The sequence below is a fragment of the Crinia signifera genome, chromosome 11 (genome assembly GCF_055691185.1).
Source record: "Crinia signifera chromosome 11, ASM5569118v1, whole genome shotgun sequence".
NCBI lineage: Eukaryota > Metazoa > Chordata > Amphibia > Anura > Myobatrachidae > Crinia > Crinia signifera.
Genome location: NC_139227.1, coordinates 76,053,690 through 76,125,778, shown reverse-complemented (window position 1 = coordinate 76,125,778; position 72,089 = coordinate 76,053,690). Strand labels below are relative to the sequence as shown.

The 72,089-nt window shown below is 44.3% G+C and overlaps 2 protein-coding genes and 1 pseudogene across 3 annotated transcripts; all 3 read left to right on the top strand.

Moving 5' to 3' along the window:
- The first annotated feature begins 5,976 nt into the window (after positions 1-5,976).
- On the top strand, positions 5,977-16,329 carry LOC146045916 (toll-like receptor 5). The gene is made up of 2 exons (XM_083165039.1): positions 5,977-6,045; positions 14,229-16,329. Exon 2 carries the CDS (start codon positions 14,234-14,236, stop codon positions 16,181-16,183), a length of 1,950 nt encoding a protein of 649 aa, XP_083021165.1. The 5' UTR covers positions 5,977-6,045; positions 14,229-14,233; the 3' UTR covers positions 16,184-16,329.
- Positions 16,330-36,985: 20,656 nt separating this feature from the next.
- SPDYC (speedy/RINGO cell cycle regulator family member C) lies at positions 36,986-51,242 on the top strand. 2 transcript variants are annotated; one of them, XM_083164161.1, is made up of 7 exons: positions 36,986-37,144; positions 39,209-39,453; positions 40,629-40,687; positions 43,590-43,675; positions 46,292-46,463; positions 46,542-46,833; positions 50,834-51,242. In XM_083164161.1, the coding sequence occupies exons 2-7, from the start codon at positions 39,246-39,248 to the stop codon at positions 50,893-50,895; spliced, it is 879 nt and encodes a 292-aa protein (XP_083020287.1). In that variant the 5' UTR covers positions 36,986-37,144; positions 39,209-39,245; the 3' UTR covers positions 50,896-51,242. The 2 variants fall into 2 exon arrangements, with proteins under 2 accessions (XP_083020287.1, XP_083020288.1); XM_083164162.1 differs by lacking the exon at positions 36,986-37,144 and adding an exon at positions 37,201-37,443.
- A 757-nt stretch (positions 51,243-51,999) lies between these two features.
- On the top strand, positions 52,000-52,208 carry LOC146046480 (U2 spliceosomal RNA; annotated as a pseudogene).
- Positions 52,209-72,089: the final 19,881 nt, after the last annotated feature.

The window sequence follows — 72,089 nt, the reverse complement described above, 5'->3', positions numbered from 1 at the left end:
TGGTAGGTTTGTCCTGCCCCAGCAAAACCCACCACTCAAGGGGTTAAGGACTACTGTTGCTTTGGCAAAGTTCCGATCCAGAAGATACCTTGAACATTGTGAACATGGCCTTGAAGGGTTTGCAATGGAGACCAAGGCATAAAAGGAGGAGAATGGTGTTGATTTTGGCTCATAGTGCATAAGGTTGGAATGAGATGTCCAGATCAAAACACATAAAAAGAGATTCAGGTAACAGAGTCAAAAAGGCATACTTTCAGCTCAATGAGCATAAGGGGAGAGTAAGGCATCCATTAAGGTCACAACACATAAGAATGGAGTTTGGTGTCCATTTAGATCAAAACGCATAAGGGGTAGTAAGGCATCCTTTTGAATCAAAATGCTCAAGGGGGATAGTAAGGTGTCAATTTTGGTTAAAATTGCATAAGAGGGGAGTTCTTTTGGCTCAAAATGCATAAGGGGGAGTAACGCCTCTATTTGGGTCACAACCCATAAGGAAGGAGTAAGGCTTCCTTTCGGCTCAAAATGCATAAGTGGGAGTAAGAAATCCTTGCAGACATCCTTCAATCCCTCTTACCACACACACTCAGTAGCCACCAACAAATGAAAGTAAAGTGAGAGGATGCTTGGCTCCAGTCACATTGGGTCAGATACCTTACCATCCCTCCAGCCATAGGCGCCGATTCCGTGGGTGCGACGGGGCCTGAGCACCCACAGAAAATGCTAAGCACCCATGGTCGGTCCGGGCAGGTACCAAGCGGCCCATAAATTGGACCCTCAAAATCTGTCCCTGGCCCTCACACAAGGCTACTGTGTTCCCAGAGGTGCATTGCGGGCCAGCGTGCATCGCTTTATGACATCACGTGGCACCACAGACCCGCTTGCACTCAGAGAAATAGGTAAGGGACTGCCAGTCCCAGCAGCCACACACACAGCATAGAGGGAATGCCAGCATGGCAGCAGAAACAGGTAGGCGGTAACCCTCTTTACCCTAATCCTAGGGCCGGGGACCCTGGCTGCACACCACTACGGTGACCTTTTTATTCCTTGAGCACCCACTAGCAAAAACATAAATCGGCACCTCTGCCTCCAGCGGGTCAATTGGACACCGTACACCTACTGAGGACTGGGCCATTCATCATTGGGGAACTGCTTCCATCCTTTATCGCGGTGAAGTTACAAAGCAATTTGAGTAAAGGGGAATATTACCTCTTGCTCATGTGACTACCAGTTTTTTCAACACTGGATAATCCATTCTACTAAGGTCCTGAGATTGTGTCACAATTAATTACAATTATTTTAATAATGATTTTATTACCAATATATGTTTTATTCTCTTTATTATTCTTGTTTTCATAATTATTGTATAGTGGTATTATATATATTCTATACCCAGTAAACATTAGTCACCTCAAAACTTTTTATTATCGGATCATTAGTGCTGCTACTTTGTGTTTACTTCAGCAATTTTGCCTGATTTGGGCCGAGAAATCGGAGGAAATTGGGCAAATTGCATGTGTTCTAGACCCGATCTGATCAGTGCCTGTAGGATCTGTCGGATTGGACAGCTTCAAGCAGCACTTACTGGGTTTGTAAGCGATATATAGCATGCAAAAGGATTGCATGCGTTATATAATATTGTTGTATTTTGTGAACTGTTTTGATGTCACAATAGTAACACATCACCATTCCCGCCGCAGTGTTTCCCCTCTATAAACATCTTGCTTAATCACTCCTGTGTTCTTAAATAAAGGAAACCCTTGTGTAAACATACACTTATGACATTATTACTGAAGGAACAGGACATCACACTGACAAATCATTCTTGTGTTGCCTAATACAGTGCAAGGAACCAAGATTCTTACCCAAGACAAAACTTTTATTGTTTTAAGTATGTTTTTATTGGGAACAAGCTATACAAGAATGTTCCAACTGGTACAAGCACAGTAGTGATAAAAGATAATGGCGCTAATTTAGCATCAGTTGTAGAACAGTCGTGGGCCACTCATGGCATTGATTGGCAACCATCAATTGTGAGCCAAACAATGGCCATCCTTATTTATCATAAACAGTCCCTTGGTGGGACTAACCACTAATCATGAATATACAATTAAAATCATCACAATTTATGAAATCAACATTATTTGATACTATTACAAGGTAAACAAGGTAAGGATTAACATATAGCTTTTCCAGGCCAATCTTTTAGCCAGGCTTGTCTACCCTGCTGGAATTACCGGGAGGCTCCCTAAAGGATTGCCCCCCCCCCCCCCCCCCCGGGAAGGTGGGCAATCCTCCCACATTGGCCACGCAGCCCCTGCACCCCCTTCCGTGCTGCACTAAATACCATTTTTGTGGGTCCGCAGAGAACCAGCCATTCTTAGGTTCATTAACGTCACTTCTCATAAGCAGCAACCAGGACTCAACTGGCTTCAGCAAAAGTGGGCAAGGAAAATAAGGAGTAAATAGGACAGAAGAGTGTTTGGGGAACGCTAAGAGAAAAATTTGGTTGTGATGGGCACAAGGAGAAAAGTATGTGGTAGGGCCAATGGTAGAAGGTGGGTGTATAGATATGATACGTGAGGTAAAATTGGAAAGACAGACACACAAAGGGGGAGAAAGAAAGGACACCGCAGAGGCCTCAGAGGAAGGGGACACATAGGATGAAGAGGAGGAGGAAGGCCACACAGGAAGAGGAGGTGTGGTGCTTAGGACACACAGTATGCGGGTGATTCAGGTTGGCTCAGTAAGCAGCAAAATTTGTGTCCGGACATCTGCAGCAATGTAGAGAGAAGCGCTAGCGGGATCCAAATCCCCCGGTATGTACGGCCTCTTCCTGATGTACAATCCAGCAGATCAAATATAGCTGGGGTCCGCGCCAAGCACACATTCCAGATATCCTTTTTATGGGGACATGACCCATAATGTGCTGGGCATTCCCCTGGCACCAGGCAGCTCTCTGCCCCATCCCTCCCATGCTAATGCCCGGCAAGTAATACTCGCCAAAGTCTTACGCAAGTCTGGACTGCCCATGCTTATTTGTAGCCCTGTGTATTGTGAACTTTATTCAAAGCTGACATTATTATGACTGTAAGTCGAAGTTGTGGCTTTTTCCCCCCCTCACAACTTGCTCTTACATTAATTGTGCACAACTTTTGCCCTGTCACTAGGCTGCTATATACACATAAAGTTTGCCGTGCAAAGGGTTTAGAGGGTACGCAGATCCAGTCAAAGTAGAGTAATAGCATGTCATGTGAAATGCATCTCAATGTGACCACATAGCAGGCGCAAGTGTGCATATCAACTTTCTGAATACTTGCTAGGTGATCATTGTAGGGGGCGTGGCCATATGCTTCTCGTCATTGTGGCATAATGCAGCAAATTGAGGGCCATGAAGAGGGGGTGAGGTCAAGATGACATGATTCTTAAAAGTGGTAGGAAAGTGGATGTTACAAGCTGCAGCCACAGCTTGTTTCTGCTTGTCTTGTTTTTGTTGCCTTTGTTGGTACCTGAAATCCAAGTTTTCTTATGTATCCCTTGTTTTGGGAAAACCTGGATATTGGGGTCCTTTAACCCCTCGTCAAGAGGGAGGTACTGTTATGAGTCACCTCTGGCGGGTCTGTGGAACTGCAGCCTGACTCATGTATTTTTTCTGTGTGCAGTCCCAGCTGCTACATACTTAGCCCATTACCTCTATGTGTCTGGCTGTCCAGCTGCAGTTAATCTGAGTATCAGGAGGCTTGTCCTTTCCCAGCCATTCTTATTGTGACTTGCTTCCTATATATTACAGTGTGCCCTTTACCTAGCGCTGGTTATAGGTTATTTTCCTTGAGGTTCTGCATGAATCCTGAGTCTCATTGCTCCAGCTTCCAAGCTCCCTGTCTCAGTCCTAGTTCCAGCTTCCAGGATTCTGCAAACTGTTAAGCTAAGTTCTGGGGTTTTGATACCTGCCTCATTATACCAGTGTGAAATCCTGTTCTACTGCAGTCCTGCATGTGTATTTATACAGACTAAGCTCTTGACCTGCTGTTGTCGTGAACCTTGCATTTATTCTGCCTAATAACATCCTTTGCATTGTTGCATTCAAGCCTGCATTAATATGCTGCATGAATAACATCTTATGTATTGCTGTATTTAATCCTGAATTTCTGTCCTGAATATGTAACACTGTGTGCAAACGCTGCAGTGATTCTGATTAATGTCTACTCCTGTGCTCTATAAGTGTCCATCTCTGCTTATTCTGCACTTTTGTACTGGGCCACCGATAGTTAACAGTGCTGCTTTTCAGATTAGCACTCTCTGCTGTTTGTTTGTATCAGTTTACTTGTGTTAGTTTTTCCTGTGTATTTTGGGGGTTCAGTTGGTTTATCCTGTTTTGTGAGTCTCTTCCCTGGGGTTCCTTACCTTGCACAGTCTCCAATAGCAGCCTTGTCCATGGAAAGACCAGACAGCATCCCAGTAGTTGGTGGACCTAATCCACTAAGGGAGCCGTGGGTGTTATTGGTGAAGGTTTAGCTTGCAGGAGGCTAGAAGACCACTGTGCAAGTGTAACACCACTACCTAGTACTATCTGGTGGCATTCATAACAGTGGAATGGCGATCTTCTTTGCTGGGAGTCTGTGGGGATTATCAGAAATGTATGAGTACCCGCCCCTGAGGTTTCATGAGATTAGGCAAGTATGGCCATGGGTATGATATTGAACCATGACCCAAGGGTGGGGCCAAATGATATGGAGATCCTGGCCTCACACCCGAACTGGTCAGCTTCTCAGGCCAAGTATGCATCAGTCACTTGTGCTTCATAAACTGCCTTTTTTAAAATAAATATTTAAATAGGTAAAGATTCAATCATGATTAATTAAACATAATATTTAAAGACAGATAAAGACCATGTGACCCATGTATTCTACCCACTTTTATACAGTACCTGCACATGCACACAAATCCTCCACCTACACTCCATTCACTCCAACTGCACAGATGTTTATTGCATTTATTAAAGATTTTTAAAACTTTCATTTCATAAAAATACTTTATTCTAAAACAAAGAATATTGTCAATAATACTTGTCAGCACCATTGTGAGATGGTGATAACAGAACAGGTGTAATCAAATCATTTTTTTTTATTGACACTACAACATAAAAAAAATGCATAAGTGAAATTCCAAATTGTAATTGTACTAGCACAATACTTGCTATTCAGGCTTCTAAATATTGGGCACACCCTATAGGAATCCTGTGTTTCTCTCACGTGTCTGCAATGCTTAGGTGGGCAGTGCAGCTGCAGGTGACCTCTACAAGACCACAGGTAGGAGACACCACTGAGACAACATAGTTCTTTTTTTGTGTGGTTCTAAAGAAGATCATTCAACTACCCCCTTTGGTTTCATGTGTCTTTGAGTATGTAGTGTAGGAGAGTGCTTGTCTGCTGCATTCTTATTTGCTAAATATCAATTAGTGTTCCTTGTTTTCTGTGTATTAGCCAGAGGCGTAATTCAGGGAGGCAATGGAGTCATCTGGCTGCCAGGCTCCTGCTTCCAAGGGGGCACCTCTCTTCCCCTGCAAGCTTGAATCAGTTGATTGAAAGCCATCGATATCGCGTCTGGGGCTGACATACATACACGTGTGTGTGTGTGTTTGTGTGTGGGGGACGACTAAAAGTTATCTTGCCTCCGGGCAACTTGGTCAAACTTACGCCACCGGTAATAGCAATTAGATTGTAAACCGTGACCTAATTTTTATTGTATAAGGAAGAGGGTTACAATACATGTTCTATGAAGGCGTAGTAGTAATGGTGATTAGACAGGATGTTATCTTTGATGTAAACGGAGTGTGGGAATCTCCTAGAAAATTTCCTCCTCTTTGTTACCAAACATTGATTTGTTTGCGCTGACGTCAGCTGCTAGTTTCCTCACTAGTGACTTGCATCTGCCAGACACTTAAATACAGAAGCTGCAGAGGGCACTACATTCATGGACGGGGATAACACCATCTTCTACTGACAGCAGACGTTCTAAGGAGACAGCATTCTAGTGACTGAGACATCAGTAAGTATAAGTCTGCCATATGTTGCCTTATATCACTATTACACTATGCTCCAATTCTGTACAGGAGCTTTACTAACACGTGGACTTGCTAATTGCTGATTGATTAACAGGTGCTGCTGCAGTTTAATTCTGTATTAGTAAATCATACATGCTGAGTGCTCATTTGCTAGAAAATTCGAACCCTGCTGCTTGTTCCTCTTCAGCACTTTACCCACATTGCTACAGCAATATCCCGTTAAATTGAGAGGGCTAACCGAAGAAACAATAAACAAAATAAATTATTAATGAACAATAATAAAAATGAATTAAATGAAATTAATATGTTACTGAGGTACTTCAAACTTTAAAAAAGCTGTGAAAATTTTAATCTTTCCATATTTTCACAAATACGTCGTCTTCATCTACATTGTCACGGTTCTCATGCAATTAGGATGGGCAACTGTGTGACCTCCATCATGGTCATGGTGATTGTGACACAGGACATCGATGGTAGGTACAGTACCTATTCAAAGTGGAATGAGGTACAATTAATTTTACTTTCTGTGTTTTTGCACGTTTTTTCTATAAATGGACAAAACCATGTTGTACTGCTGGTGGGGCAGATGTAACATTTGCAGAGAGTTAAGGTCCATACACACTGGGTGACTATGCCCATGATCGCTATCATCGCTGGGGGGAAAGCCGCTCAGTGCATACACACTGGGCGGCTTTCCCCTGCCCGGCACCGTCAGTGGGGAGAGGACGGTTTTGCATAGCGCAAGCCGTCCTCAAAGCCGCTCATCTGATGGTAACAGTGGCGGATTCAGGGGGGGGGCACCCGGGCACGTGCCCCCCCTGTCATTTTATTTTGTAGATGAGGACCAGAGCTTTCCAACAAGCCCAGCCCCGTGTCTCTAGCCCCCAGGGAACCGGAGATATCGCCTGGCAAAGCTGTAACATTTTTTCCCCATAGGATAATATGGGACCCGTCAATTCCGACCCCCACCCGGTTCCGACGGCTGCCAGTTCCCCCCCTGGCATCACAGGAGATTGTGGTTGATGGCATTCAATTCCAAATCGCTGGGCCTTCAATATGATACCAGGCTGGTCCATATCGGTCAATCGGTTCCAGAGATATAGCGTGTAAATTTATTTTTTTATTTTTGAAATGTAATTTCATGGCTGTTCATGTTCTTTGAGGGCAGATTACTCGGGAACCAAATGTTCCAGTTTCACTGGACCAAAATCATTCAAAGCCCACTCAAAAGTTCTTCAATATGATACTTGTCTCATGTAAATGGGTCAGTTAGTTCCGAAGATATAGCCGGTTAAATGAGATAACTGGTTAAAGAGGGGGAGGGGTGGTTTTCTCTCCCCCTCACACCAGAAAATGCAGGGACTAGGCTGGTGTAAAAGGGGCCAACCTGGGAATGCATTTTCTGGTGTCAAATGGGTATTATTTCAAATAGCTGGGACCTGCAGTGCTCGGAATACAGCTAGGCTCTGCCACTGTCAGTGGCTATCACTTCTGCCTGGCAGCGGCTGTCCCCCATTTACCGCGAGCATGTATTCCCCCTTGGCAATGAGCATGTAATCCCACATGGCAACGAGCATGGAACCTCTGGCAATGAGCATGGAACCCTTGGCAATGAGCATGTAGATAAGCAGCACTTACTGTATGTAGCATAATTTTTAATAGGCATTATGTTGTTTGGCATAATACATAATGGACATCATGCCGTGTAACTTAACGTGTAATGGACATTATGGTGTAAATGTTTAATGCGTGCCTTTGGTGGACAATGTCCCTGTTTATGAAGTGTATTGTGAATTTTGTCTTAATCTGTGTGGCATTATGTGAATTCTGGCTCAATCCGTGTGGCATTATGTGAATTTTGTCTCAATCCGTGTGGCATTATGTGAATTTTGGCTCAATCCATGTGGCATTATGTGAATTTTGTCTCAATCCGTGTGGCATTATGTGAATTTTGTCTCAATCCGTGTGGCATTATGTGAATTTTGGATCAATCCGTGTGGCATTATGTGAATTTTGGCTCAATCCATTTGGCATTATGTGAATTTTGGCTCAATCGATTTGGAATTTTGTGAATTTTGGCTCAATCTGTGTGTTATTATGTAAATTTTGGCTCAATCCCTGTGGCATTATGTGAATTTTGACACAATCCATGTGGCATTGTTTGAATTTTGGCTCATTTCATTTGGCATCATGTGTAAGGGGCAAGTATAATGGGGTCTAGTATTTTGTAGCATAATGTGTAGAAGTTGTATATGGTGTTGTACACTACACTCAAGGATACGCCCCTGTTGAGTGGCCACACCCCCTATTCCAGAGCGCGCCTTCGGCGCGCGCACAACTACATCCTTCACTTTTGTTGCCATGGTGGGCCTATTTTTAATCCCATTCCCACCCTCTCTCTGCCACTCTCTTAGCATGTACACTGGCACCACTAACACTGGCCCTCCCCCACCTAAACCCTGTTTTATCATGGTGCCCCCCCTGTCATTTTATCCTGGATCCGCCCCTGGATGGTAATACCAGCAGATGAACGGCTTTCCTGGTGGTGATGCTGGAGAGAGCAGCAGCGCTCACCACTCCACGCCGGGGCATACACACTGGGCGGCTTTGAGCTGAAAGCTGCGCAAACCTGCTGTTTTGAGCGGCTTTCAGCTCAAAGTCGGCCAGTGTGTATGGGCCTTAAGATTTAGGTGAGGTTTGTTCAAACTGAAGTCTAAATTGCAGTGTAAAAATAAAGCAGCCAGTATTTACCCTGCATAGAAACAAAATAACTCTCTGTGCACATGTTACATTTTCCTCATTTGCAGTGCACATGGTTATGTCCATAAGGGAAAAGATGTCCAGATATACAAAGATGTCCAGTCATTATTTTTGCATCAATCACCGACAGCAATCTCAATCTCTGTAGCTCACATGGTTTGGGATGTAAAGTATATCCCATCAGGGCCGTTTCTAGACCATTTAGCTCCCAGTGCAAAGAAATAAAAATGCGCCCCCCCCCCCAAATAAAATAAACGCGGCGAAATAGGGGGAGTGGTTTATTTTTTAAAGGGGTGTGGCTTAATATAAGGACGTGGTCTAGCAGGAAAACAATTACCTTACATCTCACTTTTGCAACCTGCATGTCCCAACATTGGTTACCGCAGGAATTGTCATTGTCCTCCCGCACTTAAGTTGGCGGGCTGAAGGCCACACAGTGACATAAAAATATAAAGGCCCACACAGTGACCTAGTATGCCTCACAGATCAAGGCCAAACAATGACAGGCTACTTAAATCATTATACACTATTTATCAGTGATGCCAATTACACATTACGCCGCACACTGTGATGGCAATTACACATTACGCCGCACACTGTGATGACAATTACACATTATGTTGCACACCGTGATGACAATTACACATTATGTCGCACACCATAATGCCCATTAGATCCCACACTGTGATGCCCATTACACACCACACTGTGATGGCAATTACACAATACTCCCCACACCGTAATGCCTATTACACATTATGCCCCAGGCGCTGCTGCCGTACAACTGATGCCATTTACTAATATGCCCCCACAGTGCCAGATATGCCCCCACAGTGCCATACATATATGCCCCCACAGTGCCACACATATGCCTCCACAGTGCCACACATATGCCCCCACAGTGCCACAAACAGCACAACTCACTGTCTCTGGCCCTGGGTCTCCCCCTCCAGTCCCCTGCCATATGCCCCATACAGTGCCACATATATGCCCCCACAGTGACACATATGTGCCCCCACAGTGACACATATATGCCCCCACAATGCCAAATACGCCCCCACAGTGCCACAGATATGCCTTCACAGTACCACACATATGCCCCTACAGTGCCAGATATGCCCCCATAGTGCCACAGATATGCCCCCACAGTGCTTCAGATATACCCCCACAATGCCAAATATGCCCCCACAGTGCCACACATATGCCCCCACAGTGCCAGATATGCCCCCACAGTGCCAGATATGCCCCTACAGTGCCACACATATGCCCCTACAGTGCCACAGATATGCCCCTACAGTGCCATACATATGCCCCTACAGTGCCACAGATATGCCCCTACAGTGCCATACAACTTACTATGGCCCTGGGTCTCCCCCTCCAGTCCCCAGCTGCTGCCTGGTGTTGGTGTCGGTTGAGGTGCTGCTGCTGATGCTGCTTCTTCTTCTTTCCATTTCCATGGGAGGGGAGCGCATTGCGCGTCTCTCCTTCCCCTTGTCCCTGAGCCGCCAGCCATTCATGCCTCGCGGGCTGGCTCCTGATTGGCTGCCGGCCCGCGAGCGCTCACTGATTGGCTGACAGCCAGGCCCCAGTGAGCGAGGGGAAGGAGAGACGGAAGATGCGCTCCGCTCCCCTCCCCTCCCCTGGGAAATCACTCAGTGTCAGTGAGCGAGCGCCTGATGTCGAGGCGGCAGGGGAGAGGGGGAGGAATTGAGGCGTCGGCGGCAGCAGCGTTGGGGGGAGCTGCCGGGCGCCCTAGCTGTTAACAGAGGCGGACAAGCCGTGCGGCGCCCCGGGCTGCTGCACGGCTTGTCCGCCTCTAGAAACGGCTCTGTATCCCATCACCAATTGCACCAATTGCACCAATACTAATCCCATATGTACTAACATATGACATTAGTTTCAAAAGGGCAGCTATTCCGATAAAAGCTGGCCTATGCGATGCTCTCCGGTGCCTGGACTTCCGGATCTGTTGCGCCGGCATGCACAGAGTGATGTCAGCAGCCATGGGGCATGCTGGGAGGGATCCGTGTTGGATCCCTCACACAGGGCTTTGGAAAGAAGCCCACGGGCTTCTATAGGGTAATGACAGTAATAGCTGCAGTTACCCTCCTTATCAGAGCCCCAGTCCTGGGAGTTTAGTACATTTGGAAATGGGGTAAAAACTCAGAAAACTGTGTTTTTGACACATTTCTGCCTTACTACATCCCTCCATTGTTCTGTGAATAGATATAATGCATATATTTTTTTCACACAGCCAAAATATATACAGTGGGGGAAATATACTACGATGGGAGTTCTATTTCACATGAATGTTGCTATGGGCAACCAATCAGATGCTATCTATTATCCTCTAGAGCAGGCTCGTCAGCTGTTGTGAAACGACAAGTCCCATCATGCCTTGCCACAGTTTTGCTATTAGGGAATGCTAAAACTATTGCAAGGCATGCTGGGATGTGTAGTGTCACAACAGCTGGAGGGCCAAGGTTGGACATGCCTGCTCTAGAAGGTGCTAAATAAACAGTAGATTCTGATTGGTTGCCTATAGAAACATCCCATGTGAAATAAAACTCTCATCTTAGTAAATTTTCCTCAGTGAGTTATATGTTTAAAATAACATATTAATAACATAAGCTGGCAAAATGTAACTCAATATGATTTATATATTTCCTCTGTATCTAATGTATTTGCCATAGCCTATGCAGTGGCATATTTTACTACTTTCTATTGCATTTAGACCACTTTGGCTTACATTTTAAGCATATTTATAACTGAAGGATTTACTTGCTGTTACTGTTACTTGCTGTTACTGCTTATACATTAAGGGAGGTTATCCTGATTTAATTTAATTTTTAGCGCATGTGCAGACGTTTGATGCGAGCTTGCAGAACCTAGCAGTGTGGGCGGGGGCGTAGAACTGAGGCGGCACAGCCCATGGGAATGCCCAGCATATGTCAGCTACCTGGCCGCTTCCCACACAGGGCGCTCGGAGATCTGAGACACCACAGAGGTGTCTCAGATCTGTGAGCGCTGGAGAAATGCCTTGCAAGTCAACCAAGGCTGCCTTTCGAGTCAACCAGAATAAGGTCCTAAGTGGCTAATTTAGCATGGACCGCTAATGTGAGAATTTGCAGTTAATTGAAAGGAGTAAGCTGCTGTCCAGACAGAAAATAAAACGTCCCATGCTAACTGCAAAATAATTGCTTATGGATCGCTAATTGCTATCAATTTGCAAAACCTTACACAATTCCTGAGCAATCAAAGAGGTTTTTTTCCCATCTGAGACAGGGTGGAAGTGATAGACCCTCCTCAAAAAACACTGGCTTCCTGTAAGTCAAACTGCGAGGGGATTGCGTTTATACTTTATATGCATTTCCTGTTGCTATTTCCCCTCCCCTCACAGGGGCAAACGCAGGATTTTCAGAAGGGGGTTTCCAGAGGGGCGGAGCAAAGCACGGAGATGGACACTTAGGTGACCCAGTATATGCTTTGATGTCCCGCGGGTGGTAGGGGGTATTATATCCACCGCTCAGCATGTAGGGCCTGCATCAGTAATTTTCACTAATTAGGCACAACAATAATGTTCGCACCCCCCCCCCCACCACCACCTGATTTATAAAAAAGCCAATAACTGACATGTTCTTTTTATTATGAATACATATTTACTACGTAGGACAGTTTACAGGGGCAGTATCTGCATGTCCCATCCATTTACACTCTATTTAAGATGTAATATAGTACAGTACAGTGGATATTTTGCAGTTATTGGTACATTTTGGGCTGACAGTAATATCACAGGCATCCAAGTGCCGCCCCCAAACATGTGCCGCCCCTAGGCACGTGCCTAATGGGAAATTTGGCTCTGCTAATTACCCCTTTACTGCACAGATGGTGGGAGAAGGGGGCATTGGGCTGAATGAAGGGGCCCTGATACATAACTTCCAGGGTGGTAGAGGATGTTTAATATGCAGAGGAGGGGTGTATAGTGGAGTGGGCTTGTTATTCATAATTTTCTGGTGGGAGGACAGCTTGCTTGACTGCAGATATCTCCAGTTCCCGGGAATAGATTTCTTAGATTTTAATGGAATTAAAAACTAGAGAATCCCACCTACCAAATGGTATTGGTGAATAGGGGATCAGAGTTCAGGAGGCAGAGCAAATCTGCCAACAAATATATAACTACATACCAGGTGTGTGGAGATGGAGCAGTAACCAGCTGCTGGAAGGCTGATATCTCTGGTTCTGGGAACAGTAGAGACAAGCTGCTAGTGTCCCTCACAGGGGGAGAGTCCCAGCTTTTGGAATATACCCTCAGAAAAACTCTGTCAGACAGAACCTGAAATATTTGACTGGGAATATCAATTAACAGGCTTGGATGGGGACCACTGCTTTGAAGTCAGATATCTCCGGTTCCGAAGGTCCGATTTTAAAAAATTCTTGTACTCTTGGAAAGAGGGGACCCTCAGCTTTCAGCCTAGGTCCCTTAGACTCCTGGGGGGGTTTCTGGGTACTCGGAAACCCCCCCTGCGTGCGCTACTGCCTCACATGTGCAATACATACTGTGCACATGCGCAATTATTTGATAATTGCTTGATTTGTGAATTCTCTATTTAACAATCCATGCTAATCTGGGAAAGATTTATATCAGTCTGTACCTCTGTACTAATTTTAAGTGTTTCCCAATATGTTATATAGTAAAAGTTTCCATTGTTTCATTTGCTTTCAATTCATGTTACTTTGTGTTTTTACAAGTTGGAATGTGTCACAAAAAGTAGAGGCAAAAATAATATACCTGTATTATGTTATGATGGTGGTCAGGTCAGGTTTGTTAGGTGTAATGTTCTATAGCTGTATAGACTGTATTAGAATTGTACTGTATTATACTATCAAGTGATTGTTATTTGTCTGCATATTGCACATTTATAACACATAGCAATTGTCTTGTCCTGCCCGTTCTTTAGTGCTGTTACCATTTCAAAATGTAAAAGTATCAGAAAGTATCGGGTTTAACTAAAGCCTGGGAAGAACACTGTTACCCAACAATGATTGAGTTCTGAAAATTGGCTTTAAGCTACAGAAACCTGAGCATGATACATTATGGGGGAAATCTACTAAGATGGGAATAAGACTTCACATGTGATGTTGCTATGGGCAACCAATCAGAATCTACTTCTTATTTATTTAGCACCCACTAGAAGATAGTAGACAGGATCTGATTGGTTGCCCATAGCAACATCACATGTGAAGTCTAATTCCCATCTTAGAAGATTTCCCCCTATGTGTCATATTTATATAACCTTTTACATATTCTTCTTCCCTCTTTCATGGAATTTGGGGAACATTTTTCATATTTTTATAATCTGTTTCATAAGGTTTGGTAACAAAATGTATTATCTTCTTTTTATTACAGGTATCATGTTCCTTCCAGCTGCCGCCCTGCTATTTTTGGCCCTTTCTTCCACATTTTTCCCAACCCATTCTTCTAACTGTGTCTCATATCTGGCCAATTCTCGCTTCGTTTACTCATGCCAAGCTCAAGGTTTAGTCTCTATTCCATATGTTCCGGTTAACATCCAAGTTCTCTTGCTCAACTTCAACCATATCCCGTCCATTTCCCAGCAATCATTCCCTAATCTCACCCAGCTGCAAGACCTCTCACTTGGTGCTCAGAACAACAATGGCTCCTTGGTTATTGAGGAAGCTGCTTTCAAAAATCTGGCTACTCTCACAACCCTTGACCTTGGAGGCAACCGCAACCTAATTCTGCACCCTAAAGCTTTCATAGGTCTATCCAGACTACAAATACTTCTCCTGGACAACAATGGACTAGATGAAGCTGTCCTAGAATCTGATTTATTTTCTGAGTTGATCTCATTGAGGAAGCTTGACCTCTCTTTTAACAATCTACGAAGACTACGCCCAGATCCTAGCTTTTTAAAGTTAAACTCACTCTCTACCATCATTTTGAAACTCAATAAAATCAACCAGCTGTGTGGAGAAGACTTACAGAACTTGCAAGGAAGAAGATTGTCGCTCCTTGACCTCTCATCAAATCCTCTCCAGGTTACAAACACATCATTGTGCAACAATCCTTTCATGAACATTAGTTTAGGGACCCTTGATATTTCTTCAATGGCGTGGAATACAGAACAGACTGAAAACTTCTTTAAAATTATATCTGGTACTCAAGTGGACCAGGTTAAGATGAGGCATGGATCTTTGTTGGGCAGTGGATTTGGATTTAATAACCTAAAAAATCCAGATAAAGATACTTTTTCTGGCCTGAATTTTAGTAATGTGCGTATATTTGACTTTTCCCATAGCTTTACTGCAAAGCTGGAGCAAAATGAATTTTCTGGGTTTTCTAAACTATTGTCTCTTGATATATCTTCTAACAAAATATACATCATCAGACCTGGAGCATTTTCAGGTCTAGGAGAACTAGTAAGCCTTAACATGTCTGGCAACCTCATTGGAGACCTCACAAGCAGCACTTTGGAAAGCCTCTGGTCTTCTTCTCTTAAAGTTATGGATCTCAGTGCTAATCATATTGGAGTCATACAATTTGGAGCAATGGATGGCCTGGTCTCCTTAGACTCATTAAACCTAAGGGACAATGCTCTGAAATACATACCACCAGTTAAGCTCCCAAGTTTATCTGTTGTACTATTAAACCAAAACCGTATCTCAGACACTTATGGTATCACATCCTTCTGCCCTAACTGCAAACTTCTAGATCTTTCTAGAAACCGGTTAACTGATCTAAGGTCCCTGAGAGAGATTCTGGAGTTAAGGTCTCTGAAAATCCTCGTGCTAAGCAGTAACCAACTTTCTCAATGTACACCTCGACCTGCTGTTAAACCGGTAAACAATAGTTCCTTGCTTTATTTGGATCTATCAGATAATGACTTAGGACAAGTGTGGAAATCTGGACAATGTTCAGACATCTTTAGAAATTTGGGACTATTGGAGACCCTTACTCTGTCCATGAACCGCATATACTCTTTTCCTGAAGATCTATTCCAGGGGTTATCGAGCCTTCACACTCTAGATCTGTCAAGAAATGACCTCAGACTACTCCCACAGGAACTGTTCACGGACCTAAAAGCATTGAATACTCTAAGTATAAGAAGCAACAACTTTGTTACTCTCTCACCTTCCAGCTTTAAGCCTCTGACATCCTTAAAAAGCATTGACCTGTCGGAGGTGACATTGATATGTAACTGTGGTCTCAATGACTTCTGGAACTGGATAAGGACAACTAATATTACTGTGCAGATCAGCAACTCTGAGAAGATTTCTTGCCTTAGGCTTTCCCCATCTGTCCAGGAGATACCATTGGAAGTCTATTTAAAGGACTGTTAGTTGTTTAGGTTTTTTTATATCATTTTGCCCTGTATACAGAGATAGGATATGTCAAGTTTAACATCTGTAAACTATTTATTTGAAGCAGTGTAACAACTCCATGTAATCAGCAGGAAAAACGTCTATAACGAGTTTTTAACTTGAAACGCTCCAAAGTTAATGGCAGTAATGATGTGTATAAAGGTCATAAAAAAAAACGGAATTAAAAGCCTCTGAGAATTGGTAAAATTGGTACAGAGTCATGAGATTATGTATTGACTTCCTGATGTCCCAAAAGCACTCAAATACAGGTGTCACTACCAGGGCCGGTGCAAGGTTTCTAGACACCCTAGGCAAAGCTACACCAGACCGCCCCTGCATCCCAAAAATGCAAAACATTTTTTACCACTAGGCAATACAGAAATAATTTAAGTGAACACTAGACTATACATAGGGGGGTATGCAATCGCTGTCGTGCTCACGCAGCCATCTCCCGACGGGGATAATGCTGTCTTCCCCAACAGCATTGAACAGGGTTTCTCCGCAGAACGAGCCCGACATCACAAGCTGTCGGGCTCGTTCTGCCGAGAAATGCCGGAAATAGGTGAGCTCCCGGCCTGAGCTCATCTATTTCCGTCCTTAACTCGTGGCCACGCCCCTTTCTTTCCACTCCGCGGCCGGGACATTGAATCCCGACCGCCGAGCTCCAGTCGAGCAAAGCGAGAACGGGACAGGGGCACGGCTGTCGAGCTTGCTCAACAGCCGTTCCCCTGACATTGAATACATCCCATAGAGTATTACTGTGTCTGCCATACAAGCTGGACAGCATTTACAACAATACTAAAAGCATTTTTTGACCACAAGGTAATTTGGATCATATTTTTGTGACCCTCAATCATATCATCTCATGCAGCCTGACGTCATTCTAAAATGGGTAAATCGGAGTTCAGGTATTACAAACGTTGGGAAGGAAAATGCAAAAAACCTAACTTTACAATTAGGAATTATAATTATTTATTACAAAGGTAACATTAAAAAAAAATCTGGCCCAAGAGTCCAGGGCTGAGCCAGGTCGCAGCGGACAGGACGGGCAGGAAGGAGCCATAGATGACATACAGTTCATCGCACCTTGGGAGCAACTCATGTGCTATAACACCCGGTGCTTTTGGCTCTCTGCCTCTCCACTGTAAGCCGGAACTTTGATGTTCCAAGTGAATAGTGTGGCAGTGGAGTCTTAGAAGTTCCATAGTTGCCACCTGCAAGTATAACAAGGATAGACATCATTGATTTTGCGATCTACAGATTTGATGGTGCAACCACGGAACCTGGATCTCTAGATGGCTGCCTAATGTTTAGAGCTGTCCCTGCTTAACCATTTAGTTTTAGGAGGATATTTAATCTCCCGCCGCCATTCCCGATGGGGGAAATGGCAGTGGGGCCCTATTCAATGCTGCCTTCCACGACAGCATTGAACAGGAATCATGGCAGAATGTGCTCAACTTCACAAGCAGTCGAGTACGTTCTGCCTAGAACGGCCAGGAATTGACAAGCTCCCAGCACCAGCTCGCCAATTTCCGTCCGCTTCTCGTGGCCACGCCCCTCTCTCAGTGCTTGGCAGGCGGGACATTGAATCCCACCTGCAAAATCCCTGTTGAGCCGGCCGAGAACTGGACAGGGTCACTCCTGTCGGGCCAGCCCGACAGTCGTGACCCTACATTGAATACCCCCCTTAATCCTTATTGTAATATAGCCCTAATATAGTACATATTTTAAATCTGAACCTACCCCAAATAAATGCTAGACTTAAAAAACAATAGTGCATGCTCCAGTTGTAACCCCGTATTTTTATTTGCACATCAATATAATGTACAATTCTAATACTATCTTAACAGGGAACTTATTTTACAGCCCAAATCATTTATAGCCCTTTTATTAAATAAATCATTGAACAGCATGTAATACTATTTGCCTTGTTACACAGATAACATTGTCTCTATGTAGTATGTACGTTAAAAAAATACTTCCTGCAAATAAATAAATCATTCAGCAGACTTTTAACTACTGAATACATCATTTTTGGTTATAATTGGCAGTTATTGCTTGTGTTAATAAACAACAACAAAAACAAAACTGAAAGGTGTCATGGCATACTTTATAATGCACCAGTACCAGTGATGACACCAGCAGTTATATGTGATGTCATCAGATTATAATTCCTTATATATAGATGTTATTTATATCTTAATCATTGTATAAACATATTAGCATAATCAAAGCAGATTGATAATCAGGAAACTGCACTACTGATTGCTTATGAGAATAATAGTGGATCAAGCCCTAAATTCTGAGCTCTGCAGAATGCCAAGCTGCCACTAGGTGGCAGAAGACTGAACTTAGAACAGTGGTTTCCAACCTTTTTTCTCTCCCATACCACTTGTTTAGGCTTTTCATTTATAAGTACCCCTCCTCTCAATTTGAAATGTCCACAGTACTTATGAGTGGAAGTGAGCGGTATGCTTGTCCTAATATTAAGGAGTAGCCGTGGACTAGTATATGGTCAGGAATCAGGTCTGTCTTTGTCTGGTCGCTGGCTGTGTATAGTCTCCAGAGTTCCCGCTAACGCCTGTAGGATTAATGCTTCTTCCACCCATGTCAGTGCGGGCAGATGTTCACAGGTAGCTCTCAGTTAATTGCTGGTTGGGCAAAAGCACAAGAAGACGCTGATGACGCTGCAGATGGAACTGGAAATAACACAACGTGGCTTGTTTCCATGCCAATGGTAGACTTCTTTTGCCATTGGGAGACGTTTTCTTCTTCCGCCATTACCAATATTATTTCCAAGTACCCCCAACTGGTCTGCAGAGTACCCCCAGGGGTACTAGTACCCCAGGTTGGGAACCACTGACTTAGAAGACTACCTGACCATGGAAAATAAAGTCTGTAGCATATGGTTACTTTGAGGGGTGTAAATGTGGTAGACAGAACGCTTTAATACATGGACGACCTCTGCTTCTGTACCTATTGTCTATGCAATCCATCCTGTCTGAATGGCGCCTTCTACTGGGTGGATTGTTGGTTTTTCACTGTAGTAATATCTGCAATTGTACCAATTGTCATCTCAGTTTGTGTATTGTTAGTACGTGCTGGATGGTTTCACATCGATTGATTCTGACAAGTCTACCTTATTGTTTATTATTGTAAAATCTAATAAAAATGACCGAATTTAAAAAAAATGTGGTAGACAGATCAAGGTTTCAAAATGTGGAACAGTCATATTAATAAAACAACCTGAATCTGTTGAGATTTTGCATATTGTTTGCAACAATACTGTATATTTGCTGTGATATTTCTTTTCTTCTCACTAAGCCCAATATACTTGATCAATGTGATGCCTATGCAATAAATTCCAAATGCAATTTGACCTTGTGTGAATTCATCACTAAGTATATAATTATGTTTCCGGTGTATTAAATGTTATTTTTTGTGAACACTGGATTGTCTGCAACTTGGAGGCACTACCATCATTTATTGGATGTGTTGTTTTCATACCATTATATCATTAACCAAAATAATTAAGGACACCAGATACCATTAATTATTAAACATGCCAAAAACCCAACATAATAAAGAATATCACATGGCACTTGGAACATTAAGCGAAGATTAATTAGAAATTACATCTAATGACCATCACCAGGGCTAAATGTAATAGCCTTAAATTTTTAGGAGGTATTAGATTTTGGGCCAAATGTATTAAGCCTTAACACGTGATAAAGTGGAGAGTGATAACTTAACTGTCATTTGATCAAATACAGCATGTCAGTTAGGAGCTGATTGGCTCATAGTTTATCACTGTTCACTTTATCACTTTTTGAAGCTTAGGGGGTGATTTATTAGTGATAGGACGTGGCCGAATTAGGCCCTGTACCAATGGTGGGGAGTCTGCACATGCGTATATATTTGCACGTTTGCAAATCCCCTGTGCGAACCCCTTTGGCGAGTATCACACCCACCGAGGCGTGCGCATGGGTAGGGGAGCAAGGGGGCACTCTGGGGGGGGGGGGGGGGGGGGGGCAATGGCCTGGAACAGGGGAATGCCCAGCATTTTATGGTCATCCCCAAGAAAACGCTGTGCGTTCCCTGTTAACACAGATGGGCTGGCTAACATGTAAGATGTGTTTAGTGTCTGTATATACAATGTATTTTCACACACTATTCTGTCATCTCCATGTGGAAAATCAAATTCTTTTGGGTGCTAATATAATTATTGGGCGCCCAATGTAGCAATTCAGTTGTTCCAAGCATCCATTAATTATTTTGACCAAATGGACAGTGTTATCTCTATATAGCGGCAATACCCCATCTATAGTCATGGGGTGGGTGCCCAAACCACAGACTGTTCATACAACCCTTCACCCCCCACCTCAGGTGTTAGACATAAAAACAGGACAAACTGCTTCCTGCCAGCTGCAGTAGGGGGTATACCGTACCCACTACTAATTTCTTTACAGTACACTGTACCGCCTTACATGTACCACAGCATTTATTATTTTGCATGCAGAGTACATATTGATCACATATGCTGGACAGCTTTATTTTCACACTGCAATTAAAGGTATTCACACATTGGCTGAAGGTCCATAGATATATCAGCCATTTAATCGAACAGCTGATATATCGATGGCCCATTGATATATTTGTAAAAGGCATTGTTTACAGATATATTATGTCAGCTGAGCAACACAACCGATGCCTTATATATCTAAAGATATATCCGTGCATCATTCTGTATGTACGTGCGATCCTCCGACTGACCATACAGCCACTACAGGAGCTTCTGGTGACTGACAGCTCAATGGGCGGGTGCCGTCCAGTTTTGATGTCGATAATGACAGATCTGGCAGTGTGTATAGAGAACACTTGATCAATTGATCTGCAGATATATCTGCTAGTGTGTACCCAGCTTTAGATTTGGGTCTGGACACACCCCACCCAAATGATGGTTTTGCTTAGATACAAATATATTTGCTGTTTGTTGCTTATGCTCCAAATATAGCATCATCCCCTGAATTCCACATGCTCTGCTTCTACTACCCTTCTGTCACAGAACACATTGGGGGAAATTTACTAAGATGTGAATTCTACTTCACAGGTGATGATGCTATGGGCAACCAATCAGAATCTACTTCTTATTTAATTAGCACCCTCTAGAAGATAGTAGACAGGATCTGATTGGTTGCCCATAGCAACATCATATGTGAAGTAGAATACACATCTTAAGTAAATTTCCCCCATTGCATTATATAACACATACATTTCCACAAAAGGCTTGGGTGAAGAAAACTATATTTTTAAAGTTAATATTTTTTAAGGACAGTCATTTTTTCAGACATCTGGGGGTAATTTAAACCTGTTCGCTAATCTTCAGAGCCCAGTCATAAGTTATACCCCTTTTACATTGAGGCAAAAACGGTCAGCGTGTGTAAAAGGGGTAGATGTAAAAAAAGGGTGGGGGCAGTGTAAATGGATACACCAGGTCATCCGACCTGGCTCCCATTAACAGCAATGGGGAAGCCCAACCTCTGGACTGCAGCGTCCTGCGGCCAGTATGGAGGTTGGGCGGGGTACACACGGCCTCCGCTGCTGTCTGCTGTACTGTGCAGACAGCAGCAGAGCCAGGGAGAAGGTGAATGGATGCCTGTGTGCGGCATCCATTCACCTCGTGGACAGGGGCTGGGGGTAGGGGTGCACGGATGTTGGGGGTAGGCCAGCAGCTTACCTTGGTGCTGGGCTTGCCCCCAGCGCGGTGGGCCTGGTCCCGGCACGCCAATCGGTGGTCCCGGTGATGTTGTCGACAAGCGCCGTCCCCGTTTACACTGCAGGTCGACACGCAGTGTAAACGGAGCAAATCCTGGATCCAACCTGGCTTGGAACCGTGTTCCAAATACCGGGTCAGATCCGGGATTTTGATGTAACAGAGGTATTAGCTGCCACTCCACCAAAGTGAAATTCTGCCCCTGTGCATGGCTGTGATTGCGAAAAACCACAAATCCATTTGCATCCCTTTCACCAATGAATGTGTGAGCCCGGGACCAGGGCCATCTTTTCGTATGGGCTTAATGGGCACTTGCCCAGGGGCCCCAGGTGTATAAGGGCCCTATGCTGATAGCTGAGGATCCCCTTTTCCCAGGGATACTAGAATTTTGAAAATCGAGCATGGGGAATTGGAGATATTCAACTTCAAAGCACCAGTCCACATCCAATTCCCAGTCATATTTCTCAGGTTCTCTCTGACTTAGAGTTTTTCTGAGAGTATATTCCAAAAGCTAAGACTCTCCCCTTTCTGCCGACACTAGCGACTTGTCTCTATCATGCCCAGAACCAGAGATATCAGCCTTCCAGCAGCCGGTCCCTGCTCCAGCTCCAAACGTCTGGTGTAGTTTTATATTTGTGTCAATGGATTGCTCTGGTTCCTGATCTCTGATCCCCAAGTTCCCAGCCCCTCCTGAAAATTTGGACTCTAGGTTTTTATACTATTGAAGGCTAAGAAATCTATTTCCAGATATTGGTGATATCTGCAGTCAAACAAGCTGCCCTTCCAATGGAAACTGACGACAACCCTCCTACCACCTGTGCAGTTAAGGAGTAATTAGCAGAAGTTACTGCTCCAGGTCCTACATGTTGAATGGAAGATAGAGCACCCACTGCCACCCGTGGGACATCAAAGCTGCTGCTGATAGCACCCCCCACCCCTAGGAGGGGAGAATAGGTAAGGGCCCCAGTGCATTGCTTTGCCCAGGGGCCCACATTGCTGTTAAGACGGCCCTTTCTGGGACTTACTGAGGCTCAGACTTAAGCTGTGTACACATGCTTAGATTTTTCCCTGTTTTGGATTTGATTTTGGTTATAGAAGCAAAATCGAATCCACATCGAATGGTTTTTAGGACACTTTCGATCTGCATTCGATTCGATGCGCGCTCCCGTTTTCTCAAAATCAAATAGAAAAATCTACCGTGCAGCCAAGGAAATCTCGAATTCGATCTAGTAAATCGAATGAGTACATTGTGCCTACATTGTGAAATCGAAATAGAATCGATTGCAAAAGTACGGATCTAATGCCAAATCGAATGGGATGATCTAATGCCAGATCTAATAGAAAATCGGATCTAACATCAAATCTAAAGCAAATCTAAGCGTGTGTACAGGGCTTTACTTGGTGCTGAGAATCTCTGCAAATCGGGCCAGTGCTGACGTTAGATGCCCTCCCTGAAAATGCTTGGGAGCCGTCTGCTTTTTAGAAGATCCTCCCAGCCGTGTTCCGCAGACCACAGTGGTGCAGGCTCCCACAAGCCACCACGGTGGCTGATGCAGCATAGTTACGCCACTGACCCCGGTGTCTCAAAACTCTCCGGTGTCCGTAGCACTGGCTGCACTACTCTACCTCTACATTGCTTCAATGGAAATGTGAACTTTGTTAATGTCAAATTATATGTGATAAACTCCAGTCTTGGGCCCCTTTCTGTTCAGGCCCGGAGTAATATAATTCCCCCCCTTCCCCTACCAGAGTGCTGGAAATGCCCCATCAGTGACAAAAATGAAGCCACACCCCCTGGCATGAAGCTTTTCTTTCTTCTAAGGGGGCATGCTTTCAGTGTTCGCCAGGTTCCCCATATATATTTTCTAGATGTTGGATGGTATGCTCTGTGCAGTTGTAATAAAGCAAAGAGAAAGATCTGTCGTTGGTGATTTATGATGGTGGCATAGGCATATCTATAACAAGTGCATTGTACCCAGGCCCCTGGGGTCCAGGAGGAACCACACTGCACACCCTGCACCCATATTCAATGACTTACCTCTCTGGAGTCCTGTGCCAGCGCTGCTGCTGAAATAATCACTTGGTGAAAGGGATGATTTGCACATGAGCAGTACACCTGGCAGGTGCCATGTGTTTGCACAAAGTCTACGGCACTACAGAGAGGAGGGGGACCAGACTATAGGCTGCACATGTGCCCCCTCCTCATTTAAGCTACCCCTGGATGGGCACCTGCATGGTATTCTATAAAACCCAGACTAACTAATGAGTATTACTAGGCAAAATAATAATAGTAATAACTACTAACACTGGTCACATTTTTGGTAGTATATTTGGAAAAGGGGGTCCTAACTACCTACCCGATATCATGTTATGTATGTTATGTATCCGATATCATGTTATGTACCCGATCTCATGTTATACCCATGTTATGTATGTTATGCACCCGATCTCATGTTATACCCATGTTATGTATGTTATGTACCCGATCTCATGTTATGTACCCGATCTCATGTTATACCCATGTTATGTATGTTATGTATCCGATATCATGTTATGTACCCGATCTCATGTTATACCCATGTTATGTATGTTATGTATCCGATATCATGTTATGTACCCGATCTCATGTTATACCCATGTTATGTATGTTATGTATCCAATATCATGTTATGTACCCGATCTCATGTTATACCCATGTTATGTATGTTATGTATCCGATATCATGTTATGTACCCGATCTCATGTTATACCCATGTTATGTATGTTATGTATCCGATATCATGTTATGTACCCGATCTCATGTTATACCATGTTATGTATGTTATGTATCCGATATCATGTTATGTACCCGATCTCATGTTATACCCATGTTATGTATGTTATGTATCCGATATCATGTTATGTACCCGTTCTCATGTTATACCCATGTTATGTATGTTATGTATCCGATATCATGTTATGTACCCGATCTCATGTTATACCCATGTTATGTATCCGATATCATGTTATGTACCCGATCTCATGTTATACCCATGTTATGTATGTTATGTATCCGATATCATGTTATGTACCCGATCTCATGTTATACCCATGTTATGTATGTTATGTATCCGATATCATGTTATGTACCCGATCTCATGTTATACCATGTTATGTATGTTATGTATCCGATATCATGTTATGTACCCGATCTCATGTTATACCCATGTTATGTATGTTATGTATCCGATATCATGTTATGTACCCGATCTCATGTTATACCCATGTTATGTATAGTATGTAGCCGATATCATGTTATGTACCCGATCTCATGTTATACCCATGTTATGTATGTTATGTATCCGATATCATGTTATGTACCCGATCTCATGTTATACCCATGTTATGTACCCGATCTCATGTTATACCCATGTTATGTACCCGATCTCATGTTATACCCATGTTATGTATGTTATGTACCCGATCTCATGTTATGTACCCGATCTCATGTTATACCCATGTTATGTATGTTATGTATCCGATATCATGTTATGTACCCGATCTCATGTTATACCCATGTTATGTATGTTATGTATCCGATATCATGTTATGTACCCAATCTCATGTTATACCCATGTTATGTATGTTATGTATCCGATATCATGTTATACCCATGTTATGTATGTTATGTACCCGATCTCATGTTATACCCATGTTATGTATGTTATGTACCCGATCTCATGTTATACCCATGTTATGTATGTTATGTATCCGATATCATGTTATGTACCCGATCTCATGTTATACCCATGTTATGTATGTTATGTATCCGATATCATGTTATACCCATGTTATGTATGTTATGTACCCGATCTCATGTTATACCCATGTTATGTATGTTATGTACCCGATCTCATGTTATACCCATGTTATGTATGTTATGTACCCGATCTCATGTTATACCCATGTTATGTATGTTATGTACCCGATCTCATGTTATACCCATGTTATGTATGTTATGTACCCGATCTCATGTTATACCCATGTTATGTATGTTATGTATCCGATCTCATGTTATACCCATGTTATGTATGTTATGCACCCGATCTCATGTTATACCCATGTTATGTATGTTATGTACCCGATCTCATGTTATGTACCCGATCTCATGTTATACCCATGTTATGTATGTTATGTATCCGATATCATGTTATGTACCCGATCTCATGTTATACCCATGTTATGTATGTTATGTATCCGATATCATGTTATGTACCCGATCTCATGTTATACCCATGTTATGTATGTTATGTATCCGATATCATGTTATGTACCCGATCTCATGTTATACCCATGTTATGTATGTTATGTATCCGATATCATGTTATGTACCCGATCTCATGTTATACCCATGTTATGTATGTTATGTATCCGATATCATGTTATGTACCCGATCTCATGTTATACCCATGTTATGTATGTTATGTATCCGATATCATGTTATGTACCCGATCTCATGTTATACCCATGTTATGTATGTTATGTATCCGATATCATGTTATGTACCCGATCTCATGTTATACCCATGTTATGTATGTTATGTATCCGATATCATGTTATGTACCCGATCTCATGTTATACCCATGTTATGTATCCGATATCATGTTATGTACCCGATCTCATGTTATACCCATGTTATGTATGTTATGTATACGATATCATGTTATGTACCCGATCTCATGTTATACCCATGTTATGTATGTTATGTAGCAGATATCATGTTATGTACCCGATCTCATGTTATACCCATGTTATGTATGTTATGTATCCGATATCATGTTATGTACCCGATCTCATGTTATACCCATGTTATGTACCCGATCTCATGTTATACCCATGTTATGTACCCGATCTCATGTTATACCCATGTTATGTATGTTATGTACCCGATCTCATGTTATGTACCCGATCTCATGTTATACCATGTTATGTATGTTATGTATCCGATATCATGTTATGTACCCGATCTCATGTTATACCCATGTTATGTATGTTATGTATCCGATATCATGTTATGTACCCGATCTCATGTTATAGCCATGTTATGTATGTTATGTATCCGATATCATGTTATACCCATGTTATGTATGTTATGTACCCGATCTCATGTTATACCCATGTTATGTATGCTATGTACCCAATCTCATGTTATACCCATGTTATGTATGTTATGTACCCGATCTCATGTTATACCCATGTTATGTATGTTATGTACCCGATCTCATGTTATACCCATGTTATGTATGTTATGTACCCGATCTCATGTTATACCCATGTTATGTATGTTATGTACCCGATCTCATGTTATACCCATGTTATGTATGTTATGTATCCGATATCATGTTATACCCATGTTATGTATGTTATGTATCCGATATCATGTTATGTATCCGATATCATGTTATACCCATGTTATGTATGTTATGTATCCGATATCATGTTATACCCATGTTATGTATGTTATGTATCCGATATCATGTTATACCCATGTTATGTATGTTATGTATCCGATCTCATGTTATACCCATGTTATGTATGTTATGTACCCGATATCATGTTATACCCATGTTATGTATGTTATGTACCCGATCTCATGTTATACCCATGTTATGTATGTTATGTACCCGATCTCATGTTATACCCATGTTATGTATGTTATGTATCCGATATCATGTTATACCCATGTTATGTATGTTATGTATCCGATCTCATGTTATACCCATGTTATGTATGTTATGTACCCGATATCATGTTATACCCATGTTATGTATGTTATGTACCCGATCTCATATTATACCCATGTTATGTATGTTATGTATCCGATATCATGTTATACCCATGTTATGTATGTTATGTACCCAATCTCATGTTATACCCATGTTATGTATGTTATGTACCCAATCTCATGTTATGTACCCGATATCATGTTATACCCATGTTATGTATGTTATGTATCCAATATCATGTTATGTACCCGATATCATGTTATACCCATGTTATGTATGTTATGTATCCAATATCATGTTATGTACCCGATCTCATGTTATACCCATGTTATGTATGTTATGTACCCGATCTCATGTTATACCCATTTTATGTATGTTATGTATCCGATATCATGTTATGTACCCGATCTCATATTATACCCATGTTATGTATGTTATGTATCCGATATCATGTCATGTACCCGATCTCATGTTATACCCATGTTATGTATGTTATGTATCCGATATCATGTTATGTACCCGATCTCATGTTATACCCATGTTATGTATGTTATGTACCCGATATCATGTTATGTACCCGATCTCATGTTATACCCATGTTATGTATGTTATGTATCCGATATCATGTTATACCCATGTTATGTATGTTATGTACCCGATATCATGTTATGTAACTGATCTTATGTTATACCCATGTTATGTATGTTATGTACCCGATCTCATGTTATACCCATGTTATGTATGTTATGTACCCGATCTCATGTTATACCCATGTTATGTATGTTATGTACCCGATCTCATGTTATACCCATGTTATGTATGTTATGTACCCGATCTCATGTTATACCCATGTTATGTATGTTATGTACCCGATCTCATGTTATACCCATGTTATGTATGTTATGTATCCGATCTCATGTTATACCCATGTTATGTATGTTATGCACCCGATCTCATGTTATACCCATGTTATGTATGTTATGTACCCGATCTCATGTTATGTACCCGATCTCATGTTATACCCATGTTATGTATGTTATGTATCCGATATCATGTTATGTACCCGATCTCATGTTATACCCATGTTATGTATGTTATGTATCCGATATCATGTTATGTACCCGATCTCATGTTATACCCATGTTATGTATGTTATGCACCCGATCTCATGTTATACCCATGTTATGTATGTTATGTACCCGATCTCATGTTATGTACCCGATCTCATGTTATACCCATGTTATGTATGTTATGTATCCGATATCATGTTATGTACCCGATCTCATGTTATACCCATGTTATGTATGTTATGTATCCGATATCATGTTATGTACCCGATCTCATGTTATACCCATGTTATGTATGTTATGTATCCAATATCATGTTATGTACCCGATCTCATGTTATACCCATGTTATGTATCCGATATCATGTTATGTACCCGATCTCATGTTATACCCATGTTATGTATGTTATGTATCCGATATCATGTTATGTACCCGATCTCATGTTATACCATGTTATGTATGTTATGTATCCGATATCATGTTATGTACCCGATCTCATGTTATACCCATGTTATGTATGTTATGTATCCGATATCATGTTATGTACCCGATCTCATGTTATACCCATGTTATGTATGTTATGTATCCGATATCATGTTATGTACCCGATCTCATGTTATACCCATGTTATGTATCCGATATCATGTTATGTACCCGATCTCATGTTATACCCATGTTATGTATGTTATGTATCCGATATCATGTTATGTACCCGATCTCATGTTATACCCATGTTATGTATGTTATGTATCCGATATCATGTTATGTACCCGATCTCATGTTATACCATGTTATGTATGTTATGTATCCGATATCATGTTATGTACCCGATCTCATGTTATACCCATGTTATGTATGTTATGTATCCGATATCATGTTATGTACCCGATCTCATGTTATACCCATGTTATGTATGTTATGTAGCCGATATCATGTTATGTACCCGATCTCATGTTATACCCATGTTATGTATGTTATGTATCCGATATCATGTTATGTACCCAATCTCATGTTATACCCATGTTATGTACCCGATCTCATGTTATACCCATGTTATGTACCCGATCTCATGTTATACCCATGTTATGTATGTTATGTACCCGATCTCATGTTATGTACCCGATCTCATGTTATACCCATGTTATGTATGTTATGTATCCGATATCATGTTATGTACCCGATCTCATGTTATACCCATGTTATGTATGTTATGTATCCGATATCATGTTATGTACCCGATCTCATGTTATACCCATGTTATGTATGTTATGTATCCGATATCATGTTATACCCATGTTATGTATGTTATGTACCCGATCTCATGTTATACCCATGTTATGTATGTTATGTACCCGATCTCATGTTATACCCATGTTATGTATGTTATGTACCCGATCTCATGTTATACCCATGTTATGTATGTTATGTACCCGATCTCATGTTATACCCATGTTATGTATGTTATGTACCCGATCTCATGTTATACCCATGTTATGTATGTTATGTACCCGATCTCATGTTATACCCATGTTATGTATGTTATGTATCCGATCTCATGTTATACCCATGTTATGTATGTTATGCACCCGATCTCATGTTATACCCATGTTATGTATGTTATGTACCCGATCTCATGTTATGTACCCGATCTCATGTTATACCCATGTTATGTATGTTATGTATCCGATATCATGTTATGTACCCGATCTCATGTTATACCCATGTTATGTATGTTATGTATCCGATATCATGTTATGTACCCGATCTCATGTTATACCCATGTTATGTATGTTATGTATCCGATATCATGTTATGTACCCGATCTCATGCTATACCCATGTTATGTATGTTATGTATCCGATATCATGTTATGTACCCGATCTCATGTTATACCCATGTTATGTATGTTATGTATCCGATATCATGTTATGTACCCGATCTCATGTTATACCCATGTTATGTATGTTATGTATCCGATATCATGTTATGTACCCGATCTCATGTTATACCCATGTTATGTATGTTATGTATCCGATATCATGTTATGTACCCGATCTCATGTTATACCCATGTTATGTATCCGATATCATGTTATGTACCCGATCTCATGTTATACCCATGTTATGTATGTTATGTATCCGATATCATGTTATGTACCCGATCTCATGTTATACCCATGTTATGTATGTTATGTAGCCGATATCATGTTATGTACCCGATCTCATGTTATACCCATGTTATGTATGTTATGTATCCGATATCATGTTATGTACCCGATCTCATGTTATACCCATGTTATGTACCCGATCTCATGTTATACCCATGTTATGTACCCAATCTCATGTTATACCCATGTTATGTATGTTATGTACCCGATCTCATGTTATGTACCCGATCTCATGTTATACCATGTTATGTATGTTATGTATCCGATATCATGTTATGTACCCGATCTCATGTTATACCCATGTTATGTATGTTATGTATCCGATATCATGTTATGTACCCAATCTCATGTTATACCCATGTTATGTATGTTATGTATCCGATATCATGTTATACCCATGTTATGTATGTTATGTACCCGATCTCATGTTATACCCATGTTATGTATGTTATGTACCCGATCTCATGTTATACCCATGTTATGTATGTTATGTACCCGATCTCATGTTATACCCATGTTATGTATGTTATGTACCCGATCTCATGTTATACCCATGTTATGTATGTTATGTACCCGATCTCATGTTATACCCATGTTATGTATGTTATGTACCCGATCTCATGTTATACCCATGTTATACGAAATGGGGTTTTTTGGTGGGTTCAATCGCACAAGATTATCACATTAAAGCTATATAAGTCTTTAATATAGACCCTCTGCAGGTACTGGTGTGTGTTTAAATAACATTTGGGGTTGCAGAGGTGTGCCACCACAGACAATTTGTAGACAGAGTATATCAAAAGACAGGATAAGGATTGTCAAAGGTGTGGTGCACCAGAAGAGAAAAAAATAATTTTTACACATAAAAAATACCTTTTATTGGTTTCTTTTAAAAACTGCGAAATATACAGACTAACATGTAACATGAAACGGTGAGTACAGTGATTTTAAAAACTGCACGTGCGGTGTCAACATGCAATGCCCTCTACTGTGAAGATACACTCTCTTGTTATTTATTTTAGTTTTTACACCTATAACCCTTGCGGTATCTGATGACTTATATTAGTCTTGTTACAGATATCCACGGGTGGGTGTATTAATAAAAAGAAAAGTTGAGTGATCTGTATGAGTGTCACTGGTGTCTCTTATTTGAATGGATTGATATCCCTGGATCCGTGTATGATCATAGGTGTTACCAGGTTGGGTCAATCCCCAAATCCCTTGGTATGTATAGTATCCCCAATATGGGCGGCGTTTGTTATACACTCAAATTGGGAGATCTGGTGTTGGTCTTATGTAGGTATTGTAGACCTGGGTCACCTTAATCCTTTTTCCACAGTTTGAAGATTTATGCACTATCTCAATTCACTGATACTAGTGCTGTACGCAAATAGTGGGGATATTTTTATGTATAGGTGTTTATTATGTTTGAGCCAAACTCAGAATCTCCTGATGTGTATAGTATTCCCAATTTTAAAATCACTGTACTCACCGTTTCATGTTACATGTTAGTCTGTATATTTCGCAGTTTTTAAAAGAAACCAATAAAAGGTATTTTTTATGTGTAAAAATTATTTTTTTCTCTTCTGGTGCACCACACCTTTGACAATCCTTATCCTGTCTTTTGATATACTATACCCATGTTATGTATGTTATGTACCCGATATCATGTTATACCCATGTTATGTATGTTATGTATCCGATATCATGTTATGTATCCGATATCATGTTATACCCATGTTATGTATGTTATGTATCCGATATCATGTTATACCCATGTTATGTATGTTATGTATCCGATATCATGTTATACCCATGTTATGTATGTTATGTATCCGATCTCATGTTATACCCATGTTATGTATGTTATGTACCCGATATCATGTTATACCCATGTTATGTATGTTATGTACCCGATCTCATGTTATACCCATGTTATGTATGTTATGTACCCGATCTCATGTTATACCCATGTTATGTATGTTATGTATCCGATATCATGTTATACCCATGTTATGTATGTTATGTATCCGATCTCATGTTATACCCATGTTATGTATGTTATGTACCCGATATCATGTTATACCCATGTTATGTATGTTATGTACCCGATCTCATATTATACCCATGTTATGTATGTTATGTATCCGATATCATGTTATACCCATGTTATGTATGTTATGTACCCAATCTCATGTTATACCCATGTTATGTATGTTATGTACCCAATCTCATGTTATGTACCCGATATCATGTTATACCCATGTTATGTATGTTATGTATCCAATATCATGTTATGTACCCGATATCATGTTATACCCATGTTATGTATGTTATGTATCCAATATCATGTTATGTACCCGATCTCATGTTATACCCATGTTATGTATGTTATGTACCCGATCTCATGTTATACCCATTTTATGTATGTTATGTATCCGATATCATGTTATGTACCCGATCTCATGTTATACCCATGTTATGTATGTTATGTATCCGATATCATGTCATGTACCCGATCTCATGTTATACCCATGTTATGTATGTTATGTATCCGATATCATGTTATGTACCCGATCTCATGTTATACCCATGTTATGTATGTTATGTACCCGATATCATGTTATGTACCCGATCTCATGTTATACCCATGTTATGTATGTTATGTATCCGATATCATGTTATACCCATGTTATGTATGTTATGTACCTGATATCATGTTATGTACCTGATCTCATGTTATACCCATGTTATGTATGTTATGTATCCGATATCATGTTATGTACCCGATCTCATGTTATACCCGTGTTATGTATGTTATGCATAAATAAAGGGATAACCTTCTAGCGGAATACATATGGATGACCGGCGGATGGGCTGCTGGTGGACACAATACCAATAGAAGGAATCCTGACAGGGGTCTGGTAAGTATTAGGGAAACGGTACTCTTTACTTAGAAGGGCGCCCATCATGGCCATCTCGGGGATTGAATGCACTAAAAAATCGGGTGCGATGCGACCGACGAGATGCCCGAGATTTCCCATAGGGAACAATGTTAAATGTCTCAATTGACCCGATTTTCCTGTTCAATGCCTCAATTGACCCAATTTTTCCATAGGAAACAATGTTAAATGGGCCACAGAGGCCAAATAGGCACCCTGAAGTGAATAATGGCCACCCGAATTGTTACCCCACGATCAACGTCAACCCGAAGCGTGGCGAGCGCAGCGAGCCCGCGAGGGGCGGCGGTACGCGTCCTACGACCTTGTTCATACCCCCACTATCCACGTCGGCGTGGAGTTGAGAATAGAAAGTGTGGCGAGCCCGAAACGTCGGCGTGGAGTTGAGAATAGAAAGTGTGGCGAGCCCGAGCCACAGGTATCCGCGTCCCCTCGCGGGCTTCACAGCTGTCCGCGTACCCTCGCGGGGCTCGCTGCGCTCGCCACGCTTCGGGCTCGGTGGCACGCTGCGCTCGCCACACTTTCTATTCTCAACTCCACGCCGACGTGGATAGTGGGGGTATGAAAAGGTCGTAGGACGCGTACCGCCGCCCCTCGCGGGCTCGCTGCGCTCGCCACACTTCGGGTTGACGTTGATCGTGGGGTGGCGTTAACAATTCGGGTGCCCATTATACACTTCAGGGTGCCTATTTGGCCTCTGTGGCCCATTTAACATTGTTTCCTATGGAAAAATCGGGTCAATTGAGGCATTGAACAGGAAAATTGGGTCAATTGAGACATTTAACATTGTTCCCTATGGGAAATCGCGGGCATCTCGTCGGTTGATCGCACCTGATTTTTTAGTGCATTCAATGCCCGAGATGCCCAAGATTTTTTACTAACGATGCCCACGATCAAAATCGTGGGCGCCGTTCTAAGTAAAGAGTACCAGGGAAACTCCCAATTTTTCAGCGAAAGTCCCCCACATTCACGGAAGAGTCGGCGGATCTCCCCTAAAGGTGCGATTCTGGCTAACCTGCTGGGCAATGTTGACTATGTAGTCATCATTACCTAGCACGTTGCACCATGTGCTTTAGGCTTACCATACTATACTTTATGGGAATGGAACATTGGGTCGACCAATATTAGGTCGACATACTTTGGGTCGAACACTGAAGGATCGACATGGCTAAGGTCGACACATGACATATGTCAACATGCCTAAGGTTGACATGATTGGAAGGTCGACACAAGCATTAGGTCGACAATGGCTAGGTCGACAGTCAAAGGGTCGACATGAGGTTTCACTTATTTTTTTTGTCCTGAATGTCGACATGGTCGTCATGGACACCGTATCGGTGCACCACGGCCCCTCGCATGGCTCGCTACGTTTGGCATAATATTCTATTTTCCTTCCACATCCTAGTGGATGGTAGGAGGTTAAGAAATGTGGTTGTTGAGAGTTCTGCACACATAAGGAATTGATGCCCTTATAATTGATGGGCAAGAGTCCACTGCGTGTTAGTTTGCACACTAGTGGGGGTGCTATCCCAAACGTTTACAACATGGGAAGAGAAAGAAGAAAAAAGGTTTGTATTGGATGCACTCCTTACAACTGATACAGTATCTATTGGCAAAATTCCTTTTATTATTAAAAGATGTGGGGGGCTCCTTTTTATCTTTAATGGTTATGTATAAGATACGGAGACAGCCACATAAAGCGAAAATAAGAAGTTAAAAAATACACATTGGCACACAAACAATGGTGTTTTTAGAAAGAAAAGATCAGTGATTTTAAAGATTTAAGATGTAGGTAGAGTCATAGACTGCCGGTGCTTAGATATATTCGGGGGTATATTCCCCACCAGGGTGTGTTCCTGAAAGTGTAATGATGTCACATTCACAATTTTACAACAATTTGCTGTGCAGGACAGTGCTGGACGGGACAGATGGTAACACTCAATTAATTATGTGTATTGCCACGTCAAGCTCACCCGTTTAGGATGGGTGATATGAGGTGTGCCCCGATTGTTATCGGGTGTGCTCACTGCTGTTATGCTCATATACTGATAGATGTAAGCACAATAGTCTGGATATTACAGTAATGATCCTAGCTGCATACCACTTAAAATAGATGCCTTTAATTGGCTTATGCTGGCATCTCCGTCCAGCAGAGGAAATCGTTGCTCCACCCTCCCAATATCTGATATACATCAGGAGATTTCAAAAAGGCGACCAATGTGTGGTGTATAACACCGGACGTATCAAGCACTGTCCTGCACAGCAAATTGTTGTAAAATTGTGAATGTGACATCATAACACTTTCAGGAACACACCCTGGTGGGGAATATACCCCCGAATATATCTAAGCACCGGCAGTCTATGACTCTACCTACATCTTAAATCTTTAAAATCACTGATCTTTTCTTTCTAAAAACACCATTGTTTGTGTGCCAATGTGTATTTTTTAACTTCTTATTTTCGCTTTATGTGGCTGTCTCCGTATCTTATACATAACCATTAAAGATAAAAAGGAGCCCCCACATCTTTTAATAATAAAAGGAATTTTGCCAATAGATACTGTATCAGTTGTAAAGAGTGCATCCAATACAAACCTTTTTTCTTCTTTCTCTTCCCCTGGATGGTAGGAGGGCATGAAATCCCGCCTGTCGGCACATGTCGCCCCCCCCCCCCCCCCCGCCCCCCCAAAAAAAAAACATGTTAGACCTTTTGACTGTCGACCTAGCAATTGTTGACCTAATGCTTGTGTCGACCTTCCATTCATGTCAACCTTAGGCAAGTCGACTTATTTCATGTGTCGACCTTAGCCTTGCTGACCTTCCGTGGTCGACCCAGGGCATGTCGACCTTATATGTGTTGACCCAACGACCGTATACCCTTTAAACAGGGACTCTCATGATTTACACAGGATCTGATTCTAAAACCAGGTTTAATACGTGTGTGGCTTTAAGAGTCTCCACCATTGTTATACTGTGAGTGTAATACTGTGTCCTTAGTGTTCCATGTGAGCACACAGCTGATATAGTCACTACAGCTAATGAATGGAGAACCTTCAGCTGCAGAGGGCAAATCAATCAAGCAGTAATAAAGCCACCACAGAGAAGTGTCTCTGGGTAATGCTGGTGGTCATCATCATCAAGGTGTGTTTTGCACCAACCATCTAGCAGGCGCAAAAGCTCTTGCCAGGCGCATCTTCATCTGTGTCCTGGTGAGTCTTTGTTGTATTTATGTGAAAGATTTCATATTGTAGTTGGGGTGTTTTTGCATGCCCGTTTCCTCCTTAACCATAAGCACAAGGTATGTCTGACCCTGTATAAGAAGCAACTGATACACAGCGTGTGGCAGTACCAGGGTTCTAGTTCTCTCTGAAAACGTTGGCTACCCCTCAGTTCTGCAACAACCACAATTCTCATTGGCAGAGACTAACCGAGCCACACAAAGCTTGTACTTATGCCGCGTCTCGGGGCAAACAAGCCAAACTTTAAAAGTAATCCTGCTTTAACTCAGGTAAGTGAGAGACTGGGATGCCTAATCAATTCTTTTTTTATTTGTTCAATGTTTGCTTGGGGCCAGAAGTGAAATGGTTACTTTTATACTGTTGCCATTGCAGTTTGTTAGCCAGAATACCAGTACATGTATAGTATGTGTCTGCAATGAAAAATGGAAGGCTATGTGATGTTTATATACCACAATTCCCGGTGTATATTTATTCAAAGTGTAGTTTGTCTGATTTTCAGTAGACACATGCATTGGTACAATATTGTCACTTGTTCATTCCTCAGAAAAAAACTATATCACTTATTTATATAGTGTACACCAGTGGTTCCCAAACTGTGTGCCGTGGCACCCTGGGGTGCCTCAGAGCACTTGCAGGGGTGCCCTGGGATGGTGGTCTAGGTCTAATTCATTTTATTTATGGTCATTGTAAAAGGGAAAATCAGTGCTTGTGGCTTCCAATCATAAAATATGTGAACAACCCAGAGTGAATACTGTCCCTCACAACATAACTGGACTTAAGGATCACATATAAACCCAATTTATTTATATATATATATATATATATATATTTTTTTTTTTTTTCGTAATCAATAAGAAACTTTTGGCCTAGGGGTGCCACGAAAATAATTCTGATACTCCAGGGTGCCGTGATTTCAAAAAGTTTGGGAACCCCTGGTGTATACATTCCGCAGCACTGTACAGAGAGTATTTACCATTCACACTAGTCCCTACCCCAGAGGAGCTTACAACCTGTATTCCCTACCACTTGGACATACTTGCCTACCCTCCCGGAATGGCCAGGAGGCTCCCGAAAATCGGGTCCCCCTCCCGGGAAAGTAGGCAAGTCTCCAGATTTCCCCCTTTTCTGCAGCACCAAATCTGGGATTTTGCGGGTCTGCGTCAAAGGAGCGGGCTAAAATGACGCAAATTGCATCATTTTAGCCCCTCCCCCCAATCCACGGACTGCAAATTGCTGCGTTTGCATGGCATGGGGGCGGTGTTTGCTAACATCAACCAAGTCCCATCCCTCCTGGCAGCAGTATCTGGTCTCCTCTCTGGGCTTCTCCCGGAGAGGAAAAAAGTCGGTAAGTATGTGCTAGGAGCTACTTAACCTACCAGTATGCTCAGAGGCAGAACTCTGGGAGGCAATGGAGTCATCTGCCGCCGGGCTCCTGCTCCCAAAGGGGCACCTCTCCCTGGAAGTTTAAATCAGTTATTTAAAAGCCAACAATATTGCTTCTGTGGCTTAGTTATGAAATATATATATACATGTTCTATCTATCGATCTATCTACATGCTGAACAGAATATATATATTTTATATAAGGTTATATAGGGTTGTGTGTGTACGTTTATGTGTGTGTGTGAGGGGGGGGGGCACCAATATATATCTTGCCTCCGGGCAACTGGAACAAACTTATGCCACTGAGTATGCTTTTGGGTTATGGGAAGAAAATGGAGTATCCAGAGGATTTCCCCAAGCATGGGGAGTATATACAAACTCCACACAGTTAGGGCCATGGTGAGAATCTAACCCACGACCTCAGTGCTATGAGACAGTAATGCTAACCATTATGCAATCTGTGCTGCCTGAAAACTAGCAAACTTCTCAGAACAAAACTGCATGTTTTTAGCGTGTTAGTCTAATCTGTGTGTGCTTTACATATACTGTATATTAGAACACTGAGCTTTAAATGCATTGCTATGGTACTTCTCATGAAAGTAGTGGTTTTGTCACCTTATGGCCTGTAAGTAAATCCACCATTCATTTTCAGATCCACCCTCAAACCTGGTTCCCTTATACCTCCTACAATGAGGCATGTGCAGACTGCTCCTTGGGCCGCAGCAACTGATGGCAGCGAGGTGAAGCAGAGGACTGTAAAGGGAAAGCTGAAGGCTAGGGTTGGTGGAGTGCACAAACTGCGAGGTGCTGAGAAAGAGGTCCCAGCAGCAAGATCAAATGTTGCAAGCACCATTAGCCTCTTGCCTCAAGAGCGTCTTGCTTTCTACAGACTCCTAGGTGAGAACCAATTCCACTGTTGTGAGAAGCATTTCTCATGGTTTGTATTCCTTATCCGCACCTTGGATGGTCTAAGGCAGTGGTTCTCCAATGCCTTCCTCAGGACCGCACACAGTTCACATTTTCCAGGTCTCCTAGAAGGTGCACTGGTGAATTAATTTACTCCTACACATTTTAAAATATCCACAGGTGGATATAATTATTTTACTAGATTCTGTGAGGAGACTTGTAAAATATGCACCGAGTTTGAGAACCTGTGGTCTAAAGGTGGCCATACAGATCGAGTGTCAGATTGGGCTGGTTGGAACTAAAACCTGGTAGTATCTGAATGAAAGTTTTTGGCAGCTTTCCAGCAATTCAAAGCAAATGGTCAATCATCCATTACCAGGATTTTGTTCCAACCAGCCCAATCTGACAATCGATCTGTAGATGTATGGCCACCTTTAGTCATAGCCTAAGCCGGAACCCTACCTCTTGTGACTTTTTTTTTATTATTATTATTTTTTATTTTGGGGCGCAAATTCCCCTTCTCCAGCTAAAACAGGGTAAAAAAAGAACATAACTGATCCAGATAATGTTGCAAAATAAACATGACTCCTTCTGTTAGCCATCTTTACCTGCCTTCATGCATCTCTTTCCATAATATTCTATTGCAGGCATGGCCAAACTATGTCCCTCCAGCTGTTGTGAAACTACAAGTCCCATCATGCCTTGCCACAGATTTGCTATTAGGGAATGCTAAACCTATGGCAAGGCATGCTGGGATGTGTAGTTTCCCAACAGCTGGAGGGCCATAGTTTGGCCATGCCTATTCTAGTGGATAGGAGTCATAGGCCACAGGGCCCAAATAAGAGTTGTGGTATTCCTACCAATAAAATAATCAAAGCGGTACACTAATGGTGGTTAAAGTATAATATGTGAATACTCCGGTACCACAGATGTGTTGAACACACTGTAGAGCACCTAGTTCATTGTCACACGAACACTCAGTTCACGTTTTTTGCCACAGTGCCCACAAGGCTGATGCTGGCTGCCCTGTTATATACAGCATTGATTGGCCTATCACTCATGTTAACGTCAAAAGATAAAATAACATGTAGTGGGTGAAGTTTGGTTTTCTCCCAATAACATAAGTGGCAAATGACCTATAATTATAATATCTTGTTACTTTGCAGAAAATGAGCTGATTCAGCAGTTCTTGTCTATGGATGCATGTTTAAGAATTTCAGACAAGGTAGGTATGGCTGTTGCAATGTTGACCACCTGCTACTAGGAAAACATTGACCTGCCTTTGTTGTAGCTGTAATATTATTGTGGCCAAAGTAAACCTACTGTAGCTTTCACATTGGTAATACAGAATTGGCATAGTAAAACACGGTACTACATCGACCTTACAGAGGCATCACTACAAAGATGGGGACGCACGGCCACATGCAGGTTCAGTTTTCCTACTGTTCTAGTAACTATATTCTTGCAACCAACATTAAATCAGAACTTACAACTAAATCAATGCCGAATGTTATCGGAGCAGAAAATGTTTTTTAAATGGTTTAAAAAAAAAAAATGTATTACCATACCAAAAGTAACCTGCCTTGTCTGCAATTACCCGAGGAAACACACAGGTGTAAGTGGATCAGGATCTGCGCAATAATAGGCAGCTGGGATGTGTACTCTATGAGGGTGTTCTTCCTCACCCCAAATATATGTGAACACAAAGAGCAGGCAGAGTACACTTCACCAGCGCTTCAATAAGTAAATATGGTACTTGTTTCCTAGCACGGCCACAATCGCGGCCATCGGGGGTAATTTTTAGTGGCCTGCGATGCCCCCGATTTTTCCATTGAAATGCATTGAAAACAGTGAAAAATCGGGTCGGTCGCGTCGTGTGCACCTAAAAATGCTTAAATGGTCCAGACGCGATGCCCACGATTTTCCCATAGGGAACAATGTTAAATGCCTCAATTTACCCGCGATGACCACGATTTCCCATAGGAAACAATGTTAAATGGATCAATTTACCCAAATCAGCATAGGGAAGAATGGTAAATGGGCCAGAAACCCCAAAAAAACCCACAGATCAGTGGAATGTCCCCCCAAAAGTAGTTGACGCCACCCCGCCATCAACGTAAACCCGAAGTGTGGCGAGCGCAGCGGTACGCGTCCTCCGACCTTTTCATGCCCTACTATCCACGTCGGCGTGGAGTTGAGAATAGAATAGTGTGGCGAGCGGACGCCTTCACAGGTAAACGCGTCCCTTCGCGGGCTTCCCAGGTGTCCGCGTCGCCATGGACACCTGGAAAGCCCGCGAGGGGACGCGTATAACTGTGAAGGTATCCGCTTCCCCTCGCGGGGCTCGGTGGCTCGCTGCGCTCGCCACACTATTTTATTCTCAACTCCACGCCGACGTGGATAGTAGGGCATGAAAAGGTCGGAGGACGCGTACCGCCGTCCCTCGCGGGCTCGCTGCGCTCGCCATGCTTCGGGTTCACGTTGATCGCGGGGTGGCGTATAGTACTTTTGGGGGGACATTTTTATGTTCAGGGGTGTTTTTGGGCCATTTACCATTGTTCCCTATAATAATTTGGGTAAATTGAGCCATTTCACATTGTTCTCTATGGGGAAATCGCGGGCATCGCGTCTGGCCCATCACACCCGATTTTTTTTTTAGCGGCCGCGATGGCCCCGATTTTGCCCGCGATTATGATCGTTGTGGCCGTGCTAGGAAACAAGTACCGTAAATATATATGAAAGATCAAAATACTTCCCCTTGTATATTTCAGGGAGATTCTCCTCAGAGGGCGAATGTGATTATATCCATATGTGGAAGAAGAATATGGTCATAGCATAATACAGTTTAATGACACATATATCTTAAAAATACACATTAAGGTTAATCCACATATATAAGGAAAAAGTCATAAAAATACAAAAAAGTTTCGCACACAAAACCTAAAGTGTCTCCAATGGTGAATAAATAGCCAGAAAACTTTTACCGAAGATGGTGGAACTGAATGGTTAAACACAGTTCAAGTAGAGATTGTAACACAGAATAGCAGCCCGTATCTGTAAGCAATCCCCAGGTAATGTAATCGGCAGTCTATTCCTCCATCAGGATCACGCCAACACGTTTCAACCAAGGTCTGGTCTTTGTCAAGGCTCCTGAATGATTTGTGTGCTCTCTGTGGTACAAAACCTTATTCCTCTGTGGTCGGAGACATGTCTCTGTAGGAGCCCGGGGAGAGAGCCTGCTGTATGGATATTGCTCCATGGTCCGGGTCTCCGTGTGTCTGTTACCAGCGGTCAGACGGTTCAGGTTTAGATCATGGCGCGCTCAGCGTGTCAGTACATGCTGCAGCTGACTGGGTGCTGTGAAGTTCAGACGGAACGTTTCGCAAAGACTTGACGAAGCAATGGACAAAACAATGTACACTGTGGGTGGGGGGGGGGGGGGGGGTGGGCAGGCAGGCAGATATTACATTTGGGTGTGGGTGGGTGTGTTATTCAGGTGCCGGACGTGGTCCAGACAGTCATTTACCCGACGTCGGAATCCCGACTGTCAAAACGCCGACAGACAGGTGCCCGACGGCCACCCACTATTTTCCACGACCCCCACAGAGGGAGAATAGAATAGGTGGCGAGCGTAGAGAGCCACCGTGCCCGCAGCGTGGCGAGCACGCAAGGGGCTTGGGTTTTGCTCACCATCCGGGCAGTCGGGATCCCGACGTCGGGCTAATGACTGTCGGGATCCCATACCACACCCGTGTATTGTTACCCTGCACAGAAACAAAATAACTCCTCCAAATCTACACGTGTTACAACAGCCCCCTTTCCTGCAGTGCAAATGGTTTTGTCCATTAGAGAAAATTTTGCTTTTGCAGGTGAACCAGAATCAGGCCCATACTGTATTAAAGTTCATACATCCTACACTTCTATCCCAAGCATTATTATACCACTGCGGGCTTTTTGCTCGTAATTCCTGCACGTGGATATAGTAGCAGCCACTCCCATATTTAAAAAACATCCATTCTTGAGCGGAGACAATCCCTATACACAAACTTTATATAAATCCCTTTTATCCCAATGTTATAATTGTGATCTGTAAGAAAATATCTAAACTAAAGACTTGTCTTCTGCAGTATCTTATTGCTATGGTGCTAGCATATTTTAAGCGTGCAGGCCTGCACACAAGTGACTATACATCCATGAACTTCTTCGTTGCCCTGTAAGTATCTTTCAGGGTTTTTGTTTTTCTTTGTCTATCAATGTACTGCAACATAATATCTAGTCTGATCACTTAAAATTGAAAAGGATACTGCTGGCATTTATATTGTATAGTAAGGGTAATGCTGCTTTTCTCTATGGGGGTAATTTAAGTGTTTTGCCAGCAGAATCCACTAGATGGTGCCTATTAGAACAATTCAAGTGTTGCTCCACATGGGTATGTACAGCCAATAGTATGCTGTGTACACAGGGTTCAATTCTGTGTCCTTTTCGATTTGGTCCAAATCAATGTTAGCTGCAGGTATGTCTAACTCTAAAACATTTTTTTTATTACAGCCCTTATTAAAATAAAAAATGCCAAGATAGTTATAAAACTGGTAATAATGTTTAAGCTCCTTTTTGTTAGGACGATTTTTGGTTATTGCTTGAAACATTTTAATCCAGGCAGTCTTGCAGGTCACACTCACCCTAAAGGTCCATACACACTGGGCGATTTTTGCCCAGTGACTTTGATAATTGGTGATCACAAATACATTGGTAATCGATCCACTTTCATTTGCGGGTCTTTGCTAGCAAATTAGCTCCATTGAGAGAACAAAAGAGAAAAAAAAGCAACAGTTCACTGCATCAAAATTTGGTACTCTTTACCTAGCACGGCGGCCATCGCGGGCATTGAATGCACTAAAAAATCCGGTGCGACGCCCGCGATTTCCCATAGGGAACAATGTTAAATGTCTCAATTGACCCGATTTTTCTGTTCAATGCCTCAATTGACCCGATTTTTCCATAGGAAACAATGTTAAATGACCCACAGAGGCCAAATAGGCACCCTAAAGTGTGAAATGGCCCCCACAATTGTTAACGCCACCCCACGATCAACGTGAACCCGAAGCGTGGCGAGCGCAGCGAGCCTGCGAGTGGCGGCAGTACGCGTCCTACGACCTTTTCATACCCCCACTATCCACGTCGGTGTGGAGTTGAGAATAGAATAGTGTGGCGAGCGCAGCAAGCCACCGAGCCCGAAGCGTGGCGAGCGGACGCGGATACCTGTGAAGCCCGCGAAGGGACGCGTTTACCTGTGAAGGTATCCGCGTCCCCTCGTGGGGCTCGCTACGCTTCGGGCTCGCTGCGCTCGCCACACTATTCTATTCTCAACTCCACGCCAACATGGATAGTGGGGGTATGAAAAGGTCGTAGGACGCGTACCGCCGCCCCTTGCGGGCTCGCTGCGCTCGCCACGCTTCGTGTTGACGTTGATCGTGGGGTGGCGTTAACAATTGTGGGGGCCATTTCACACTTCAGGGTGGCTATATGGCCTATGTGGGCCATTTAACATTGTTTCCTATGGAAAAATCGGGTCAATTGAGGCATTGAACAGTAAAATCGGGTCAATTGAGAAATTTAACATTGTTCCCTATGGGAAATTGCGGGCGTCGGTCGCACCCGATTTTTAGTGCATTCAATCAATGCCCGCGATTTTTTACCTGCGATGCCCACATTCAAATTTGTGGGCGCCGTGCTAGGTAAAGAGTACCCAAAATTTCTGCTCAATGCAGCATGGACCCGCCATCCCTCTTGGCAAGTGCTAACAACCTGCCAGCTGTTGATATGGAATATGTATCCACTGCCATCTGGTTGGCCCATGTATACGCCCCTTAACTGTTATCCTCCATCACTTTTACGGGCTAGTAACTAGTTACTCATATCTGTCCACTCCACCAGAGTGTCAAATACTCCTTAAAATAGGCATACTTTGAGGATGTCACCAAGAAAATAAAATGGTGGCAACTCAAGCACACTGATGACTTCTGTGGTGCATTACAGTCAAGGCCAGATTACAATCATTGTAATTGAATGGGGCAGATGGGAGTTGCAGCTCCAGGTTTCCACATGCAAATATGCCCATCATGACTGCATGGTCAACGGTTGGCCATAAAGAAGTATTTATTGCATTTCTATTTGCCACACAATTATGTAATTTTTGTACTCTTAATTCTATTTAGGGAGACATTGAGGTTTGTAGTGTATGGCATTGATTTAACATCTAGTTCTCATAATGGGACAGGTGTATTAAGCTTTAACAAGAGATGAATCCAAGGAGAGATAAACGACCAGCCAATCACCTTCTAACTGCCATGTTACAGCCTGTGTTTGAAAAAATGTCAGTAAGGAGCTGATTGGCTGGACGTTTATCTCTCCTAATCACCCGTGCATTTATCTCTTGTTAAGGCTTAATACATCTGCCCCAATGGCCCTTGAACATATTCAGCTCGAGGCCCTGATTAGACTCTGATTTACAGAAGATTGCTTTTGTAAAATGTCTACAAGGTAGTTCTGCACAAACCTGGAGGCTAGCTTTAGTTATGGGGACATAAGGCAGATGGTTTAAGCCTTGAAGAGTGATATACCATCCATTTGGCTCCTAATTGTCATTTTTACACACAGACTGTAGCATGGCAGTTTGGAGGTGATTGGATGATAATCTATAATCTCTCCAAGGCTAAGTAAATCTTCCCCACAGTTGGTAAGGAAACGTTGAAATGCAGTGTTTGGACTTAAGCACCCGAGTACAATTTGGCCACTGCATGTACAGATTCTGCATTTTCTTTCCTCATAGGTACTTGGCTAATGACATGGAGGAAGATGAGGAGAACTATAAGTATGAGATCTTCCCATGGGCACTAGGAGACTCATGGCGAGAGCTCTTCCCTCAATTCCTGCAGTTACGGGACAACTTCTGGGCCAAAATGAACTACCGTGCGGTTGTGAGCCGGAAATGCTGTGATGAGGCAAGTTCCTGTAGTGAAGAACAAAAATGAACCTGTGCACGTCTAAGTAATGTGGTTGTGATGAATTGTTTATTACAGATCATGTCTAAAGACTCATTGCACTGGGCATGGCTCAGAGATCGTCCCATCCACCATAGTTGGGCACTTAGGAGTTACCTTCAAAATGAGGATCTCTTTCCACGAGGACCAGGCTCAACTCAGTACAGTTGCTCTATGTGTCGGAGGTCCAGCACCAGTGACATTGAAGGAGCAACCTGCGGTGACTCCCCAACAGAGAATGAGTTGCTTAATTTCACTAATGGACAGTGGTCCCAGGAGCTCATGTCCTCAGATCTGCTTCTAGATCCTATGGCTACTTATGACAACCAAAGTGAGTTCTAGGTGTATGGCTTGTTCTTGTTGGGCTTTTGTGCTTGCCTTCTATTTTTGTATTACTTAGCTAGTGTGAGTCAGAAGAATGAAGGGTTCTTAAATATGAAAGCGCTTGCTGTCTTTTGTTGGGAATCACGCTAGCGAAGTAACCAATAATATTGCTGTAACCTGATGGCTACAGTGATCAATGATGGTCTGTTTAGAGTTCAGTGCATTGAAGGGGTGGAAGCCCTGTAGGAGCGAGGAAGGTCCATATGCACAAAGCTCTGGAAACATCCTTCTGGTGCTTGTATACTGTAGACAAAACAATCTATAGATGAAGTTGCATAATAAAAGTTTAGGGATACCTTTTGCATTCTTACCAGAGATGAGTAATCCTGCTTCATCCATGTTCCGTGCAGAAGAACACCTGGGTCATAAACCTGGAAGTTCTTTCATCGCAACTAACCATTCCAACATGTAATGCTTAATCCCATATATGATGGGTTACCTAAACAAAACAGGTAAGATTAGGGCTCTCTGGGGCATGAAAAACACGATTATTACTTTATACAACAGAAATGTGTAGCTGTTGGGAGCATAAATCTACTATGAAATAAGTGTATTGCACGTTCTTACATTTCACTTCTCTCGTGGAGGGGTGGGTGGGATGTTTACTATTTTGGGGTGGTCCAGGGCCACTGCTCTCCCTCCTAAGTATAATTACCTTCCTTTCTCCTCTGCGGTACCCCCTTACTAGTGACATTTTTTAGAAGATGTTGCCACACTGTGAAAGCAAAGGGTCTTTGCTCTCTAGTGCAGATGCGCGGTCTTCCTGACTATCACTGGGAAGATGGTCCTGGCTGAGGAGGAGGGACTCCTTTCCTGGAGCAAGCAAGGTAAAATGATGTGCACCATATTTGCCGCCATTTTCCCTGTCCCAGTCTGCACATAGCTGACAATGGTTATGAGCTTACAATAGAAGCGGGTAGAATCTTCATGCAGTAGTGTTCCTTTTTAGAAGGGGAAAAGGTATAGACATCTTGCAGCAAACAAAATATACAAGGTTTAGTTAAGATAGTTGCCTACGCTCCTGCATTCTGCATGATACTCCCTGAAATGGCAGCAATCTCCCTCATTTCACCTGGCCCACATTATGTAGCTGCTACATTTTTGGGAAAAATAGGAATGAGAGATAGATACATTGAATCATCAGCCATGCGATCAACGCGATTTTTGCATTGGAATCTATGTAAAATGGTCCTTGAGACCCAATTTTACATTGCTTTCAATGTAAAAAGCCCCAAAACCCCCCATTTTCATTGCAAACCCCCCCTTATGGGTGAAATGGCCCTCCACTATTGACTCCAATCCAAAGCGTGGCGAGCGCAGCGGTACGTGTCCTCTGACCTTTTCATACCTCCACTATCCACGTCGGCGTGGAGTTGATTTTATAAAGTGTGGCGAGCCACCGAGCCCGAAGTGTGGCGAGGGGACGCGTATACCTGTGAAGTTATGCGTGGTGAGCAGACACGCATAACTTCACAGGTATACGCGTCCCCTCGCCACACTTTATAAGGTCAACTCCACGCCGAAGTGGATAGTGGCCGCTCGCCACGCTTCGGGTTGGCGTCAATAGTGGGGTGGCGTTAACAATGGGGGGGCATTAAGCATACTTAATACCCATGAGGGGGCATATACAATGAGAAATTGTCCATATTGGCCCATTTCCCATTGTTCCCTATGTAAAATCGCGTCCCATTGTAATGGCATGTGATGGAACGCTATTTTAACTTTAAAACTCATTTAACATTGTTCTCTATGGGAAAATCGCGCCGGTCGCATTGCGTGCCATTATAATGGGACGCGATCAACGCGGTTTTCTCTTTACCGGCAATTAAAGCTGGTAATTGACAGAAAATCACGTTGATTGCATGCCTTAAGTACCTTAACTTAAGGCATGCGATCAACACCGACGGGCGCCGTGCTAGTAAACCAGTACCCACAAATCTTGCAATGTAGCATAGAACCATAATTTTATTATGCTGTGAGACAGTTACCAAGGAGTTGTTTACAAATTGGCAATTCAGCAGAACAGGAAGTGTGGTAAACTGCAACGGCAGACAGAGCAAGAGATACAGGGCCAGATTCTCTAAGCTTCAAAAAGTGATAAAATGGAGAGTGATAAACAGCCAGCCAATCAGCTCCTGTCAGAGATTTGTCAAACAGTCTGTGGCATGGCAGGTAGGAGCTGATTGGCTGGCTGGCTGGATACTCTCCATTTTTTCACTTTTGAAGCTTAGAGAATCTGGCCCAATATCTTAAATCAATATGTAAGCATGCAGAAATCATGTGGATATGAATTTAAGGTATGGAATAAAATAAAAACAATAACCTGTGGGGGATGCAAATACCCCCCTCCCCCCCCCCCCCCCCCCAAAAAAAAAGGCTAATTGAGCGACCTTAGTGTATATAAGGCTGAAGAGCAATGAAGTTGGATCAGTTAAGTTAGATTTATTGTTGGAGATGAAGAGAAGGGGGGGGGGGAGAAGGTCAGAAAACAGTTTGGAATACAGATTATGCCGTTAAAACACTTTGGGCCAGCAAATAACTGCTACCCATGCTACATTTTAGGGACCTATTTATCTAATATTTTCAGGGGGATGCCCACTACTATTAAGCATCCTCCAAATGTACTATGGAGGGACTGCTGCAATCTCCTCAGATATATGCTGCAGCCTCAATAGTTTTCTATGGGAACTGAAGTTTTGTCATTTCAGTTTAAATTTCAAAGCCCTAATAGTCTAGGCCTGGGGTAGCCAACCCTAGTCCTCGAGAGCTACCAACAGTGCATGTTTTGCAGGTCTCCTCACAGAATCACAAGTGAGCTAATTAGCTCCATCTGTGGATCTTTTAAAATGTGTCAGTGATTAATGAGTGCAGCTGTGCAGCAGCTAGGTTGTCTGGAAAATGTGAACTGTTGGTAGCTCTCGAGGGCTAGGGTTGGCTACTACTGGTCTAGGATAATGGCATCCTCAGATGTTACCCTGTAGTAGCCTAAACTACAAAATCACGTCCACATTACAAATGCAGACTGTAAGAAGAATGCCTTTTTCATGTGTGAAGTATGACACAGATTTGCCAGGTAAGTAAGGGTATGATAGGCATATTCCCTTAACATAAGCCTGTCTTTCCTATCTAGTGGCATTGCTGTCTTGCATGGTGGGATGGATCCATTTGGGACTGATTTGAGGGAGGTTGGTTATGAATGATTGGCGAGTATTCCTGGAATGAGCATGGTGGCATGAAGTGGTGTTCTACTAGGAAGGTAGCCTGTTGGATGGGGAAGGTGAAGAATAAAGGTGCAGTACATATGCTAGCCCCCAAATTAAGATAAAACTAAATGGACATGTCCAAAGGTGAGCCAGTTTTCTCTTAATCTGTTTGGGTGCCAGCATACGGGTACAAATCAGAGCCACTGGCACGACTAGCTTTGTCCTTGAAGGTGTAGAACAGGGGTGCGGAACCTCAGGACCGGGTGCTGTATGCGGCCCCCGTAGCTGGTCTAGTGACCCGCCCGGCGGCTTTTCCGGGAGTCAAGTACAGGGAAATTCTCACAAGATTCCTCTTAATCAACAGCAGCGGGAGACTCAGTCCTATTCAGAGGCAGCCGCCGGAGCGTGGGGAGCCTGCAGCAGGACAATTTGTGAGAAATTTTTACATATGGCCCCCCAAAGGATTTTTCCCCCACAAAAACGGCCCTTGGCACATAAAAGGTTCTTCACCCCTGGTGTAGAAAGTAGCATTGAAACAGCTGTGTTGATAAGGAAGAGATAGTGTACCACCTCTCATTTGGGCAGAATTATACAGATTTAGGTGCCCACTACCACCTGTTTGTTGTATGGTGTAAAACTAATATAGCAGGAATATAAAGAAAAGAGCAGTGTATTTTAATTAACTAGAGCTGATTTGAGTACGCTTCTTTACATTTCCCTAACTCTTCTTTTCCCATACTCTAGTACCTCCAGTGGCACAGCTGGGATTTGAGCCTGGTGGCTTGGCCTTGGGTTGGTGCCTTTAACTCGAGATGAATATCTGCGCTACTCTTCTCTCAAGTACAGAATGCAGGAGACCTCAGCACTTATCACAGGGTGATTCATCCGTCTACACCGTGTCAGAAGAGACTAATATCGATGGGAGACTAAAAAAGTGAGATAAATGTCTCAAAAATATAACTTTAATGTGTATCTGGTGCAATTTGTTCTGAATGTAAATGTATGGTCTAGTCACGATTAAATATCACCAGGTGTATTCTTGTGTATTGTTTCTACACATCTGACATTTTCAACCTTTACATTTATTTGTGACACTTGTAACTTTGGTGTATTATTTGAATATGCTTTAACTAATGAAACTACTTTTCACTTTGTGTCGGATTAGAATCCATGTAGTGTAATTCTGTATCCAACATACAGTATGGGCCAACAAAGTGAGCTTTTTAAGGGCAGAAGAAAAACAAGGGAGCAAAGCACTGATGACATGGTGTGAACTAGGGAAGGGAGTAATGCTTTGCATGTGAAGACCCCCATACACTGCAATTTGGGCTCCTGTGATTTCACCAATCACCGGAAAAGAGCCCAAATTGCAGGTGCATGACAGGATTTCTGATGTGATGCCCTGTCCCTTGCACATCACATCGGAGCCTCTGTCTCGCAATGGCTGGAGAAGCAATCTGCATGATTACGTTGGACATTTTTGGCTGGGATCGCATACAATATTATAAGGTGGGGGCACTTTGTGCCACTTCTCTAAAGGAGGGAAGTCACCGTAATGTATGGGGACCTTTTTTAGGAGCTTGAATAATAAGTTGACTGTCATAGGTGTTTTACCAGAGGGAGGGGGGGGGGCATGTGCAGATTATAGGGCAGTGCGTTTCAACCTTTTTGCCTTGCGGCACACTTAATACGATTTTAAAATTGCCAAGGCACACCATAAGATTCCCACAGGGCAAAACACATTGGCCCCCACAGGAAAAAAACAATCCTATTGGTCACTATATAAAAAAAACAATCACACTGGTCTCCACAGGTAACAAAAATATAATGCATTGGCCCTTTACATGAAAAGAGACCAGCAAATAACAGTTGAACTGGTGGTGGCTATAAACTGGGTTGGGCATCTCTAAATCGCTTCTCGGCCTTTTGGCTAAGATCAAGTGTAGTATCTGTTCTTATCAGTTGGGTATGGACTGGCCTCTGGCAGAGAATAGAGAAAGGTGAGACTTAGTAGCTGCTCTGATGGGCGGAGGGTGTGGGACCCCTCTGTTTTTTCCCGGGAGTAGTGAAAAGTCTCACTAAGTATCTTCACCTCTGCCAGTGGTAGGAGGCTCCGTAAACCCACTGGTAGGAGGGGGGGAGAAACACTGGGCTTAGTAGTTTGACTCTCTTGACGGGGTTCGTAGCCCCCGAAGGATGAGACAGCGAAAGGCTCAGTCTAGTATCCATTCCCAGGGAGCGGAGAAAGGCTGGGACTGAGTAGATGGCTCCTGTTCCAGAGGTTCGTAGCCTCTGATGGGGAGACCGCGAAAGGCCCAGCTTAGTACCTTAACCCTGGGAGCGGAGAAACACTGGGACTGAGTAGATTGCTCTTCCGGAGGGGGTGCAGCCCCTAAGGGAGTCTTTCGAAAGGCCCAGTGGAGTACCCATTCCCATGCCAGGGGCTGGAAAGTGCCTGCTGTTGAGACGGAGAAACACTTGGTCGGACGCTGACTGGCTGGCTGCCTGGAGTCCGAGGCTGCACTGTGCCCCCGGGGAAACTCGGGGGTGCCGGACATGCACGGGTGATCCCAAGTCACCTTGCACGAATGGCACTTGCACTGCGCACTTCCCTTTAGGTTAGCGCTTCACGTCCTTACCCTGTCCTTTTGGATGGGGTAGGACAATTTTTCACACCCCCCCCCGGCCTTCTGGCTAGGGCCTTATTCTTTTCTTTTTATGATTTGCACGTTTTGCACTTCACGTTTTTCGTTAGTTTGTCACGTTTTTTCATTTGGGTAGTGCGGCTGTCCCTAACAGGCCTTCCGTTCCCCAAACGTGACTGGGACTCTTCACCTTTTGGGGAGAGTCCCGGTTCCCTCGAGGGCAACCCCGAGCCGCAAGGCGGAGGGAAGCCTAAGTCGGGTCTCTCCAAAGCACGGGCTGCGGAGGACCCACCGTCCGAAACCCTTCCGGGGGTGGAGGAAACGCGGGTCCCTCTGAGCTTCGGCGAAGAGGACCCACCGATCCCTTTTTTCCCTTCCTCGGCCTTATGGTTGAGGGGGGTCAGGGGAACCATGGGGCCTTTCTCCTTTGGGAGAGGGCCCACACGTTCGTACGGCTGCCCCCTGTGCACGCGTTTAGTCACGTCACTGGTGGTGGTGGGAGCACACCTCGGGCTCCCTGAGTTTCTTCAAACTCATCTGTTCTTATCAGTGGGTCGGGACCGGCCTCTGGCAGAGAATAGAGAAAGGCTGGACTGAGTAGCTGCTCTGATGGGCGGAGGGTGTGGGATCCCTCTTTTTTGCCTGGGAGTGGTGAAAAGTCTGGCTGAGTAACTTAACCTTGGGATCGGAGAAACACTGAGACTGAGTAGATTGCTCTTCCGAAGGGGCCGCAACCCCTAAGGGAGTCTTTTGAAAAGCCCAGTGGAGTACCCATTCCCATGCCGGGGGCTGGAAAGTGCACTACGATGGGAGCAGAGAAACACTTGGTCGGACGCTGATCGGTCGGTTGCTTGGAGTCCGAGGCTGCACTGTGCCCCCGGGGAAACTCGGGGGTGCCAAACATGCACGGTGATCCCAAAATCACCATGCACTAGTAAGCACTTGCACTTCCCTTCAGGTAGCGCTTCACATCCTTACCTCGTCCTTTTGGATGGGGTAGGGCAATTTTTCACACCCACACCCCGGCCTTCTGGCTGAGGTATCGTTTTTTATTTATTTCTCTTCCCCTCTCAAGTTCGTCACTTTTCACGTTCCTTGTTTTTTGTAGTTTTTTTGGGTAGTGTGGTCGACCCTTACAGGCCTTCCATTTCCCCAATGTGCCGAAGCTCTCGCCTTTGGGGGAGAGCTTCGGTCCCCTCGAGGACGACCCCGAGCCGCAAGGCGGAGGGAAGTCTACTGAGGGTCTCTCCAAACCTTCGGGTGCGGAGGATCCACCGTCCTAACCCTTCCGGGGGTTGAGGAATGAGGGTCTCTCTAAGCTTCGGCGAAGAGGACCCACCGTTCCCTAATTTCCTCTCTTCGGCCTTATGGCTGAGAGGGGTTAGGGGAAAAACCGGGGCCCTTCTCCTTCGGGAGATAGCCCACTCGATTGCACGACCCCCTATGCACGTGTTTAGGCACAGCACTGGTGGTAGGGAGCACACCTCGGGCTCATGAGTTTTTTCAAACTCCTCTCTAGATCTGGTGGCACACTTGAGAACAGCTCAAACCACACTGATGTGCCATGGCACAGTGGTTGAAGAACACTGCTATAGGGGATCCACTTCCTATTCACTTTGCAGGAGTAGACTCTGGCATCTTGGAAGAGCCTATTGTGCATGGGCAGGTTTCTAGAAACATGGTGCCTGCCATGATTCAGAGACAAAATCACTACTGTGCAAGTGTTGTGGCTGTTTGGCAGCCATTTTTTCCTTTACCACACCACGACTGCAGCTCAAGCGTGTAACTCTAGAGAGGTAAGTAATAACAGATGGGTGCAGTGTGGGTCCCCCTGGACACTGCTTACACTACACCAATTATAGAAGGTCTATGTAATAGGACTATGGGGCAGATGTATTAAGTCTGGTGCTGGATAAGGAATGGGTACTGTTATCATGCAGTTTAGGGAACCACAGTATCAGAGAAGCCTTGCTGAGGCCTAGAGGCTTATTTTTAACAAAACATATGTAACTAAAAGTGCGGACACACAGGGCAATATGATCGCTGGCAATATAGCAATCCTATTGCTCAGTGTCCAGTTTTCATCTGCGACCAGAGATGGTCTCTGATGAAAATGTCACACTGCCGGGAGAAGAGGCAGTGGAAGTCGCTGGTTGGAGAAGCATGCTCCTCTGACCAGTGCCCATTAGTGGGCTGAACACGGGAGTGCATACCCGGCGATTTATCGCCAGTGCACACTCCAATCGCTGGCAATATGGTCGCTTAGCGACCATATTGCCAGCGATAAGTGTACCGTGTGTACACAGCTATAGATCTCTTAATTACCTTTTTTTTGTTATGTTGGTTTTTCAAATATTACTAATGCCCTTGGTGTGCTAAGGATTAACACCCCCTCCCTTTCAGCACCTGGGGGCATTACTAATTTGATTAAGCAGCTTTTGCACTGTTAATGCACCAGTCCGTTAACGCCTACCTGTCACTTTTCAAGCCCAGCCTGTACCGTGCCGTTAGGGATGGATTGGCTGGTGCATTATCACAATCTTCTCCAGGCTTAACACCTACAGTGGTGGGATTGGATTCAGTATGAAATCCCGGCGGTCGGGATCCCGACGCCGGAATCCCGACAAGGGGGGGACGTGGATTTCCCCCCTTACGTGCTCGCCACGCAGCGGGCCCGGTGCCTCGCTACGCTTGGCACGCTAATTTATTCTCCCTATAGGGGTTTCGTGGACACCCACAGAGGGAGAAAGTGTCGGGATTCTGAACGCCGGGATCCTGACCGCCGGGATTTTAACTGCATCCCCCGGGATTTTCTGCTGCAGGACAAACCTTCACAGGGCAGGTTTGTTCTGCTCCAGAAATACTCCCCACTGGAGGATAGGCCGTTGGTCCTCTGGGCATGTTGATGCTGTCCTGCTGCCACCCCCTGTTGGGCAATTGGGTGCAGGGGGAGGGGCAGTGTGTTATCGGTGGGGCGGTGGCTGTTGTACACCTAGGAATAGGTGGCATGTATGGAAATATTCTGCAGCTCCGGTCTGAGAATTTCCAGGCATACCACTTAATGGGTTATTACATCTGCACTCAGAGGAAGTGGATGGAGATGAAGTACCAAGCAATCAACTCCTAACCTCCCTGTTGGATGTGGTGCTTGAAAAGTGATAGTTAAGAGCTGTTTGGTTTTTTTTGGTAGTTTCTCTGTCCAACCTTATCTCTCTGCATCTCTCATCTCTCTGCTAGTACATGGACCTCTTCTAAAGAGGTGAAGAGTTGTAGAGGACCTGGTAAGGATTCATTGTTGAGCAGAAAAGTACATATTGAGCGAAGAGGAGTGTTGGAACATGCTAAAAAAAACTTTTGAATCTGTGTGAAGCTGGGAAGACCATCAGTGCGAATTGGTGAAAGAAAGTTTGAGGTTGAGTGTGCCTTAACCAAAACCTTGGAGGTGAATGTAAAGCTGTGTACACACGGGGGCGATAGGGGCTGAAATCGCTGGAAATATGGTCGCTGGCGACCATATTGCCAGTGATGGGAGTGTGCCCCAGCGATAAATCGCCGGGTGCGCGCTCCCGTTTTCAGCCCTGTTATAATCGCTGGTCGCAGGAGCTTGCTGTGGAATAGTGCCGTTGGTCAGAGGAACGGTAGAGGGGGGAGAGGGTTCAGGATCAGAATAGAGATGAAGGAAGGTGTAATGGCGATGCATTTGAACTCTACTCGGAGTTTGATGGGGAGCCGGAAAAGCAGGTTGCATATGATGTATCTTGGTAAAGGAAAAAGTGATGCAACCGCATTAATATTAGACTTAAGGGGGGAGAGGACAGACTGGAGCGAGAGGAAGAAGATACTGTAGTCTCAGTGGGGAAAAATTACTACATCAATTAGTATTTGGGTTGCATTGGTGATGAAGGGCTGCAGTCTGGTGGTGATCATGATGTAAAAGTGGCAAGATTGAGAAATAGCTTAAATGTTGGGCATGAGTGTATGGCGAAGGCAGCAGACTTTAGGAATAGAAGTGTGGGTGATGTTTTCAACAGGGAAAGGTGAAGCAACGCACAAGCGATGATCATTACTACACAAACCCCTATGAAGTTTGACCCTGTGATAAGACCAGAGATGTGTTTGATTTTTTTTTTACACCATTATTATTATTATTATAATTTTATTTATAAGGCGCCACAAGTGTTTCGCAGCGCCGTACAAAGGAACAATACAGGGAGACAAAAACTTGGCATAACATTGAATAAATAACAAAAATACAGTACAAATAAAGAGCACCACAGTTCAATACACATTACAGCTTAAATGTAAGTAGTGAGGACCCAATCAACATACAACTAGAGGCTTGAGGCCAATGATGGAGATGAGTATGAAGATGGTCACTGAGTGTTGGAGTAAAGGAGAGCTGTGAGTGAAATGTGAAGAGAAGTGGGCTTAGACGACAAGAGGGAAGAGGGCCCTGCTCGGAGGAGCTTACAATCTAGTAGGAAGGGGAGACAGACAGATTACAAGAGGTGCAAGCGAGGGGGTGGTGGTTAGATAGCAGGAAGTAAACAGGAAACAGGAAAGGGGTCGGAGAACCAGCTGGTTTATGCAGTGGAAGGGTACGCTTTGATGAATAGGTGAGTTTTCAGTGCCCGTTTGAAGCTTTGCAAGGTCGGGGAGAGTCTAATGGAGCGAGGGAGTGCGTTCCACTGAAGGGGTGCAGCACGGGCAAAGTCCTGTACTCTAGCATGGGAAGCAGTGATCAGGGTGGAGGAGAGACGACAGTCGTCAGCTGACCGTAGAGGGCGGGAGGGTGTATGAATGGAGATGAGGTTAGAGATATATGGAGCAATGGAATTAGAGATGGCCCTGTATGTGAGTGTGAGGTGTTTGAAGAGGATTCTGTAGGGGAATGGAAGCCAGTGCAGATTTTGTTGAAGGGGAGTAGCAGAGTTAGAGCGGCGGGAGAGGAAGATAAGCCTGGCTGCAGCATTGAGGACAGATTGGAGAGGAGCTAGTTGGGATTGAGCGAGGCCAGTGAGAAGAGCATTACAGTAGTCAAGCCGTGAGATGACTAATGAGTGGATGATCAGCTTAGTTGCACTCTGTGAGAGAAAGGGCCTGATGCGAGCAATGTTGCGTAACTGGAACCGGCAAGAATGGGCCAGGGCTTGGATGTGGGGTGCAAAGGAGAGGGAGGAGTCAAGTGTGACTCCCAGGCAGCGGAGTTGGGGAACAGGGGAGATGATGGTGTTGTTAACAGTGATAGAGATATTAGTAGGGGGCATAGCTCTGGGTGGGGGAAAGATAATAAGTTCGGTTTTGTCCATATTCAGCTTCAGAAATCGCTCAGACATCCAGGTAGAGATGGCAGCGAGGCAGTTGGAAACTTGAGAGAAAACAGTGGGGGACAGATCAGGAGAGGAGAGGTAGATTTGGGTGTCATCTGCATAGAGGTGATATTGGAAGCCAAAGGAGTTAATGAGTGCACCCAGAGTGGAGGTGTACAGAGAGAACAGAATGGGGCCAAGGACGGAACCCTGAGGGACCCCGACAGGAAGGATAGAAGGTGGTGAGGTAGAGCCAGAGGCAGAGACTGAGAAGGAACGGTTGAAGAGGTAAGAGGAAAACCAGTTGAAGACTGTGCCAGAGAGGCCAATGTTTTGGAGTGTGTGGAGGAGGAGAGGGTGATCCACAGTGTCAAAGGCAGCAGATAGGTCCAAAAGGATAAGCAGGGAGAAGTGACCCTTGGATTTGGCTGACAGCAGGTCATTGGTGACTTTCACTAGGGCAGTCTCAGTGGAGTGAAGTGGGCGAAAGCCAGATTGAAGGGGATCTAGGATGGAGTGGTCAGACAGGTAGCTTGTGAGACGCCTGTAAACCAGCCGTTCTAGTATTTTAGAGGCAAATGGGAGAAGAGAGATAGGGCGGTAGCTTGTGGGAGATAAAGGGTCCAGGTTAGGTTTTTTAAGAATAGGCGAGACCAGAGCGTGTTTGAAGGGTGAGGGAAAGATGCCAGTAGAAAGAGATAGGTTAAAGAGGTGAGCAAGGTGGGAGCAGCCAGTGGGGGAGAGGGAACTGAGGAGACGGGAGGGGAGAGGGTCCAAGGGACAGGTAGAGGGGGGAGAGGATGAGATGAGTGAGCGGACTTCCTCAGCTGTAGTAGGGCAGAAGGATGACAGAGTGGGGTAGTTGGTAGGGGAGGATGATTGGGGTGGGTGGGCTGCAGAGGGGGTATGGAAGGAGATATCATGTCGGATTACCTCAATTTTAGAGAGGAAGAAGGAGGCAAAGTCAGTGGCAGTGAGGGATGAAGGGAGGAGGGGTGGTGCAGGGCGAAGTAGAGTGTTGAAAGTATCAAAGAGACGTCGGGGATTGGAGGAATGGGAAGAGATGAGAGATTTGAAGAAAGATTGTTTGGTATAGGAGAGAGCAGCGCTGTAGGAGGAGAGAATAAACTTGAAATGGAGGAAGTCTTCCAGAGAGTGAGATTTTCTCCAGAGGCGTTCAGCAGAGCGTGCACATTTTTGCAAGAATCTAGTTATTTTGTTGTGCCAGGGTTGTGGTTTAGAGCGTCGAAGGGGAACAGTGTGGAGGGGGGCTACAGAGTCGAGAGCAGAGGTGAGAGAAGAATAATAGAAAGAGGCAGCCTGGTTGGGGCAAGTCATGGTTGAGAGAGGAGAGAGGAAAGTCTCCAGGGAAGACAGGACAGTGGGGTCAAGAGATCCGAGGTTACGTCTGGTGACTGTGGGTCTGGGCAATGAGGGGAGAGGGGAGGATGAGAGGGTGAAAGAGAGCAGATTGTGGTCAGAGAGTGGGAAGGAAGAATTAGAGAAATCAGAGAGATTACAATGGTGGGTGAAGACTAGGTCAAGGGAGTGTCCGAGATTATGAGTGGGGGTGGAGGTCCATTGAGAAAGTCCAAAGGAGGTGGTCTTTGTCTTGAAGATCAGACTTTGGGGTTTGCAGAGGTAGATCGTACATGGGTGCTGAATATTGCAGACCCTGAGGAGATTGTGAAGGCATTAAGTGTTAAGGAATCTGCACTTTAAGTAATCTTTAAGCGGATTCTCCTCACTCCCTGTGCATAGCTACAATAGGTTCACAGGGTGCCATTACTATGAGGCTTATGGGGCCTACACATGGGGTGACTTCATGGCATTTTCTAAGCAATCTCACTAGATCACTTAGAAAATGCCCCAACATGACTCCGTGTGTTGGAGCGATAGTGATGCATGGCCCTGTGCATTGCTTTTGCTCAGCAGAGAACACAGGCTCTGACCAATCACTCTGCATCGCTGTGTGTTGATTGATCTACATTGTTCAGCAGTGTTACCCTGTGTGAAGGCCCCTTGAGAGCGACCCAGACCTAGGTAATGGTTGTCTACCATGTTCCTAAGAATGCTTACTAAGCAATATGATTGGGCAAATTGCCTGGCTTCCACAAACACAAGAATAGTCCCACTTGCGCTATAAGGATGGTTCCATGAAATTTTCTTTGATGTATCCAATTCTTCTCTCACACTCGATAATAATATATATGGAGGGAAGGAGAAAGAATAATGGATTAATATCCCATATGGTAAGAGATAGTAAAGTCTCCTTTAAGCCGTGCAGGGCATATGGAAATGGTGTATGCCAACAAGATTCCAAACGTCCCCGAGGTTCTAATGGATCACCTCAAACGTGCAGATATGGAATAGTGCTTACATGAAAGCTTACATTCATTAGGCTGTGTAGACTCCCATAAAGGTATCTTTTCACTAAGATGTCACAGTACTCCAATTCCAATAAAAACAACTTTATTAAAATGGAACAATCAGCTATCAGGGATTTCCAAAGATCAAAATACCAGACTGGATGTGACCCGGGTATCAACAGTGGTAATGCGATGTTTGCTTGGAATATGATCCCCAAACTGAATTTTTCATAAAAACAAGACACTTGATGACGCGTTTCGGCACGCTGCGGTGCCTTTTTCAAATACCGTGTCTATAATAAAAATATATATATAGCACATGTGACATCTAAAACAACTTGCATAATATCTATTGCATTCCAAGAAAAAAAGGGATTCTTACCAGAAAATCCAAAGTATAAAGGTAAATCTGTTGGCGGCGCTGGTGCAAGCAACCGCCGTGTGTATTATTCCAACAGACTGCCATACATGTGTGAATGCCGGCATTATAACGCCGCAGTTCCCGGAAGTGCGGTATGATGTAACATCCGCCGGGAAACTGCGTGTGTGTAACCGCATAAAGGGTCCCGTGCTGAAATAGGGTCCCATATTTAAGTATCCACTTGGGATTACCTACAAGTAGGCTGGCCGTATAAGTATCCTACACTCTTTATAGGTACATTTCTAATTTCATTATCTGATAGACGGAGTGCGCACCCAGAAATATCTCGCGCGTCACCTCCGTCATCTGGTGCTACATTAATAGTGCTCCCTCGATCTCGAGTGAAGGTCGAAACAGAATCCGCCATCTTGCTAAAGGGCATCTCTGCGTGTTTTCTGATACAAGCGCCATATCGAGGGAGCACTATTAATGTAGCACCAGATGACGGAGGTGACGCGCGAGATATTTCTGGGTGCGCACTCCGTCTATCAGATAATGAAATTAGAAATGTACCTATAAAGAGTGTAGGATACTTATACGGCCAGCCTACATGTAGGTAATCCCAAGTGGATACTTAAATATGGGACCCTATTTCAGCACGGGACCCTTTATGCGGTTACACACACGCAGTTTCCCGGCGGATGTTACATCATACCGCACTTCCGGGAACTGCGGCGTTATAATGCCGGCATTCACACATGTATGGCAGTCTGTTGGAATAATACACACGGCGGTTGCTTGCACCAGCGCCGCCAACAGATTTACCTTTATACTTTGGATTTTCTGGTAAGAATCCCTTTTTTTCTTTGAATGCAATAGATATTATGCAAGTTGTTTTAGATGTCACATGTGCTATATATATATTTTTATTATAGACACGGTATTTGAAAAAGGCACCGCAGCGTGCCGAAACGCGTCATCAAGTGTCTTGTTTTTATGAAAAATTCAGTTTGGGGATCATATTCCAAGCATACATCGCATTACCACTGTTGATACCCGGGTCACATCCAGTCTGGTATTTTCATCTTTGGAAATCCCTGATAGCTGATTATTAAAATGGAATAAAGTTGTTTTTATTGGAATTGGAGTACTGTGACATCTTAGTGAAAAGATACCTTTATGGGAGTCTACACAGCCTAATGAATGTAAGCTTTCATGTAAGCACTATTCCATATCTGCACGTTTGAGGTGATCCATTAGAACCTCGGGACGTTTGGAATCTTGTTGGCATACACCATTTCCATATGCCCTGCACGGCTTAAAGGAGACTTTACTATCTCTTACCATATGGGATATTAATCCATTATTCTTTCTCCTTCCCTCCATATATATTATTATCGAGTGTGAGAGAAGAATTGGATACATCAAAGAAAATTTCATGGAACCATCCTTATAGCGCAAGTGGGACTATTCTTGTGTTTGTGGAATTTGTTGCTGGTGGTTGGGTGACCACCATTATAGACCCCTGCTGCTCATAAGTATACAGCGCCTTGGTGGAATATTTTTAGTTTTTTCTGTATAAATTGCCTGGCTTCAAAAGGGGCAGTCTAATAGTTGGCAATCTCTCTAAAACATCCAATTGCAGTCGAGTTCTTTTAAAAGTCCTGTACTGTGGGGTTTTGGAGCACTTTCCTATAAAAAAAAAATTAAATACTGCCTGTGTATGACCTAAAAAATAACTAGCAGGACTTAGGGGGAGATTCTCTAAACAAGAAATGCAGTAAAAACCCCGTTATCGGGTTTTTTACAGCATTGAGAAGCTTTAAGCATCCCCTGCCGGGTTACCGCGGCGGGGGGCATCGCCAGAAAAATCTGGTGATGCCCCATAGAAGCCAATGGGCTTCAAACGTATCCCACCGCCGCCCCGCAATGACCCCCTCACCTGTGTCCGGGCAGCACAGAGCTGTGCTGCCCGGACCTGTGACCTCCTCCCTGCACTGATCCTCTTCCGGGTGCAGGGAGGAGGAGAGCCTGGCGCAGCAGCGCCGGGTGTGGGAGGAAGGGGGGAGCTGCTGGGACCCGGCGACTCTCACCGCAAAGGACAGCTCTTAACGCAAGAGCTGTCCTTTGCTATAATTATGGCATATGTTAGAATATATGCGATAATTATAAATGCAAAGGGGGGCGGAGATTCTTAGAGAATCTCCCCCTTAAGTTGGGTACATACCTAAAGACCTACTGCAAAATGTCTAGTTAGGTCATTGCTCCCACATCCTAGCTCATAACCTTTCCATATGTAGCCTAGCACTAATCCACCTGCTTTGCAGCTTAGCCCTGACCTCTATTCCTGCTGCCTGATTCCAACTTCTCCATTCTTCAATCCCTAACTGCACTATTGTGTTGACATTCTGCAATATCACATTTTGCTTAGCTTGTTGACACTTTTGATGTTGGCTCTGGTAAAATGTTGTTATCCATGTCATTATTAACCCCTTCCCGACATTTGACGTACATTTTCGTCATGGTCGGTGATGTACTTCCCGACACATGGCATAAAATGTACGTCATGCCATTTAACTGTCACCGCGTCTATAGACGCGGTGACAGAGGGACGATGTCTGCTGTCCCTGACAGCAGACATCTTCCCTCATTGCCCAGGGGGGCAGCGATGCCCCCGCCCATTGGCGATCGCTGTGATTGGTGTTCAATGTGAACAGCCAATTACAGCGTTTTCTGTGTACCGGCGAATAACGTTCGCCGGTGACACAGGGATCGGTGGTGATTGGTGCTGTTAAGTACAGCCACCAATCACCAGGGGTGTAAGGGTGTCACTGGTGGTCACCCCACCTGCCCCCAAAGGCTGTGATTGGTCCGTCGAACCGACGGACCAATCACCGCCAATACACCTCAAATGAGGTAACGGAAACAGCCCTGCAGCCGCCATTCCGGTCAGGAACAGCGTGCAGAGCGGTCTCCGTGCCCATCTGTGCCCTATACTGACCTGATCAGCGTTGGTGGCATCCGTGCTGCCAGCTATTGGTGCTTCCTGGTTGCTTCCTGGTTGCTCTTGCTTCCTGTCTGCTTGTGCTGCTGCTGCAGCGTCATTGTGTCAGAGATATATATATTGTGTGCTATAATTTTGTATCTGCTGCCCCCCTTTTGTTGCTGATCAGTATAAACTAACTGATCAGCACCTTTTTTGGGGTGCAGGGTTATTTTTTTTATTTATATATATATATATATATATATATATATAATATATATATATTATATATATATATATATATATACTAGGTGATTCATCGCGCCCTACGGGCGCTCTTCACACCGTCGTAAGGGGCTGCGCCCCCTTAATTTGTGAACGTTTGTATATGAGAAATATGGTTAGAATTGTAGGAAAGATGCCTGTATTGCAACTTAGGTGTCCGCGAATCGCGGGAGGGGGGGTCGCGGAGGTGCCGCGAATTGCAGGAGGGGGGGTCGCGGGGGTGCCGCGAATTGCAAGGAGGGGGGTTGTGGGGGGGTGGATGCTGCGAATCGCGGGAGGGGAGGGATTGCAGAGAATCGCGGGAGGGGGGTCGCGGGGTGGGTTGCCGCAAATCGCGGGAGGGGGGTTACGGCGAATCATGGTAGGGGGGGTCGCGGGGGGTGTGCCGTGAATCACGGGAGGGGGGTCACGGGGTGGGGTGCCGAGAATCGTGGGGGGGTGTGTGTGTGCCGTGAATCGCGGGAGTGGGGGTTGCGGGGGGGGGGGGGGGGGGTGTGACGCGAATCGCCACAAGAAAAAATCAACACAGAAAGGGTCAACACATGTAAATGTTGACATAAGTGTGGCACTTCATTGGTGTCCATGTCGGCACATGAGAATGAATATGAAAACATTAAAAAATTGAAAAAAAAAAAAATTCAAAAACTCATGTCAACCTTTTCATTGTCGACCATAGCCCACGTCAGTGTTTTCCATGTGCAATTTAATTCTGGAGCTGCCGCGAATCGCGGGGGTGCCGCGAATTGCGGGAGGGGGGGTCGCGGGGGTGGGTGCCGCGAATCGCGGGAGGGGGGGTTACGGGGCGGGGGTTGCGGCGAATCATGGGAGGGGGGGGTCGCGGGGGTGTGCCGTGAATCACGGGAGGGGGGGTCACGGGGTGGGGTGCCGGAGAATCGCGGGGGAGGTGTGTGTGTGTGTTCCGTGAATCGCGGGAGTGGGGGTTGTGGGGGGGGTTGGGGGGGTGGGGGGGGGGGTGTGACGCAAATCGCCACAAGAAAAAATCAACACAGAAGGTCAACACATGTAAATGTTGACATAAGTGTGGCACTTCATTGGTATCCATGTCGACACATGAGAATGAATATGAAAACATTCAAAAAATGAAAAAAAAAAAATTCAAAACTCATGTCAACCTTTTTCATTGTCGACCATAGCCACGTCAGTGTTTTCCATGTGCAATTTAATTCTGGAGCTGCCGCGAATCGCGGGGGGGTGCCGCGAATTGCGGGAGGGGGGTCGCGGGGGTGGGTGCCGCGAATCGCGGGAGGGGGGTTACGGGCGGGGGTTGCGGCGAATCATGGGAGGGGGTCGCGGGGGTGTGCCGTGAATCACGGGAGGGGGGGTCACGGGGTGGGGTGCCGAGAATCGCGGGGGAGGTGTGTGTGTGTGTGCCGTGAATCGCGGGAGTGGGGGTTGTGGGGGGGGGTTGGGGGGGTGGGGGGGGGGGTGTGACGCAAATCGCCACAAGAAAAAATTAACACAGAAAGGTCAACACATGTAAATGTTGACATAAGTGTGGCACTTCATTGGTGTCCATGTCGACACATGAGAATGAATATGAAAATATTCAAAAAATGAAAAAAAAAACTTCAAAAAACTCATGTCAACCTTTTTCAATGTCGACCATAGCCATGTCAGTGTTTTCCATGTGCAATTTAATTCTGGAGCTGCCGCGAATCAGGGGGGGGTGCCGCGAATTGCGGGAGGGGGGGTCGCGGGGTTGGGTGCCGCGAATCCGCGGGAGGGGCGGGGTTCACAGGGTTCCGTGGGGGGTGCCGCGAATTGCGGGAGGTGGGGGGTCACGGGGGGTGCCGCGAATCGCGGGGGGGTTGCGGGGGGTGTGACGCGAATCGCCACGAGAAAAAATCAACACAGAAAGGTCAACACATGTAAATGTTGACATAAGTGTGCCACTTCATTGGTGTTCATGTTGACACATGACAATGAATATGAAAACATTCAAAAAATGAAATAAATCTTCAAAACTCATGTCAACCTTTTTCATTGTCGACCATAGCCGTGCCAGTGTTTTGCATGTGCCATTTAATCCTGGGGCTGCCGCGAATCGCGGGGGGGTGCCGCGATTTGCGGGAGGGGGGGTTCGGGGGGTGGGTGCCGCGAATCGCGGGAGAGCGGGGTTCATGGGGGTTCCGGTGGGGGGTTGCCGCGAATTGCGGGAGGGGGGGTCGCAGGGGGTGCCGGGGTGCCGCGAATCGCCGGAGGGGGGTTGCGGGGGGTGTGACGCGAATCGCCACAAGAAAAAAATCAACACAGAAAGGTCACACATGTAAATGTTGACATAAGTGTGGCACTTCATTGGTGTCCATGTCGACACATGAGAATGAATAGGAAAATATTCAAAAATGACAAAAAAACTTCAAAAACTCATGTCAACCTTTTTCATTGTCGACCATAGCCATGTCAGTGTTTCCATGTGCAATTAATTCTGGAGCTGCGCGAATCACGGGGGGGTGCCGCGAATTGCGGGAGGGGGGGTCGCGGGGGTGGGTGCCGCGAATCGCGGGAGGGCGGGGTTCACAGGGTTCCGGTGGGGGGGTTGCCGCGAATTGCGGGAGGTGGGGGGTCACGGGGGTGCCGCGAATCGCGGGAGGGGGGGTTGCGGGGGGGGTGTGACGCGAATCGGCCACAAGAAAAAATCAACACAGAAAGGTCAACACATGTAAATGTTGACTTAAGTGTGCCACTTCATTGGTGTCCATGTCGACACATGACAATGAATATGAAAAAATTAAAAAAATTAAAAATAAATCTTCAAAAACTCATGTCAACCTTTTTAATTGTCGACCATAGCCATGTCGAGCATGTGCCATTTAATCCTGGGGCTGCTGCGAATTGCGGGGGGGGAGGGGGCCGCGAATCGCGGGAGGGGGGTCGCAGGGGGGGTGCCGCCAATCGTGCAAGGGGTGCGGGGGGGGGGGTCTTTTTGCCGCGAATCGCGGGAGGGAGGTCGCGGGGGGGGGGGTGTTTTTTCCCGCGAATCGGGGGGGGGGGGGTCACGGGGGAGGGTTGCCGCGATTCGCGGGAGGGGGGGTCGCGGGGTTGGTGGTTATGCCGCGAATTGCGGGAGGGGTCGTGGGGGGTTCTTTGTGCAGCGAATCGTGGGAGGGGGGTCGCGGGGGTGTTTTTGCTGCGAAACGCGGTAGGGGGGGGTCGCGGGGGAGCGGGTGTTTTGCCGCGAATCGCGGGAGGGGGGCGGGGCGCGGGGGGGGAGGTTTTGCCGCAAATCGCGGGAGGGGGGCGCTCACCTGGTGGCTGTGGAGTAGCAGTGCTGGGCAACATGGGAAGGCAGTGGGTGTCTGGCACTGTCTGTGGCTCACTGGGCTGGTTCTCTGTCACATACCTCCCCAACATGACCCTCTCCAGGAGCGACACAATGCTCTGTTTCTAGACTTCCCTTAATGTATGATTGCCATCACCTGTTTAACAGGTTAATTTCTCAGAAAGGTGTTCAGCACAGATGAAGGCAATCACACATTAAGAGGAAAGTCCAGGAACAGAGCGTTATAGACACAGACACCCACTTTGAGTGACAGATGTAGCCAAATATATAGGAGATATATATATATATATATAGTATATATATATATATATATATATATATATATATATATATATACCCTGTCAGGTTGCACCCACAGTGGTGTGCCTGCTGCCCCTCACTGCTAATCAGTGTTGCATCACTGATCACCAGTTTGTTTTTTTGGAGAGTGCTGTGGGGTTTTTTTTTTAAATTGTTTTTACACCCACGGTGCTTTTGTGGGTGTCTGTGGCCGCTGAGCGCTGATCAGTGACGTACATCACTGATCAGCATTTTTGGCACAGGGTTGAACTAATTTTTTTTTTTTTTTGATCAAATTTCTGTTGCCTTTGACTCAGCAGTTATTTTTAATTTTTTTTTTTTGGAGAGTGCTGTGGTTTTTTTTTTTTATTGTTTTTACACCCACGGTGCTTTGTGGGTGTCCTGTGCCCGCTGAGCGCTGATCAGTGACGGACGTTACTGACCAACATCTGTGCTCAATTTTGGCGCAGGAGCTTTTTTTTTTTTTTACACGTGTTAAAGCACTACATACACACTACATACCCCCCGTGTTGAAATAAAGTTTGTACCCCCCCTACACTATACACGTGTTGAAACACTACACTTAAAATAATAAAAATGTCCCAATCATCGCAAAGACTGTTTTCAGCGGAGGAGGCATATGCCCTTCTTGCCTCTGACACTGACACAGCCAGTGAAGTAAGCGATGAATTGGCATTTGTCTTAAGCTCCTCTTCCTCCTCTAGTGATGAGGGACCCCCTCAAAGACGCCCCCGTAGAGCAGCTGAGACCCCCCCCCAATGATTGATCTCGTATGGACCCCACCACCGGACAATTTTGAGCCCCAGGTTCCTGAGTTTTTGGCCAACCCAGGAATCCAATTTGATAGTACAGGCCTCAAAGAAATTGACTTTTTCAAAGTCTTTTTCTCTGATGATTTTATAAATTTAATGGTGGACCAAAGTAATTTATATGCCCAGCAGTTTATTGCCCAAAACCCCACGTCATCATTTGCTAGGTGGACCCCTGTAGATGCAGTAGAGATGATGACGTTTTGGGGTCTGGTGTTACATATGGGCATAGTTAAAAAGGCAGAAATTAGGCAATATTGGAGTACAGATGTTCTGTACAGCACCCCACTTCATCGTATGGCCATGACCCGGACTCGTTTTGAGACGATCCTTACATTTTTGCATTACAACGATAATGCACAGTGCCCACCCAGAGATGATCCCACCTTTGACCGGCTATTCAAAGTCAGGCCGGTCATTGATCATTTCAGCACCAAATTTGCTGAGATGTACATCCCCCAAAAATTCATTTGTGTAGACGAGTCACTTATACATTTTAAAGGAAGGGTTAAATTCCGCCAGTACCTTCCCAATAAGAGGGAAAGGTATGGCATAAAAATGTATAAGCTGTGCGAAAGTACCTCAGGGTACACCCACAGGTTTAGGGTATATGAAGGGAAGGACACAAGAATTGAACCGCCAGAATGCCCCCCCTCCCTCGTAGGTGTTAGTGGAAAGATTGTCTGGGATTTAGTGCACCCCTTCCTGGATAAGGGTTATCACCTCTATGTGGATACCTTTTACACCAGCATCCCCCTGTTTAAGGCCCTTGGTTCAAGAGGTACAGCAGCTTGCGGTACTGTGCGCAAGAACCAAAGAGGCCTCCCAAAAACGCACGTTGCCCAATTACTGAGAAAGGGTGAAAGCAGGGGAATATGCACCGAAAATATGTTGTTGGTCAAATATAAGGACAAAAGAGATGTCCTTATACTGACAACAATTCACGGAGACAGTACCACCTCCGTCCCTGTACGAGGTACCAGTACCCACACCTCAAAACCTATTGTATCCTAGATTACAATAAGTACATGGGCGGAGTGGATCTTTCAGATCAGGTCCTGAAGCCGTACAGTGCCCTGCGGAAAACAAAAATATGGTATAAGAAGCTGGCCGTGTATATCATCCAGATGGCACTGTATAACGCTTACGTACTATTCCGTTCTACCAGCCAGACGGGGACATTTATGCACTTTCAAGAGGAAGTCATAAAGGGCCTAATATTTGGGAACCAGCAGGCAGAGGGCCCCAGTACTTCTAGTACTGGCCCCCGTATTGTATCAGGGCAGCATTTTCCTAACGAAATCCCCTCCACTGGAAAAAAGGGCAGGACACAAAAAAGGTGCAAAGTTTGCTATAAAAAGGGAATACGAAAGCAAACTATTTTCCACTGTGAAACTTGCCCCGACAAACCCGGCCTATGTATGAAGGAGTGCTTTAAAATATACCACACATCTATGGATTATTAGGTTCATCATTTCACCGTGCTTCGGGGGTCTTGCTAATGCGACATAGCACCCACCATTCATTCGACCAGAATGTGTGCTGCAAAATCCAAATATCACTCCTTCCCTTCTGAGTCCTGCCATGCACCCAAATGGTATTTTTTGGTCACATATGAGGCATTGCCGTACTCGGGAGAAATTGGGGCACAGATTTTGGGGTGCTTTGTCTCCTTCATTCCTTGTGAAAATGAAAAATTTTGAACCAGAACTGCATTTTTGTGTAAAAAAATTTAATTTTTCATTTTCACATCCCAGTTGTACCAAAATTGGTGAAACCCCTGGGGGTTTGAAATGTACACTTATACCCCTAGATGAATTCCCTGAGGGGTGTAGTTTGCAAAATGGGGTCACTTGTGGGGGGGTTCCACTGTATTGGTGCTTCGGGGGTCTTGCTAATGCGACATAGCACCCACCATTCATTCCACCAGAATGTGTGCTGCAAAATCCAAATATCACTCCTTCCCTTCTGAGTCCTGCCATGCACCCAAATGGTATTTTTTGGTCACATATGAGGCATTGCCGTACTCGGGAGAAATTGGGGCACAGATTTTGGGGTGCTTTGTCTCCTTCATTCCTTGTGAAAATGAAAAATTTTGAACCAGAACTGCATTTTTGTGTAAAAAAATTTAATTTTTCATTTTCACATCCCAGTTGTACCAAAATTGGTGAAACCCCTGGGGGTTTGAAATGTACACTTATACCCCTAGATGAATTCCCTGAGGGGTGTAGTTTGCAAAATGGGGTCACTTGTGGGGGGGTTCCACTGTATTGGTGCTTCGGGGGTCTTGCTAATGCGACATAGCACCCACCAATTATTCCACCAGAATGTGTGCTGCAAAATCCAAATATCACCCCTTCCCTTCTGAGTCCTGCCATGCACCCAAATGGTATTTTTTGGTCACATATGAGGCATTGCCGTACTCGGGAGAAATTGGGGCACAGATTTTGGGGTGCTTTGTCTCCTTCATTCCTTGTGAAAATGAAAAATGTTGAGCCAGAACTGCATTTTTGTGTAAAAAAATGTAATTTTTCATTTTCACAGCCCAGTTGTACCAAAATTGGTGAAACCCCTGGGGGTTTGAAATGTACACTATACCCCTAGATGAATTCCCTGAGGGGTGTAGTTTGCAAAATGGGGTCACTTGTGGGGGGGTTCCTAACTTTTAGCATCTTATGGTGCCTAGAAACATACATGGTGCCTAAAAAATAATCTCATAAAAAGGAGGCTCCAAAATCAAGTAGGTGCTCCTTCTATTATGAAGCCTGTGGTTTGGTCAACGTGCACACTAGGGCCACATATAGGATATTTATGAAAACAAAAGAATTGGGGGAATCAATTTTTAGTCACATTTCTCTAGTAAAATCTACTGTGTTCCTTAAAAAAATTTATTAAAATTGAAAATCTGCAAAAAAAATGAAATTTTGAAATTTCACCTACACTTTGTTTTAATTCCTGTGAAACACCTAAAGGGTTAACAAACTTCCAAAATGCTGTTTTGAATACTGTGAGGGGTGCAGTTTTTGAAATGGCATCATTTATGGGGGTGTCTCACATACAAGTCCCTCAAAGTCACATCAGAACTGAACTGGTGCCTAAAAAAATCAGTGTTTGAAATTTTCTTGAAAATTTGAGAATTTGCTATTCATATTTTAAGCCTCCTAGTGTCCAAAAAAATTAAAAGGAGGTTGAAATAATGATGGAAACATAAAGTATACATATGGTCTATGTTAGTTATTAACTATTTTGAGTGGTATGATTATTTGTCTCACAAGCAGAAAATTTAACATTTTGCAAATTGCAAAATTTTCAATTTTTTTACGACATTTTGGTATTTTTCACAAAAAAACACAGACTGTATCGACCAAAATTTACCACTAACTTGAAGTACAATGTGTCACGAGAAAACAATCTCAAAATCACTGGGATAAGTAAAAGCAAAAAAAAGTTATCCCCACTTAAGTGATACATGTCAGATTTGAAAAAAAGGGCTCTGTCAGGAAGGCAAAAACAGGCTGCGTCGGTAAGGGGTTAATGTTGACTTTTTCTTTTTTTGATGATAGAGATGTAAAGATCTCCAGGCCAGTTGGCAGGCACCCAAATCATCCCAATAATCATTATCATCCGGGGGGCTCATT

Bases quoted from the DNA above. Each gene is read 5' to 3' on its own strand.
- LOC146045916 (XM_083165039.1), top strand. From the start codon at position 14,234: ATGTTCCTTCCAGCTGCCGCCCTGCTATTTTTGGCCCTTTCTTCCACA.
- SPDYC (XM_083164161.1), top strand. From the start codon at position 39,246: ATGAGGCATGTGCAGACTGCTCCTTGGGCCGCAGCAACTGATGGCAGC. The intron at 39,454-40,628 runs GTGAGAACCAAT...GTTACTTTGCAG, and splicing joins TGCTTTCTACAGACTCCTAG to AAAATGAGCTGATTCAGCAG. The intron at 43,676-46,291 runs GTAAGTATCTTT...CTTTCCTCATAG, and splicing joins ATGAACTTCTTCGTTGCCCT to GTACTTGGCTAATGACATGG.